Source organism: Pogonomyrmex barbatus, unplaced genomic scaffold, assembly GCF_055798465.1.
Source record: "Pogonomyrmex barbatus isolate J1 unplaced genomic scaffold, ASM5579846v1 scaffold7, whole genome shotgun sequence".
NCBI lineage: Eukaryota > Metazoa > Arthropoda > Insecta > Hymenoptera > Formicidae > Pogonomyrmex > Pogonomyrmex barbatus.
In genome coordinates, this window is record NW_028297171.1 from 5900359 (window position 1) to 5972447 (window position 72089).

At 31.4% G+C, this 72089-nt stretch overlaps 3 protein-coding genes across 6 annotated transcripts; 2 read left to right on the forward strand and 1 right to left on the reverse strand.

The window, feature by feature from the left end:
* Window positions 1–11707: 11707 nt before the first annotated feature.
* egh (beta-1,4-mannosyltransferase egh) lies at window positions 11708–17701 on the reverse strand. Of its 3 annotated transcripts, none has more exons than XM_089082975.1 (3): window positions 17246–17701; window positions 15467–16275; window positions 11708–15234 (listed from the first exon to the last, which is right to left on the reverse strand). In XM_089082975.1, the coding sequence occupies exons 2-3, from the start codon at window positions 16268–16270 to the stop codon at window positions 14662–14664; spliced, it is 1377 nt and encodes a 458-aa protein (XP_088939101.1). In that variant the 5' UTR covers window positions 16271–16275; window positions 17246–17701; the 3' UTR covers window positions 11708–14661. The 3 variants fall into 3 exon arrangements, with proteins under 3 accessions (XP_088939101.1, XP_088939102.1, XP_088939103.1); XM_089082976.1 differs by lacking the exon at window positions 17246–17701 and adding an exon at window positions 16366–17197; XM_089082977.1 differs by lacking the exon at window positions 17246–17701 and adding an exon at window positions 16361–17197.
* A 271-nt stretch (window positions 17702–17972) lies between these two features.
* On the forward strand, window positions 17973–21780 carry RIOK2 (RIO kinase 2). Of its 2 annotated transcripts, XM_011645627.2 has the most exons (6): window positions 17973–18197; window positions 18349–18490; window positions 18570–18948; window positions 19024–19308; window positions 19417–20096; window positions 21103–21780. In XM_011645627.2, exons 1-5 carry the CDS (start codon window positions 18132–18134, stop codon window positions 20075–20077), a joined length of 1533 nt encoding a protein of 510 aa, XP_011643929.2. In that variant the 5' UTR covers window positions 17973–18131; the 3' UTR covers window positions 20078–20096; window positions 21103–21780. The 2 variants fall into 2 exon arrangements, with proteins under 2 accessions (XP_011643929.2, XP_011643928.2); XM_011645626.2 differs by having other exon boundaries at window positions 19417–21780.
* LOC105431443 (sorbitol dehydrogenase) lies at window positions 21640–27815 on the forward strand. Its single transcript, XM_011645625.2, has 8 exons — window positions 21640–21779; window positions 24019–24052; window positions 24710–24870; window positions 25045–25208; window positions 25359–25543; window positions 26383–26561; window positions 26805–26926; window positions 27186–27815. The coding sequence occupies exons 1-8, from the start codon at window positions 21726–21728 to the stop codon at window positions 27337–27339; spliced, it is 1053 nt and encodes a 350-aa protein (XP_011643927.2). The 5' UTR covers window positions 21640–21725; the 3' UTR covers window positions 27340–27815.
* The last annotated feature ends 44274 nt before the right edge of the window (window positions 27816–72089 follow it).

Consider the following 72089-nt stretch of genomic DNA (forward strand, 5'->3'; position numbering starts at 1 on the left):
GTTGAATGGCCCTCGTGATCGACATGATTTGACCGTCGTGCGCGTAAAAATCGAACAAAATCTGTCAACATTGATAAGCCGGTATTAAAAGAGTATATCTCCTTTCTTATCTCTGGCTATATGTGGCCTGAATCTCTGGCTATACGGCCAGAATTTCTGACTAAAATCGACGATGGAGCAACGTGGCCAGGAGCAACGAAAGGTAGGTCTAATCTGGCCTGAAGAATCACAAAAGATTAGTCCGTATACTAAATAAATAAAAATGAGTGATTTATAAAGATTTTATATATACGTGCGATTGCATTGCATAATTGGGAGGGCGGAATGATCAAATGCCATTTATCTGAACTATAGATTTGTAAATATTAAAATATTGCTTTCCTGAATATATTTCCCATCTAAATGATCGCGGTTAGGAATCCCTGTGCTGGATTAGCCAGCAAAAAATAGAAGGATTCGGTTAAGGAAAAAATTGATGGGTAGATAGAGATTTTATTAAATTTCGCGAATAGAAACATTATGAAAATTCGGGTGGGTAAGAATTCTGGTGGGAAAGAATTAAAGCAAAGAGCATAAGATATAATTTATAAGTTATAATTTTAAAATTTTTTTATTTAAAAATTAGTAATTCTGTGATAAATATATTTAATTTTATTTAAATGTAATTATTGAAACGTTAATTAAAAAATAATACAGATAGGTAGGAAAAAATTCGGGTAAATAAAAAAAATATTATAAATTAAAAATTAAATTTTGGTAAATCTATAAAATGTTAATTATTAAGTTTTAATTGAGAAAAGCAACACGGGATAAAATAAGTAGGGATATAAATCTATATAAAAATTAAACTGTAAAAATGTTATATAAATAAATAACAACATTATTATAATTTCAAAATTGATGAGTCTCCAATCGGGTAGGTAGGAGTATTAAAAAATTCGGGTAAATAGAATAATTTAAAAATTAAAAATTTGTAAATCTGCTCAAAATGACAATTGTAAAAAGAACAAAATGTAGTAAATGGCATTATTCGGTTCGCATCTTAAACGCTTAATAATTTTCTTTTCTGAATTTATATAAATTCATAATATATATAAAAATGCTATCTATTACATTCTGTTCTTTAAATATATTCTCGGTTGAATAAATTGATTTGTTTAATAGCAAAAATTTAAATTAATGGAGAAATACATAGGATACTGTAATAATATAGATTGCGGTATTATTATAATCAAAGAATTGTAAAAATTGATGTATCTTTTATGTAAAATGATAATTGTAAATAATATAAATTAAAAATGTAAATAAGTAAATAATATATTAAAAATGTAAATAAGTTATACTAAATATATAAATGATTGTTATCAGTATTGATTGAAAATGTTACATTAAAAAAAATAGAAATTTTTCTATCATTTATTTTCATTATTTGCGATAAACGCGAATTGTGTTTATGTGTATGAAATAATTATTGGATACTGATAACAATTATATACATTATATGAAACATAAAAGATATAAAGATATATAGATATAATATATAAAGATATAAAGATATATAGATAAAATATATGTAATAATGATGTAAATAACACAAAAGTCTGTAAACTAATAGTCCTAAAATTAATAATGTATTTAATAATATTTGATAAATGATTAATGTTTTTATTAATTCTTTGCTTTAAAAATTATTTCAAAAATTTTGCTCAAAATATAGTAACTGATTTTTAATATCAAAAAGTCTCGTTAATAAATTTGAACAATTTTTATTTTAAATTTTCTCATATAAATATAGAATTAGTAATTAATTGTAATGCTCTGTTTAATAAAAAAATGTATTAAATATTGATATGATTTGGTGTTATACAACTATCAAATATTACCGTCTCGTTTACAAAAATTGATGTCCGCTCTTTCAATATTTTAGAAATGTTATAAGTGTTTGCTGACATTTGGCAAATTATTTAATTTCTCTTTGCGGATTGATTTCATAGAATCCGATAAAAAAGCTAGGCCGCTAAGATCACTCTTTATCCAAAAATTATTCTTTCCTGTATTGACTTTACTAACCTAACTGTATTAACCAATGTACTATTCGGTGAAGCGATTTTAATTCATTCAGATTGTCGAATCAGTTATCGCTCATAAAATGTGGCAATCATATGGTTATTTTTATATATAATATAATATAATAATAATATAATATTTTATATATAATAACTATACTTGTTAATTATACTTATTAATAATTATATTTATCATTAATTATATTTATTATTAACAATTCTTTTGACTGCGTTTTACGCTACTTGAAACTCGTAATACAATCTGTAATTACAATTTTATAATTAATGATAAATCGTAAGTAATGGCCGTATGTTAATATGATGGTGACAGCTCTGTAGAAGAATGATTTTTGTGTTATACATATTTTAAAATACTTTATTTGTAATTTGCGTTGCTAAACATTTTATAAATAAATTAAATAATAAAAGTGCTTATTTTGTATTAATTATACATTTTTTATATTTGTTGTATTCTATTACTGAAATGATGATCATGAAATGATTTTCTATATAATATACGATACTATACAAAATATTATATAACATAATAATAAAATAGAATAAAAGTAAAAAATATATAATTATTATATTATTGATACTCGATTATTGTATTCTGTCCTATTTTGCGTTTTGTATTTTTATCTTATTATTGTATCTTATATGATTATATATTCATAATTAATATTGTATTGTATTATTCGATACTAAACAATTAATTGTATATAAGTAAAAAATATTAAAACAATTTAAAATATGTGTAAAAAAAGAGGATCGCCGATCAAAAGTAGCGGGGGTGGTGGAGGGATCTTCATAAATTCAGATTTTATCGGATAAATATTCCGACTGAACAATAACAATTTTTGTTACTGTATCGAGTAATATAAATTTTATTATTATATGCTATTATGATGTTTTTTTCTTTCTTATTAAATTTTTCTATTTTTACTGAATTTTATACTGCCAAAAATTTGCCGTTCGAAACCAGCGTTAAACTGTAGGTTCCATATGCTTGTATATAATCATCGTGCGCACCACAAGTATATGAGAGAGATCACCATGCTCGAATACGAGCAATAGGAACAATGGATCCCCCTATCAATCCGCACTGGCCAGCGTGACAGGGTAATGGCTAAAGTTCTCTAACCTTAGATAGATAGGTTGAGAGAGAGGTTCATGTCTAGCAGTAGACAAAAAAGAGCTCTTTGATGATGATGATGATGATGATGATGATGACAGTTTCGATATCATATTTTTATTTCATTATGTCTGTTAAGGTCCGTATTATCTCACATTCTGCATATGAATAACGTTTACAAAATACATGATTCATATAACATATTATTAGGACATTTATGTGAAAATCCATAAAACTCGAAAGCTTAAGTTTGAATATTTTTGCATTTCTTTTGTATATAAAAGTAAACACTTTCAAGAGGCTAGGGCGCTCACGAATTAATCTCAGTTTTTATTACTGCTCCTCCATATAATACATAATATCTCTTGGACTAAATCTTTTAGAATCACAATAAAGCGCTCTATCTGTAAAAAAATTTACAGATATCGTATCGTTGCGTATTTTTTTTTAATAATTTGTTCAATTCTTGCATTATAGCAAACTAGTGCAAATTTCCTGTTACGTCTCGGAGCGTACAACTCATTTTTATTAAATCTGGTTTTGGATCAATTAACGAAGAGATCACTGTGTTCTTTCTCAAATCACCACGTTCTATCTATTATCTGCAATAGCTTTTTTTCTTCAAATTGTGTCTTCTGTGGATTTTTTATTTCTATGCATACTTTATACTTCATATCAATATTTCCATGGTAGTAGCGACATTTCTATTTCTTTCCTTCAAAATAGACAAAATAAAGTATATAAATATTTCTCAAAATCGGTTCGAAAAACTTTCTAATATACATATTTATAAAATTGATCTGTAGATCAATGAAATTTTTAGATGAAATTTTTAGAAAATTGTTATGCTGAACAATTGATCTATTAAATCAAATTGCCAATTACGACTCGTAAGTTTCGCATTGCATGTATTTCACAGTAATTTTAAAGAATCAATATAATGATAAAATATTAAATTATGTATGTTTGAAGTCTCAAGTACAAAAAGTTGAAATATACCCAATAAGTTATACTATAGGATAAATTATTGGCAATTATTGTATATCAAATATTATAATTTACAATCATTATTGTATTAATATGATTAATGAAATTATGCAAAAGAATTAATAAACAGAAACCTATTATACTGCTACTATAAAAATTTTCTTTTTGTATATTTATATTATTACAATAGTGTTACAAATATTTAAGTATTACAAAACGTGTACAATGCTAATGAAATGTCGAATTTAAGTATATATATATATATATATATATATATATATATATATATTTAATACATTTTTCATAAAATTCTTTGATTGTATATGTAATTACAAGTTTAATTATGCAAGAGCAAATACAATCACAAGTTACGTACTTACAAAAATTTCAGTGTATACAAAAAATAGCATACAAATCTTAAGTGTCAAAAAATATAAAAATATAAATATATTGAAAAAAATTATTAATCAATATATTGATTTTAAGCTTAAGTAACATTTGTAAATTAGCTTTTGAGACAAATAATAAAGTATAAAAATATATTGATCTATATTTTCAGATATTATTATATTTATTATGTAAGAAATGTTGTCTTATACATAACATATATAATTTTAAAATTAATTTATATAAACATCAATAGATAATTATAAACATATCTTAGCAGCATATGAAGTCTAAGAAAGATTTGGAAAAGTATGTTATATTTCTTTAAAAAAATATAAAAATTGCATGAAAATTTTATTGAATATATTCAGCTTTTTTTTTTTTTTAATATTGAGAATTTTGATATATATATCTAAAAAAAAAAACAAATATGTACATATTTCTGAGCTGTATTGAATATAAATGCAGATATTTCTTAGATAATAAAAAATTTGAACATTTTCAATATAATTTTTATATATAACATAATGTATATCTTTGTATAAAAATATTTTTTTTCTACTATGTAAGGATAATACAATTCTTACAAATAATAATAAAATTCAATCAATTAGAATAATCAATATAAAATTTATTCCAAATAATTTAATCCAAATAAATTTCATTCAATCAAAATTATCTTATCTATATACATCATATACATTCTTAATATAAATGAAAAAAAAAAATAAATCACTATTATAATAAAAGACTACTATGTAAGGAATAGCAGATATACAGACTATACAGAATATACAGATTTCTTTTTCTAGTAAGTATCATTAACATATCAAATAATTATATAATTTGATAAAACAAAGATAATATAAAAGTGTTAAAAGACAAATTATTATTTCCTAAATATCGCAAGACAAATACATTATATACTAATAATTTGTATAAGTCGTATATCAAATATATATATATAAGCTTACGTTGAAATACTGGCGCGTGTCATGAGTTCAAATAATAATATAGTTTAATATAATAAAAAAATTGTCAAAAAAGATTCTTCTGTCTAAATAATGCAAAATGAATATATTGTTTATTAATCGTGAATTATTGTTGCGGATATTAAAAATATGACATTAATTGATCATGCCTATAGTAATAATAGAAATTGCATTGGTAATTATGTTATTTGAAGTATATAATGTAAGTCCAGATCGTTCAGTCTTTTTTCTGCTATCATCATTTTAGCTTTTTGACGATATGCTGCAAAACAAGGTGCATATTTATATATATCTCCCTCTTTAATCACAATCTTCCACTTTTCGCAAAGTTCTATTTTCAAACGTTCAGGAAAGAATTCTTCAATATAGAATATAAAAAATGAAGACATTGCCTCTTGTAATGAAATCTCTGCTAAACCTAAATTACTTCTAAATTCAATAACTTCATCGTTTTCAATAAGTGTCGTAATCAATTGCATTGCGAGAGGTCTATCTTTACATTTTGCGGGGAAAAGTTTATAAATTACGGTGAAAAAAAACATTTTAGGAATATTAGGAAATTCATCATGTAGAGACCTGTCAACAGTTGTGACACAGCCCATCATATCAAACATTATACTCGGGTAAGACAAGACTACATTACGCAATGTGAGAGAATTTTCCCGTAGTGTGGACTGCCGAAATATATTCCTATTTATTTCTATTCCAAATTCTATTCCGTATTTATTTTTCATTAGTGATATCAAGAGCTGCATTATTTCGCTTCTATAAGAAGGACTATCTATTTTATAATATAGAAAACATAGAATTGTGATATCATCATTAAACGGCATATTGTTAGAAAATTTGAATTTGCGTACGATTTTATTTTTGTCGAGATACATGAAAATAAGTGTTTCCAAAGGACGTTTTTTAAAGATATTACATGCGGTACGCATATATATTATCATTGTATCCCGAATAATATGTTTTGGATTAATCTCATTATCAAATGTTTCAAGATTGGCGAAGTTTAGTAAATAAGTTATCTCGCGGACAGTTGAATAATAATTCTGAAAAGCACGTAATTGCTTTAATAAACGTATATCATGTTTTTCAGTTATATCTCGGACTACACGAGTTTTCATCTTCACACTTTCAAGTTAAGTTAGTAAACACCTAACTTTCGTGTTGAAAAACTAATTGATTAAAAACCGTATGTTACAAAATTAATTTTTCTCGAATTATTTATCCCATGAATCTTCTGTTTTCCTGAATATATCTTCTCTGAAGCTATGAAAATACCAGTTTCACGCATTTATCTGCTGAAAAACATGTATGTACAATAAAATAAATTTGTTTTTTTTTTCATAAATATCAGTTAAGACACTTTTTTGCATGCGATTATTGTTAAACATCGCGTCGGGTTTATAAAATATAAAAAAAGAATAAGAAACGAGATGTGTTTTTTCGATGAATTTGAATTTATCACATTTTGAAATACTAATAATGCAAATTAAATTTCTGAATAATTAGTAATGAAAACTTTTTGTTGTTATGCTGTACTTACTAGTGAGATTAGACTTCCTTAGACATCGTTAGAAAATGCTTTTGAATTTGAAACACAAATTATTTTATTTAATTGTATAATTGATGGAAATATTAAGAAAAAAGATCAGAGAACAGTATTATACAACTAATAATTGTCTCTCTTCCTCTCTATTATGTTGAACCCAACGTTCTATTTAGAATAAGAGCGTAAACGGATAAATGTATGTGTATGTGTACATACATGTCCTTCGTATTTATACACGTATATGTGTTACATGCCTGTATATATCAAGTCTATATGTAGAAAACTCGGCAGAAAGCATTTTCAATATGTCATTATCTACATATTCTTGTCTATTTCTATGACAGATTACTTTAACATTTAAAAAACAACGTTAAAAATTTTGATTATTATCTAATGATAATATTAATAAAAATGTTGTCTAAATAAATTGCATATAACAAATATTTATAAAAACTGTAAAGGAATTTATGATTTTAAAAATACATATGTTAAAGGACAATGAACTATACATGTACATTAAAACAAATTTATAATAATAATTACATGATAAAAACAGTAATAATTACATTATTTATTGAAAATTATGTCTACAATGAGTATCGTATTAATGTCGTTAATGAAATACCATAAAGCATTAATATTATGCATAAATATACGAAAAATTAAAATTATTAAAAGATTAATAAAAATATTAGAAGCATTTCATTTTTGTTTTCTATTTTTATATTGCAAGAAATATGTAAAATTAATAATGAAAAGTCAAATTCAAATTATACATACATGTATAATTTAAATTTGACTTTTATACATATAATATTATATATATATACATATAATGAGTATCCTGTAACAATATATGTATAATTTGAATATGTATATACATATAATCAGTATGATTAAAATTGTAGATATAATATACATATATGCAATTCTAATCGATAAAATTATGTAAAATATTACTAAGATATACATCTGCGTCATGTATTTTAAGAAATCTAATATACAAAAAAATAACATATATGCATAATATATACATATATGTATGCTATTTTTAAAAATGTAAATGTATCACATAAATTAATTATTTGATTTTTTTTAATGGCAATTACATAATATTATCTCAAGCTAAGAATATGTTTAAAAAATAATAGATGATTTTAAGATTGTTACATCTAATATTATCTAATACTACTAATGTTATATTTAAATAATATTATGTATAATATTATTATTACCATTAATATTCTTATACAAAATATAATATTTTTAACAACATAATTTAACAATATCCAATATTAAAATAATCTATGTTTTTAAAGAAAATGAGGAAATATTCTTACACATAAAAATAATTAAATTTGCATTTAATTTTTTAAGTACTTTATTAATTATTATTTATAGATAAATAATATTATTAAATAATTTAATAATATGTGTAAATATGCATGTAAATAATAAATAAATATATATATATATATATACTATATAAATATATATGCATATATATAATTCTATATATGTATAGAAAAATAATCCTAAATTAAAAATTAAATTGCAAATTTACAGATTGTAATTATTAAATTAAAAAAAAGTCCTGGATACGCCCATGATAATAACGTATATAATGTGCGATAAATTAATATGTTCATATTGAAAGATACTGAACGATTACTGAAGTTATGTGTTCATGAGTAAATTAAATAAAAAAATTTGATACAATAAAGATACATTCATATATCAAACTCTTATTTTTTAAATATTGTAATACAAATACACTTTTTATTAGTCCTGAATTGTCTTTGCAAATATTAAGCAATGTAACGTTAATAAAATCATGCCATTAACACAGAAAAAAATTGCACAGGTAGCTATATCATGGAAAGTATACGTTTTAAGTCTGGATCATTTGATCTTATGTTTGCTATTAAGTCTTTAGCTTTTTGACGATATGCTACAATATTTGGAGAATACTTATGTATACCTTCATCTTTAATTATAATTTTCCATTTTTCGCAATATTCAATTTTCATACGTTCAGGAAATAATGTAGATACGAAATTCTTACGCACATTACAGTACACATCATATAATGAAATATATTCATTATTAGGTTCATGATTCATTCTATAAAGTAAAACAAGCATGCACATCGCAATAGGGGGATATTCTTTTAATAAAGGTAAATATAGAGAAATCGGAAAATAAAAAAATTGTTTAGGAACGTCAAACTCTGAAAATGACTGAAAATAGTATCCCAAAAATTTAAGATGAGTAGTCATATCTAATGATATACTTGGATAAGTGTATGCTATACTATTAAATGTAACTTGTTCTTCCACTTTACATTGTAAGTTATTTGACAATGCATCAGAATGTTTTATTATGTCGTACTTATTTTCTAATACCGCCTTCAGAATTTGCACTGTATCACACATAAAATAGGAAGAATGATAAGTTATTAAATGTATAAAACACAGAATCAAAATATCTTCATTGAAAAACATGTCATTAGAAAATTCGAATTTATATAAATTTCCACGTTTATCATGAAACGTGAAAGTAAGTTTATGTAGGCGTTCAGGTTGTTTATAAATATCATATACAGATCTCAAAAAGTTTATTAGCATATTTCTAATAACATATTTTGGATTAGGCGTGCCAGCGACTGTGTCAAGTTTAGCGAAGTCTGACATATATATGGTCTCAGCAATACTTGTGTAACGCTTTCGAAAAAACTCCAAATATCTTAATACAACTATATCATGTAATTTTCCAGTTACATCTCGATTTGTATCAATACATTTTGCCATGGTATTTTAGTCAAGCTAATGAACGATTAGCTTTCGTGTGATTTAGTTAGGTGTGAAATATTATGAAGTGAAGTCGATTATTAATATTTATCTTTCTCGGATATTAAATATATTAATCCTCTCTCCCTGAATGTCTTTTCTTTGAGATATGTGCAAATACCAGTCTAATGCTACTCACAAATTTTTAATGCTAAAAAATATATAACATATATATAATTTTTCAAAAATGTTGATAGAGACACTGTGTAATAACATTATACGCTATTGAATATTCTTTTAAATTATGCTTTTGAAAATGTAATTTAATGAAAACAGAATATAATCTTTTTAAAATAAATCTGCATCTATCACATTTCAAAATACAAATAATGCAAAAAGTCTCTCTCTCTCTCTCTCTCTCTCTCTCTCTCTCTCTCTATATATATATATATATATATATATATAAAATGCGTTTAATAACATATAAAAACAGTTAATACTCGGCAGGGAAAGATATTAGACACTAATAACATTTTTATTTTTGAATTTATTTATTTATAAATTTAAAATAATTGCTGATATCTCCAAATATGTACCGTTATTTTTAATGCACTTAACATAACGATTCAAAACTAAAACTAAAATTCTTCCGTTTAATAAATCGACGATCAATCACTGGCTGGATAATTCTGGCTAAGATGATATTTTTCGTAAAAAAATTTCTCACGGAAGGGAATAATCGGTATCATTAACTTAATTATTGATTTATTAAAGAAGAACTTTCACTGTGATTTTGAACCAATACGTTACAAGTCCATTAAAATTAACAACACATAATGGCAACATAAGCAACTCTTTCGAATTTATATAAATAATAAATTCAAAAATAAAAAGATTATTAGACGCATAAGACTTTTGCCGGGTCCTATTCTCTATCAAATAATGTAAATATATTTTGTAGATAATTTAAAGATAAAACTATACTATGCTGTACATACCAGTGAAATAGAAGGATTATTAAAGATTGCTATAAAGTACTTATTATTTTAAGAAATATGTTATATTCGGTAATATAACAGAAAATTAAGCAAAGATCTGATTATGATGATATTATTTTACTAACTATTGTTCTCGTTATCTCATCGTTCAAACTAAAATAGATATAAATATTTAAATAAGTAATCTGTATATATTGTTGTTATGTATATACGCATACGCGTTCGTCATATTATTGTACGTGTATAAACCAAATTTATGATAAAAATAAAAATTTAGAACTAAATTTATTCGTTTAGGTGTTGTTGTTTACATTTTAATATGATTTTAATTTTTAAAATGTTAAAAATATTTTATTTGCATAATTAGAAATAATTAATAAGCTCATTGTACAATATATAAAAAAATATAATATACACAATAAATAATATATTACATGTTATATAATATGTTATATATGTTAGCACATCATGAAATATGTTAAAAAATCCTATTATTATTATAATTATTATATATTATTATATTTTATATATATTATTATATATTATAAGATTTTTAATAATATAAAATTTAATAATAACATTTAATAGAGATATTCTGTTGCACAATCTCTTTTTTCAAAAACATTGTCCAGACTACATTAATAAAGTGCAAAAAAATTCATAGAAAATTAAAATTTCTTTCAATAAATTATAAATATTCCGCGGTCAATACACACCGAGATGACTTTGATTCAATGAATAATGAAGAATATTATAAAGGAAATTTTTATTAGACTGGGAGAAAAAAATTAAGACATCTATTGCGAAGTAATTTTTATTTTCAAATATCATTTTATTTTTAATATCCTGTATTAAGATTTTTTTAGATATATTCTTACAATTAAAATCATAACAATTCAGAATTTCACAGGGATCATATTCTTGTTAACCGCAAATTACTTTATAATATCCTACTTTATAATATCTAATTATTAATATAATATCCTACGTGATATGAGAAATTTTGTGTAATATAATTTGTTCACACTGTTCTTTCTTAAAATGCATATTATCTAATATATGTATGTCTGTGTGTATGTGTGACAAAAATAAAATCATACACACATACACACATCTGATAAAAATCAAGATTATAAAGTATTATACTAAGTTGTTTATATTATGCAAATTGTTCTTAGTATTCTTCGCATTATAAAAGAACATGTTGTCTCGTCCAATTTGATCTACATTTAATTAATATTTTTTAAATACTTAAACTTATAATCACTGTATAAAACAATATAAATTTTTCATCGAAAAACAAAATTCAAATAAAATGTTTTTAACCAATTCCAAGAATATTTTGCAAGTATATTGTAAAATCTTAATACAATTTCTTATCATGCATGTTTTGTAGTAGCATATGCAAAAAAAAAAAGGTAATATTGATGGCAAAAAATAGATCTATTTAAATGAGTTTGAAAAATTTTGAGTATATTTGTTTCCCGAGATTTTTACTTTTATGTACATTTATATTTATTATGCTCCGTTTATAAACTGATATTCCTATTGAAATAATGAAATAAATGGCTGAGATACGAGACTAGTATATAAATGTGTTTGTTCATGATTATGTAATATACATATATAATGGTAATTATTACATTATGAAATAATGAATATGTAGCAACAAATATCAGAAAATGTATGTAACAAAGTTATATAATTCATAAGTTATATATTTTATAAGATCCTCAATACTGTAATATTTATTCTGCATCAGTATAAACATCTTTAAGCATTGAACACAGAAATTTAAACTTCACTAATTATAAAATCTATAAAATTATTTTATACGTGTAAAATTTAATTATTAAAAAGTGACAATATTCTCGCTCTTAGCGGAAATATCTGCATAAATAAATTTTTTTTTTCTTTACTTGAACACAAGATATTTAGAAATAATATCTCACCATACTAATAAGTGCTAATAAACGTTTATATTAATTATTTATACGTACATTATGACAGAAATTTGTTGTGTTTTTTAATATTCTTTATATCTTCTTGACTAGATATAATAAGTCTTGCTAAATGTATTGCTTTATTATGTTTCCTAAAATCATTCCGTATCATTATTTTTGTCATAAATTGTAAGATATTTATCAAATTCTAAAAACAAACATGTAATTTATATTAAAGTAAAGCTTAGGAAAGTGTGTTTAGTAAGTTTAAAGTCATTTAAAAAAACCTACTTAAAAAAATTGGTTATGAATGTTGATACAAAAAAATGATGCAAAAATGATGCAAAAATGATGCAAAAAGCTCTTCATTAAAATACAATAATGAAAAAATAATATAATTCATATATTCAAATATTTTATATATCTTTATATAAATTATTTTATTATGCAATTTGATAAGTAAAATATTATGCAGTGCATAACAAAATCACATTATAAAAAAAAACTTAATATTAGAATCATTTTTTTTTTAAATATAACTAGAAATTGTAATAATACACAATCTAATATTTGATATTTAATTTTATAAATTTAATAAAATTAATTTGAATTTTAATAATTATTTTACTTCTATAGAAATTTTAACTTTTCCACATACATATAATTTGTTCATCATTTCTAAAACATTAATTAATTGATATATGATTTGAAAACTGACTTTTTAATTTTCAATTTCAAAAAGAAGTATATAATACATATATATATATATATATATATATATTTTAGCTTTTAAGTTTCATGTCTTGTTACAATAATTAAATTTATTTTATTAAGTACAAATAAATAATAAATGAATATATATTGATGTTAAATTATTACGTTTTATCATTAATTAAAAATATGCAAAAATGCAAGATTATTGCATATGTATATTTCAATCAAAGCAATGAAAATATTCTGTAGTTTACCTTATTTTACACGTATAGTTTCTTAAACTTGTTGTGTATATAATTTAATAAAATTTTATATATATATATATATATATATATATATAAAACAAAATTTATATATATATTTATATTGTAAATATGAATGTATAGAAAAGTAAAATTTATCACAGTTTTCCAAATTAATGGATACAAATGACTTATTGCTATTATAAAAAAGTAAATAAATCTTTAATTAAAAATAGACATATTAGATATCATTAATATGAAATTGTTACCAATGTGCATAACATTTTGTGAAGATGATATTAAGAAAAGAATATGGCAAAAATTACAATACGTCTGAATATGAGATAAGAATCAGTATGAAGGAACTGAAAATGATATGTAATGTGATAACTTAATGAATGTTTTCTTCCTTTTCTCACATTCTCTCATTCTTTCTCTTTCTAAATCTTTATATGAACATTTACATGAGATCAAAGTATGTGTATGTATATATATATATATGACATGTATAATTTGCACTATAAGAGTATGATATTGGCATAAATATACAATATTTTTGTCAAACTAATACTTTCCGCAAATTTGGCAATACTTTAATATCAATGTAGAATATATTTCTAATACTGCGTCTATTGCTAAATATTTCATTTTTCATTTTATGCTTGAAATTAATCAATGGACTTATTTGGAGAATTTTATAATTCCTATGTAATACTAGTTATATAAATATTCCGTTTGTGACAATGTTTTCCTATGTAAATTTACAGGTACTAATTATGCGCATGCACAATGGAAACATTACATTGTTGCTAAGTACATACCAGTTAGATAATAGCTCTAAATTGATGACGCATCATACAGTCACTGGCGGTCTATATTCTTTATTAACAACATAAAACTTGTGCTTCTTACCAAACAAACCCCATATCACGGCTACATTTTCAATGATTATATTAAACGGAATAGTGGATAATGCACCACATATACACAGCATAAATCGGGCAACACCGAAACGATATAAGGAGAATGATTTAACTACTCCGAACACATACATGTAGATATTTACCGCGCCAATAAATGCGCAAAGAAAGTCAATGAATGGTGGACAATTAATCGGACATAATCCGGCCAGAATAATGTTAGAAGTAGAAAGAGGCATTGTCACCCACGAGTAACACGAAATACCCAGTAACAATTTCTTTCTCAATGGAATCGCTTTGGAATGCACAACAAGTAAGATACCTTGTAACCATCTTTTTCTCTGTTGTACAAAATCCCACAGAGAAAACGGTGATTTTTCCCACATTTCGCCGTCCACAAAATTAAACGTATATCCCTGGGAAAATGCCTTCATTGCAAAAAAACAATCTTCTGCGACAGATCCATCCAATCCATTATTAAATGAAACTTGTTTTTCTGCTCCCATCTATAATATGCATAAAAACAATATTATAATTACATAAAATAACAAAAAATAAATTTTGGTATAAATATATTTATATATATATATATATATAAATTATTGCATATAATAAAGATAAAATCAATATAAAATCAATATATGTATATAGAAATATATATTCTTTGAGTATCTCAAATTTAAATAAATTTTCTATAATCAGAAATTAGATTAAATTAAATTAGATATCAATAATTACCTGTGTGACAACGTAAGATCCTTTCATACTAAAAAATGGTTTATGAAACATGGTGAATTGTAACCTTAGTTTCCCCATATCATCTGCTACTCTGAAACTATCAGCCAAGGTCGTAATCCAGTTAACAACATCTTCATTAGCATAAGTTATTAATCCCTGACCAAACTGATGTTTGCCATCCAGTACAAAGTTCAATATGCCACGAACGGAATTCTCAGTCATCAGAGTCTCTTCATCAAGATGGACGATCCAGTCATGGTCAGCCAATTCATTAACTGAGCTCTCAAGGCAGTATTGTAAAGCACGAGCCTTAAATAAGGCACCACTACTTGTGCGATAATTTGGAGGGACAACTACCTCTCGCACTCTGCGATGCGGAGTTAAACCTATTGGCTTGTCGCTTACTACCTCTATTTGGAAGTTCTCCAAACCAGCCTCTATGCATTTATTTAAGTTTCTCTTCACATTTGTTTTTACTAATTGTGGATAATCCCCACGAGTTACTATCCTTATACAAATAAATGGCGCAAGCAAGGGGGAGCCTTTCAAGACTACTTTATCAGGGAATGCATTATATATCGTTAATCCTATAAAATTGAAGAGAACTTGAGGCAAGGAAAGAAACGTCACTGTACGTAATAGGTACAAAGTAATTGCACCAATAACGCCATATCTTGTCCATGGATCGATTTCTTCTTTCTTATCTGTGTTCCATCGAAGCCCACCAGATACAAATTCAAATATTAATATGACCACAAGCAATAAGCAGCAGTGCAAAATATGTTTTGTTATACTGTTCAACATTATTCCTGCAAATTATAATATATATTTAATAAGCAATGTTACAAGTTTAGAATATATTTAATTTATAAATAAAAATAATTAGAAGCACACTTCACTTGTAGACAGTTCACTTGTTTAATATAAATATTATTTGTTACACAAATGCCAAGCAATTTTAGATATTATATATTTTTTTTTAATCTAAAACGCGACTGCAGCATTCGCGATGTGAAATTACGATATGAGTTACGAGAATAACTATTTTCGAATTACACAGTAAAGATCAATCTGGCCTTCAATTCTATCACATAATTCGCGCGTATATGTATCGATATATATATATATATATATATATATAAAATACAGCTAATCAACCTCGCCTACATACGCTACGTATATGTCACAATCGGATCAATTGAACAGAAACTCGTGACTCAAGGAATTATAAAATTAAAATTAGTTTACATGCGATGACTCAGAATTCTCTGGAGAGATAGCGAGCTAATAATTGAAGCGTGACGCGCGTGAAGAAACACTGAGTTTTCATATAATAAATACGGATAAACACGGAAACTTTTCCTCGTAATCATGACTTAAAACTCCGATCGCGAGGTTCAAATGTCACTGCTACTGCATTATTGCAATTGTGCGAGCGTTACAATTTCCGTTTCGAATCTTTATGGAATTTTATCAGCTTCCGCGAACGGATGAACGCGGTCGGGCCGCGAACGCGTCCTTGTCCAACCTATGTCGGCGCGATAACGCGACTTTGTTTGCGTATAATCTTATCGAAATCACTTTTATCGCAAACTCGCAAACAAATGATTTGCGAGCAAACGGCGATACGTTCGACATATCAGGCGATCGTTGGCTTTAAACGGCCGCGTGAATACTCGAATAGGGTTATAAATGGACCTCTTGTCCAATGTCGACTGAACAATCGTATTTGTATCGCGTACGCGAGGAATGCGTGAAGCAACAAATGTATTTATGTACCTGATGAATTTTCAGACGTGCGTAATGATTGTGAACGCGCCGTGAACTCTGCTCATTGCCCGCGACGACGATTAGGTGGATTCAGCGACTTGTCGAATCGGCGCGCGAACGAATTTTCATAATTTTGATGCACACATACCACCAACCATTAAGCTCACTACTACCACTACCTCCTTTACCACCACCGTATGATCGAGAGCTCGAAAGTTCGAGCAGTGATTGACGCCACTGATTTGCACTCTCCTTTTTGTGAACGCCCTCACCTGCCCTTGCCCGAACTCCTCACCCGAACTATCACAAGAAGGGGTGACCGATCGATTCTTTCGAACGTCTGTCAAACAGTTGATTTTTTGCGTGGTTATCCTAGCACTAAAATTGAATGGACGGTGTGTCAAACATAAGATCTCAAATTTAATGAACTTTCAATTTTTTTTCAAATTTCAATCTCTTTAATTTGATATGAGCATTGCAATCGCACGCAAAATGACACAGACTGCGTTCCGATATTTACTGCCTGTAAATATATAATTCAGGTCACGTATATTATAGATTTTCAGTACTGGCAGTGAATATCAGAACACAGTCATAGCTGCATATACAATATAAGATTGTCTGGACCAATGAGCATATTATAAATCAATATGGCGACTTCACGTTGGAAGTTCATTGGTCCAAATGGTCTTACACTATGCATATGTAGCTGTCATATTCTATGCATTTTGTGTGCAACGGTCCTAACTTGATACTTTATTTCCTCTGGTTTAATTCCATGTTTGTGGTGATTACGGCAAATGAATTGAATTGTGAAATTCGATATTTTTGAGTGAAAATCGTCTGATTTTACATTATATAAATTATCCATACATTTATTTGTAATTCAATAAACATGGGAAAGTTGGACGTTAAGATGCTGCGGTATTTAACCCCAGAAGATTTTCGTGTTTTAACAGCGGTATATATTTTTTAACCTATACACATAATTTGTAAAGCTATGCTCTTCTTTTATGAATTTACAGGTTCTTAAATAAATTTATGAAATACATATGTTATATTATTTTTCTTTGTGTAAATTATAATAATTTGTTCGTTTTTTTATATTTTAGATTGAAATGGGTATGAAGAATCATGAACTCGTACCTGCCACACTTGCTGCACAAATAGCAAATCTACGTTACGGTGGAGTTCATAAATTGTTGAAAGAATTGTGCAAGCATAGATTGCTTAGTTATGAACGTGGCAAGCGATGTAAGGCATATAAGATATGGATAAATTCTGTTAAGTATAGGTTTAAAACATATCTAATAACATCTTAATAAATTTTTAGATGATGGTTATCGTTTGACAAACACTGGTTATGATTACTTAGCTTTAAAAGTTTTAACTCAAAGGGCAACGATCTGTTCTTTTGGTAATCAAATTGGTGTTGGGAAAGAATCTAACATTTATATTGTTGCCAATGAGGAAGAGATTCCACTTTGCCTGAAATTACATAGACTAGGTAGAACGTGCTTCCGAAATATTAAAGGAAAAAGGGATTATCATCAACATAGGCATTCCGCATCTTGGTTATACTTGTCAAGAATTTCGGCGACCAGAGAGTTTGCATATATGAAAGCACTTTTGGATAGAGGTTTCCCTGTGCCAAAACCAATTGACTTTAACAGGCATTGTGTTGTTATGGAGCTGGTTGAAGGTGGACCTCTGTATGTGAATTATATTCTTGTTAATTATTAATCGAATTATTTGGATATTGTTTAATTATACATATTGTTTTGCAGATGTAATGTAAATGAAGTAAACAATGTGGAAGCATTGTATGATGAGCTCATGGATTTGATTGTTAAATTGGCAAATCATGGTGTTATACATGGAGATTTTAATGAGTTTAACATAATGATTAAAGAGGATGGCAAGCCTGTTATCATTGATTTTCCACAGATGGTTTCTACAGAGCATGAGAATGCAGAAGCTTATTTTGAAAGAGATGTGAATTGTATTCGTGATTTTTTTAAAAGACGTTTTGGATATGAGAGTGAACTATATCCAACTTTTCAAGATGTATTGTAAGTAACAGAAAAAAAATTCTCTTTTATTATCTGTTCATTATTATATATATCTGTTCATTATTATATTTTTATTGAACTAACAAGTTAATATTTTATCTATATTAGACGTGAAGATTGTATAGATACTGAAGTCAAAGCTAGTGGCTTTGTAAGACAAATAGAAAAAGAATTTAATACTTTTTTAACTGAAATTGATTTTGAAGATGAAGAAGAAAAAGAAGAAGAAAAAGAAAATAAGGATGATGAAGACGAATTATATGAAGATTGTATTGATAATGTTGATGATGAAGATTTGCAATATCAATTGAATGACTTGCGACTTCAAGATGAAATTGCAAAAGAAAAATTTGATGTTGCAACAAGAGAAACAGCATTAAATAATGAACATTTTAATAAAATATGTTCTGAGAAACAAAGTAAAATGGAAAATGATTATAAACAAAGCAAAGAAAATATAACAATGGAAGATGTAATGATCAATAAGGAACATAGGAACAGTGACTTTACGCCGCATGATTTATCATTAAATATAGAAAACAAAACAGTGCATACTTATGATGATACACGAAGTATACGTAGTACTTCAACAGCTGCTACAATCGCACCAGATGTAATAAAAAGACGAACAAAATTAGCACTTGACAAACGTGAAAAGAATCAATCAAAGAGAATTCTTGTGAAAGGAGAAGCGAGTGCAGTGACGAGAATACGAAGAGATAATAGGGCTACAATTAAAGAATCGACAGGAATATGGGGTTGGGAATAAAGTACAAAAGTTATTTGTTGTAAGTCATTTATTGCATATATAACAATTAACGAAGTACTTTTGTTATTAGTTTGTTACATGATACATGTATGCATGAATATAATTATTTCTTTCTAATATTATATTTTCATTATTTATACATCATTTTTATTGTATTGTGTTGTTACATATAAGTCGCGTAACAACACGATGCAAACAATCTTGGATATTACGTTGTTTATTATTCTGATCTTATGAAATTTTAGTAAAGATAAGATAGATTCAAGAGACGCGTTTTTAGAACTGAGATATCTCTTATCTTATTGTAGGAAAGATGGATTAAAAATATACCGTTTATATCTATGCATAATTAGGAAATTGCCAAAAGAGAGCAAGAAAGAAAAAGATTTAGATTTAGTTTTATCTCAAAAATTGAACATTAATTTATTTTTTAATTTTGCTTTAATTGTATAGTTTAATAATATTTATAATTACATAACAACTATTATATAATTTCAGAATAAATACTCAAGATATTCAGATATCAAAATATAAGTAAACTAAAATGAAATAATATTAGTTTGCTTATTATATACTGATTTACTTACATTTTGATATCTGAATATCTGGAGTATTTGTATTACATGTATATGCAAACTTGATCCAAACATATATAATGTCTTTGTATTATTAATGAATAATTCCATTTTGAATATTAATCGTAATATAATTGAATATTAATAATGAATTTTTTGCGTGTTACACTAAATTAATAGATTGTTCTAAACCAACATAATTTCAGATTCTAAATTTTTTCATGCATCTTAAAATTCTCAGATTCCAAACTTTTTATTAAGTTCAGATTTTTTCAAAGTGTGACATCTGTAGACCATATGTCACGCAGATTCAAATTTTCTGACTTTCCTAAATTTCTCTTCTAATTTCTACCAATGAGAAAGCCTAACTTCCCTTCTCTTCTAAAAATCCCTTCTCTTAAACGTTGAGCCAATTAGAAAAATTTTGTGACAAATTTCTTCTAAATATAGGTAACATGTTAGATGTCTCCTCTGAAGAAAATTTAAACATTTATCGATCCCAAGAAACGACAGATCTAAGTGCATAAGTACAAAAGGACAATTTCTCCATAAAAGAACTGGTATATTTGCTTTATCTATTTGTTTTGTCTCAACTTTCACACATTACATTACTTTGCTTCACGATGTGCATGTGACCTACGGACATAAGACCGATTAATAGCAGGAAGGAAAAGTGGGATTGCATATACGATATAAATCGATTTTACTTGGTTCCGACAATGTAGCGTATTTCTGCGACGGTATTACGCAATGGTTGATAGTGCGATTGCGAAGTATGAACAAGTTGGACTGTTCAATAAATTCGAGCCATGAAAGCTGTTCGTTGATGGTATTGGTGGTGGTGAAGATGGTGATGGTGGAGAAAATGGTCTAGCGATAATAAGGCCACGGTGATAGCTCCAAGTACATACGTATAATCGCGGCGCGTGTATATATAGCAGCGAATTCTCTCTTGAACGCCGAGTCCCGTCCCGTCCGTGTTCTGTGTTTATCGAAATATCCGAAAGCGACTTGACGCAGGCTCAAATCACTGCTGAAGACTCTTATCAGTTTTGAATTTCTGTAGGAAAATCATGGCCAAGGACAATCTTACCGCTGTACTGTATGGCATCAATGACTTACGCCTGGTTAGTACACAATGCGGAAACATGATGAATTTTTACGGCTGCGCTTGCTCATGTTTCGAATCGAATGTATCACTCTTATTATTTTGTTTTGTTTAAACGTTTTTGACCTAATTCATGCTTAACAGACCATGAAAAGATCAAGCAAAACTCTCAGAATGTATTAATAAATTATACTTTATTAATTGATATAAAAATAAAAAATGTGTAATTATCTCTGTTTTACATATTTGGTTGGCATTTATGTTATAATTTTTATAATATTACAAGTTATATTATAAAAATATATAGTGATATTTATCTTTACTTAATTATATTGAGTTAAATTTATAACTTTATATTATTTACTTATGCTTGAATAATCTAAAAAGGTATGTTTTAAATTATATATGCTACAAAGATTTTATACATTGTATGTATGTTTTTTTCTTTTTTGTAATTTAATGTATGAACGAAAGTCTTTTCTAACTCTAGTTGGGAAGTAAATAAATTTTTGTTTTGTTCTATTCCATATTTTACATGGTATAAAGTATAAAATATTTGTAGAATATTTTTCTTAAACAACTCTCCTATAATAATATTTTTTTAAATTTACATTTTTCTTTTCATTTTTTTCTGCAGTTTTGTGTACGCGATTATTTTATTTAATACAGGAAAATTGTGTCTAAAAAAAATTAATCTTTTTTTTATCAATCTTTCTATAAGTAATGAAAGTGATTAAGTAATTTTTCAATGCCTCTTTTATTTGTTTTATTTATATTAACTGACCGCAGTAATAATAATTATCGAAATAATTCTAAAGTAATATTAAATTATATATTTACATTTAATCTTTTACATTTGCTCTTTGAATTACTAAGATTGATATTATACTTGTTTATTTGTTTCAAATAATTAGTTTAATTGTGATTTATGTAAGTTGATATTTTTATATACTTAATTAATTCATAAATTATTTAAATGTACTGTACTTCATTATGTTTTTTTTTATTACAATTGTATATAATTTAATGTTTTAAATATTTTTAATATATATATACATATGTTTTTGTAAAAATTTTAAGATGAAAAGAGAAAAAGAAATTAAGAATTTGTTTAATAATTAACAAATTTGTATTCAACTTCAATTTATACTTTTCTTTGATTTTTTATGATGAAATATCGAATTTCGAAAATTAGAAATTGATGGATTAGTTAAATTTTTCTTTTAATATCTTTTTTTTTTAAATTCTATTTTAATTAAGCACAAAGATGACGTTAAGCAAAAGCATGATGACAATTCTTCATATTTTTCTTAAAAACCCTTATATTTTGAAAATAAAAAATTTACAATTTAAAAAAGTAAACTTTTTATTTCTCTTTTAATTTGTCATTTTCTATATATTAATAATGTAGCATAGTAAGTGAAAGAAAATCATATCTAGTCTTTTTTTTTTAAATTCTATAGTCCGCACATCTAAAAAGGTAGAAGTTATAAGCAATTCTTTTTATTCTTTATTTAAAGCAATATAATAAGATTATGAGTGACACTTTTAGATCACATTTTAAGATCTGGATTTAACTGGATCATTTTTTACAATCATGTTGATTCTAACTACGCGTACAAGACTTGCAACCGTCTTGCAAATCGATTGCACGTGGTTCTTCATAACGGATTGACCTTTAAATTTACATCGTTCGATCCGCATTAAGCAAGATTTTCATTTCTCTTTTTACTATTTGATATCTATATTCTACAAAAGTAAATGTAAAGTTTGAAACTAAAAAATTATTTCTAATTTCCATCTTTTTTTAACACACTTTATTTGCCATACATAGTTAACTGTAATTAATTTTTAAATTGATTTTTTTTCCTTTAATAATGTTTCTTTAATCTCTCATAATGGCATATTTTATAAAAATAAAATAAATCAAATATTGAATATATGCAAAATAGAATTTATAGAATTTATTTTAATATATTAATTCTTATATGGTTTGATTTGTTGGATAATTTTACCAAGATAAAAGAAAATATACATTTTAAATCAATATTAAATTATTAAAGAATTCAATATCGATGATTTGAAAATTCTATTATATATTAATAGAATGCCAAATTTTTATATATTTATTTTATTTGTTATATATTATTTATTTTATTTTTATTGTTATTGTTTTATTGTTATTGCATATGATACTTTTTACCATGCTATATAAATATATTTCTCATGACGTAAATTTAGATAATTTTTTGCTTTAGGAAAATACAAGTATCGAGGAACCTGGAGATAATGGTAAGACAGCTTTTATATTTATTAGCTTTTTTCATTAGTATGATAAGAAATACATGCAAAGACATTTCATTAATATATTTTTGAAGAAAAGGAATACATTACTAGGAAACATATAATTGATAATAATGATATTATTTTTATAAAACATATTAGTAAGTTAGTCAAGGTTTGTTAGTAACATTAATTTTATTAAAGAAAAAGATCACACAAAAGCCTAGTCTATATTTGAATTACTAAAGAAGGATACTTATTTTGTTCGATTGCATAACACTTTGGTATGAATCAATTTACATTGAGTGCTATTAATATGTGCGATGACGCTTGTCGAAGCGATATGCAATGCTGTTCCAGATATATAGTGATATATTAAGAAGATTAATTTCAATCTAAAGCTGTTATATCCTCGCGCGTATATTTGAATCTTAATTAGTTTTAAGAGCACTTATCTTGAGTTTTAAATAGCTTTTATCTTTTGACAAAAGAAATTTTACTATTATTACAAAAAATGAGAAAAAAACAATAAAAGTTTATTTTGAAATCAGAAGTTCATTGTGATAAGGAATTTGAATAGAATTCGAATAGAAAAGAAACTATATTTTTGCACACAATATTTTTTCATATTTTCATAAGTCAATTATGTTATTTATATTTTTTTAGAAGTACTCTTGGAAATGGGATGCGTAGGAATTTGTGGATCGGAAATTCATTATTTTGTTAATGGCAGAATCGGCGATTTCATAGTGAAAAAACCCATGATTGTCGGTCATGAGGCTTCTGGTACCGTTATCAAGCTTGGAAATAATGTCAAGAACTTAAAGGTGTTTATACTTTATATAAAATTTTTATATAATTTATATTAATTAATATTATTAATCAATTAATTAAATTTATTTATTTATTTAACTGCTTCCTCTTCTGAATTTAATATAATTAATATATTGAAGAGTTTGTTCTATGAAATATATGATTCGCATTTTTTATTTTTAATATAGATCGGCGATCGTGTTGCCATCGAACCTGGTGTACCCTGCAAGATGTGCGTGTTCTGCAAAGAGGGGCGTTATAATCTGTGCAAGGATATAGTATTTTGTGCAACTCCGCCTGTACACGGCAATTTAAGACGCTTTTATAAACACGCAGCTGATTTCTGCTTCAAGTGAGCTTAGCTAATTAATCTTTTTATCATAAAATAAATAGTCATATAAATGCAATTAGGTAACGTTTTCTAAAAACAATAGGATAATTTGATATAATGTAAACAGATAAAAAGAAAATTAATTTTTGTATTTATAATTTTTTTTAACAGGTTACCCGATCACGTGAGTTTAGAGGAAGGAGCGCTTTTAGAGCCATTGTCAGTAGGAGTACACGCTTGCAAACGGGGCGGGGTCGGTATCAATTCTAAAGTATTAATTCTGGGAGCTGGACCGATCGGTTTGGTGACGTTGCTAGTAGCCAAAGCCATGGGCGCGAACAAAGTAGTCATCACGGGTATATATTTATATACTTAAAGGATAAAATTTAAAGATATTGAAATAAATGTATTCAAATACATATTTTAACAATTTTCTTTGCTTTTTATTACGTTTAAATAACATAATTAAAAAGCATGAGAAAATGTATTGATAAATAATATTTAAGGATGAAATTAAAAAAATATATCATCTCTAGAAACTAACTGCAGTATCGACATTAAATCATATACTTAAATTTTCTATATTTTAATTATTATGTTTTTACTTTATGTTTACGTTTGCAGTATCTTTAGTATTGAATTTTAAATTTCTTATCAAAATAAAGAAAACTTGTGATACAGAGCGATATATTGGTGCTCTATGGAAAATCTTGCAGCGATTATATTCGTCGCGATAACAGAATTTTTAACGCGGATACATTGCTGTTTGTGAAGCGATAAATGGTTTATCAAGTTGTGTAATTTCCAATTTACGTAGTTGTAAAAGAGAAGAAAACATCCATATTGCGAAATATGGAATAATAACGGTGTTGCAATTGATCGCAAGATACGCTGCCGAGACTGCATTTAGCATGACATTTAGATGCTACTTGTGGAACAAGAACATGTATTCTCGAGGTCATGCAGTCACAATATATCGTGTGTCATTTTTCTATTGCAAATTCGAATTGCGTATTAAAAGCACTAGAACTACCTTTTTAAAGTAGTCATTTTTTCCTTAATACATATGTCCGTCTTCTTTGTAGCATAGCACAATGTGTTTTACAAGTAGCACAATTCCTTCTTCGAAGAATTCTAAATGCAAGCCTATAGAACTTGTAAATGAGATGTAAGTAGGCGCGATTTATGTTTATAGATATTATGGAATGTAAACTAAATATAGCGAAGAAACTTGGCGCCGACGACACATATTTGGTGCAAAAGGATAGATCGGAGAAGGATATGGTGGCTGACATTCATGCAATTTTTGGGGATGAACCTAACAAGACGATAGACGCTTCCGGTGCACAAGCTTCGATTCGTTTAGCAATTCTTGTAAGTCAAAATATATTTTTTATTTAAGATAAATCGGCTGTATATCTAAAAAATTATTATCATATCATATGAAGATAATCTTTGAAGATATAAAAATAATTGATTTTATTTTTACGAAAATGAAAATTTCAAATGAAATTTGTTTCGCATTAATCTTCTCATTAATTCAAGAATTTAATAAAAAAAATAAAATAGTACGTATTTTTAAAATATTGTAAACTGCATCTATATATATTACATCAGGCGACAAAATCTGGTGGAGTTGTAGTATTAGTTGGAATGGGTCCTCCAGAGGTGCAAGTTCCGTTAATAAATGCTTTGGTCAGAGAAGTCGACATCCGAGGTGTTTTCCGATATGTAAATGAGTAAGTTTCAATTAATTAATAGTCGCATGTTAAACAGGAAAAATAATAATATTGACGACTCAATGCCAAATTAAACAAATAAAATATTACCATATTAAACTTAAACTATTAAAGTATTAAAGTATTATGAAAAATAGCTATAATTCTGACAAAATTACGCTCTGTGATTCTATATTCTTACATAATTTTCAGATTTGTATGAATTATCTAAACGCTATATTTAATAAAAGTTTATTTTATGTGTTTTTTTTATTCTTAGCTATAGTGATGCATTGGCTCTCATCGCATCTGGCAGAATAAACGTGAAGCCGTTGATCACTCATAATTACAAAATGGAGGAGATTAAACAAGCATTCGAAACCACTAGAACTGGAGCGGGAGGAGCTATTAAAGTTATGATTCATTGTAAATAAATTCTAGATATTTTAGTAACAAATACATCTCGTAATCTTCTGTGACGAGTATTACGTGAAGAATTTTATTTTTTACTTGGCAATCAATTATAAAAATCATTCCTAAATGTTATAAATAGAATTTGTATAAATATGTATAAGTATGTTATTGTTGATGCATAAAGTGGCTCAAAATAATAGAGATATTTTTGAAGTGACTGGTGAATTTTAACATATTCATATTTGTTGATATCTTACCAGAACAATAATGATATATTTTATATAAGCAATAAAGTTTTATTCTGATCTGAATTATTGCATAAAAAAGCACATCTATCGATCCTCGAGACTTATTTTCCACGGAAATTATATAATACCCATTATTTAATATTTGTGAAGTCTGTCATAAGTATTTAAAAACAGTCTGGTGTTCAACGTTATAGAAAGCATCGCTATGATTGTATATCTTTATAATGAAAAGTATGTAGGTTATAAAATACTTGTATATTTCTTTTTTTTTCCTTTCTTTCTCTTTCAATTCACAGATATGTATTTTCATTAATATTATTATTTATAATTGATTGTGACTTATTTTGTTATAGGTAGTTAAGCATATAAAGGAATTTGAGATCACATTTTACTATAAGTCCTCTTTATCTTTGAACTTATATTAAAGGTATGTTAAAAATGAAGTTTTAATTTTATAATTACAAAAAGTAAGAGATTCATAGTATGAATGTTCATTGCTAACATTAAAAATATCTTTAAAAAGAATATTAAAGAAATAAAATTTAATCTTAAATAAGAAAATGTACTTTTATATATAAAATATATATGATTTTTTTATAATTTTATGAAAAATACGATGGAGGAAATATCTCTGTAGAATTATTGAAATAATAAAGACTCTTCGCATGTTTCCTACTTTTGTGCATGCTATTTATCATTATGTAATTTCATAGAATGCTCTAACATATTAACTAATATGTGAGAATAGCTCTTATATATAATAATACTTAATGTAATATATATATTGACAAAGTAACTTTAAAATGTATATTGTAAATCAAGAAATATTTATTTTTACGTAATATAAAATTATTATTTCTGCGTAATATAAAATGAATATAAAAAACAGTAAGAACTGTTAACCTACATATTTAAATAGTAAAAAGTTACATGTATTATTTATTAAAAAAATTTATTAAAAAAAATATTTTGGGCATATTAAAGTAATTATAATTTTTTTTAAGATAAAAATTATCGCATACATTTTATGAAATACTTAGCTGTCTTCTGCATTATTTGAATTCTATGTTTTACCGATAATGGATACGTGGAATATTTTATCACTTCAGATATTTATAATGCACTTTCTGATATATTGGATCCGGTCTTCAATATATAATTAAGTACTATCGATGTTCTTTGCAAGAAAACACATTCGCTATCAATCGGCAATTCACGCTGATATCAGTCAGCGTACAAAAGAGTGTTAAGTGGCTTCGTGCACCAGCACTGAACGGCGAGTATAGTGCGATAGAAATCATTTTAGCCATCTGCAGCATTATCCATTAACAATAGCACTGCGTGACTTCTTCTATTAGCCTTCTATATTACCAAGTGCGTACTTCAAATCTATATTCATCCCATTCATTCTAGAAGTTCTTTAGTTTTATGCCCGAGTAAACTATTGAGTATATACGTCGTTAGACTTTGCGAATTCAAAGTCACTTTGGTTGATAATAAATTGATTTAAAAAATTAATCATATATGTTAGACGTATATATAATATCCAATGAATAATTGATTATAATATATAGATGCCCTTGAAAACGAGAGTCAAGTAAATAAAAATGAGAGTCAAAGTTCCGAAAATTTTCCATTTTATATGGAAAGTGTATTATTTAAAGTTAGAAACAAAGGAAAAATAGTGAAATTGTTATTTAATAATTGCTCCCTTTAATAAATGACTGCTTTGATCTGTTGACATAATAAGAATGACTTTGCGAGGGCTTGCATCCATTTATACTTGAGCGATTGACTATGAACTCTTAACTTTGATAATGGAACAGCGTGACTTCTTTTATTAACTTCCCGTGTTACTCAGGAGTATTTGTTCATTCGGTGATTGAGCGTCAACATATAAACTTTCATACGTTTCATTTGCACGTTCCATTTATCGTTGGAAAATAAGAACGACAAGAAGTTGTCAAATAAACTTTATTTCTTTCGATTTTGTCTTTTCAGCAGCAATAAATTTAAAACTTCAGCTGCCAAGTTTTCCTAACAAATCTGTTAATTGATTGAAAAATATATTTTATCATATTTAGTGTATATGGAATTTTTACTTTTAAATATTTAAATATCTTTATTAATTAATCAAATATTCTGTTTGAAGAAATATTAAATTTACAGATATTTGAAGAAAAAAAATCTAGTATACTATAATTTTATTTATCGATGAACAATTTGTATACTATTGATTAATTAACCCCCCCCCACACACACACACACACACATACACACATACACACACACACACACATTCTTGTATTTTCACTTTTAGATATTGATGTATTTAGATTTGAGATTACTTTTTAAAACAATATTTTTCATCATTTGCAAATGTAAGGTTGCGAAAAATTTTCTTTGGAACAAGGCTCATTACGAATTACGAAGTTACACAGTCTGTAAAATGTTTTCCACTCTTGATAGTCGCGACAGTCATAATCTCGGATAGTCGTAGTGTGGGAGCGCACCTCACGCTGCGTATTACATTATCGGAGACGGCGGATAATTAATTAGAGTGCCGGTGCAAACAGCAGGTTCGGCAGGAGGACGACGGACCCACCATCCCCATTCGTCCCAAAACTCCGGCGTACCTTGCGCGTCCATGGTGCAAATATAATCGACGGCATTTCCCACGAGAGCACGGTGTGCAATACGAACGTTCACCACGCGGGCCACGTCGACATAGTTGATGTTTCCTTGTTGGAAGCACGGCTTCCGAGTTTGCCCGCACATATTTGCACGGCCGGGATAGAGAGACAGACACGACGGTATATACATTTAATCGCTTCGATAACCGATCGCCCGTGTTTGCCTGTCGCTGTTCGCTTTTGAGTCTGTCCAATTGGATTGTCTTGCGAATGGTTCCGTTGTTCGTTATCTGTTAGTAAGAAATTTTCAATCGCAGTCATATAATAACATTCATAACTTGTACGTTTTATTGAAATATCTAGTTTTTTGTAAGCTGAACAATTTTGTAGTATCATACAAGTACAGATTTGTATTTGTTAAATATTTTATAATTCTATTGCATCTATTGCACGATTTTTTATTCGGTTATTTATAATTTGACTTCTCCTGAATCCATCTGTGCCAGTTGTGTATTTGAAATTATTTATTAACGTTTAATTTTGCTATCTTTCCAGAATTGTCTTTTGACGAATTTGAAATTAATTTTATATATGTCAGCTTTTCACCAGCTTTTTTTGACTTTCTAAATTAAATATTCTATTGATTAGAATATGATAAGGTTTAGTTGCCTATATAAAATAATTAATATTTTAATATTGCAAAAGTTGTCATTTTTCTAACGTTCTTCTTTATAACTTGAACAATACGCATTTTCAGAATGTTCTATATAATACCGATCGACATTTCCTTTATAAAGAAATTAATACATGTAGTTTCATCTTGCGGTTTTCTTTCACGTGCACGTGTGCTTACGATATTTTATGAAGGGTTGCGTTTTGGCAATAACGGAAACGGTGGTATTCTCGTATCAGTTTTGCGGTCTAACAGTTATGAGTCGCCCGAGCATCGAGAAAGCCAGAAACCTTAAAACTGAAAGGAATACTCATATAATCGTCATCTAATATATTATCCGTAAATCTATCCTTGTAGAATGCATGTAATATACTCTTATAATATGCATGTAATATCTTGTGAGATATAATTGCTGCGATAAAATCAGGTTATTTTTATTTACTTCTTTTTGATTGTTCTCGTTTAAATTTTATAATTTGTTTATAATATTTTAATTTGCAAAGTCAAATTTATCAAAAATTAAATAAATGTAAAAATAAAACAATATAAAGAAAAGGATTTCGAAGAAGAGAGAAGAGAAAAAACAAAGGAACTAAGAAAATTAAATTAACTTTTCTTGAAAAAATGAAAAATAATATTTTTGATCTTGGAATTTGAAATAAAATATATGTATTCTGTTTCTTATTTTAATCACTAATAATTTCCAAAATGAATTGTTTTCAATCTTATTATTTTTCTTTGTGCAGTGCAATGAACAATGTGTATATAATTAATGTGTTTTAAATATGATAAACAGGTAAAGTTATTTATATCAATAGTTCTTGTAATTGTGCAGATCTCCAAAAACTGGATTCGGATTTTCAGACATGTACTTTTTTGTTTAATAATAGAATTAATATAGATGTTTAATTTATTTTATTTCTGCAGGAAGAGAGACAGAACAATATATGTATTTGTAATATTGATATAAATAAATGTCTTTTTGAAAAGAAAATTATATATTTTATACACATATTATTCTTTATTTATTATATCTCATGTTATATGCTAATGCTTTTTTGGATTTTCCAGATATAATAAAAGTAAAACTCAATTTCACAAAATTCTTTTATTTTGTAATATGTAGAAATAATATGTAGAAATAATATTGTATTATGGTTTTAATTCACATGGAATTAAATTATACACAGCATACAAAGATAAATTCAAGATAGACATAGAGATTGCATTAATGCAATTTAATATAAATTTAGAATAATTTATTTCCGGTTAATATTATTTATTTTTACAATGTATGAAAATATGGGAAAAAATTTTATAGAAAAGTTTTATAAGTTGTATTTTTTATTAAAAAAGTTTTATATATTTTAATTCGCTTTTCATTAGTAATTATTATTTATACGTGGAATTTAATAATTGCGGTTGATAGTAGTATCGATTTTCGGTTTGACGCCTAGCCCAAAATATTCGTTAATCCAATCTCTGTGTCGAGAGAATGGTCCGTTTTCAGAGACAAGAAGCAGACCAATGTGCGGTACTCCTAATTGCGTTAGAGTAATTACGTTATACGCGTTTCAGGCAATAACACCCTACCGAATAATAATACTGTACAGATACGGCGTTATTACGCGCCGGAACAATTACTAAATCGTAATGAGCGACGTATTTACGAAGGGCCATTGTAATTAGCCTCCACGCTTCAGATTTAATTACACGGTTCGAATAACGCAAGCCGCGAAGGATATTGATTGTTGTATATGCCAATGAAAAATTTGACATTACGTGATCCCTCGTGGTAATTATTGAATATTAATTACACAATGCGCGGTAAAAGGCATAATTTTAAAGAATCTTGTAGGTTATATATCATAACGTTACATGCATTTTTTTATACCTGATTCTTATTTATTCTTCCTTAATTATTTATTATATTAATGTCAACTTTTATATATAAAATTACAATTTTTTGTATAAAATATTTTATTATATATAATATTTATTATATAAAATATTTTAAGATGCTTATTAATATTAGGGATATTAAAATCGATTATTAATCAATAATTATAAATTAGGATCTCAGTTTTAGTTTATAACTATGTTTCAGTCCGACAAATAATGTGTAATTCGTTGAATTAAGAAAGATATATCATAAAATAAAATATTACATTACATATTATTTACAATATTGACTTTTATTTGGTCTTTTTCTTTTATTGATATATTTTGTGTAACATCTTGAATTATCGCTTCTTGATAATTTGATTAATTTAGATCCAATATTTTATAATAAAATTAAACTTTTGGTAAATTTTAATTTGAAATTTTAATTTTAAATTAAAATTCGATTTTTAATGAGATCTGTACTTTTTTCAATTGTGATTATTTATGATAATGAAAGTGAAATGCGATTATCTCTTTATGCTTCGTTACAGTTGTACCTTTTTTCGTCTCTCATGTCATGGATCATGGACACAATAAAAAAAATAGTACAGTCGCTCTAATCTGCTGTATTTATATCGCACTAAATTTGGATTACCGCATCTGTGCGACACGACATTTTCACCCTCGTGTTCGTCGAGGGTTGACCGTTTGTCTAATAATACTGCGGTATGATAAAAAAGCCCTCGGTGGAAGTTAATTGCCGCGGTTTGCTGGTTGTCCTCTGTCTGATGAATGGCATTATGACTTTACGCTCATTTTAGTCCATCCTTCTTTTCTACCTTCCTGTCTCGAATGTGTGCAACTATATCGCGAGACAGGGATATATCACTCGATTCTCGAGTAGATTATTAAAGAGATAAATTAGAAACAAGAAAAACATATAGTAGATATTTGTCCCTTGTTATCTTTTAATTTTACTGATTCTCCAAGTAGTATAAATTTTAATTAAAAGTTGAGACGTAAGAGTTTGATAATTGTAAATGGTAATTGAGAGTTAGAAAGTTGGAGAATTAATTTATGTAATTTATGTAAGATATATAAACTATTTGAAACTATATTTTAAAACTATTATTAAATATTATTTTTTTAATACAGAAATGCTCTTTTTTTCGAAGAAAATTTGATTTCCTAGGAGAAGCACTTAATGTAATAACATTGCATTGCATAATTAACATGTGGTTAATCTTTTTACTATTCAGATATACCAAGCTGAATTCTTGTTTCACATGTTTGGCTGAATTTTTGCACAATTGGCTTGATGTCCTGGAATGCGCGAGCCAGGGCAACCCCCAATGCCAAGTCTAGAGAAGGGTGGCGGTTACTATCTCGCGAGTTCGCGTGGGAGGTCACGTTGGATTGGGATAGGTGAGGCGACCCACGACCTTCGACCAATCACGATTCTTGCTTGGCATTGGCCTGCCAATAGGAATCTATTTGGTGTAACCCCGCGGCGTGACCTTATGCGCGATTCTCTTGCACTTTGCGCCGCGAAAACTACCTCTGTCACTCTTGTCGGCGAAATCACTTGCATCAGTCAAAGCCACCCCTATTACGTGCATTGATTCATTTTGATCAAACAATCAAATACAGAGTAGTCTCGAGTAAATCGCAATAGGATATTATTGTACATATTTGTAATACCATGTTTAATTAGTAGTTGCCGCTTAGTAAAGACTAATTATATGTTAACTGATAATACTATTTATGATAATATTGGATGCACTTGTATAAAATAATAAGCAATTATATATTTTATATTTTTAAAGGTTTTATTAAAATATTAAAAATAGATATATTAGCATATATAAACGATAGAGTAATTTATATTAACTAAATACAAAATAATGTGAATCTTGATCTTTTGGATTTTTATTCTGAATCAACATTTCTTATTTTTGAAGTTATTTTCAGAGTGAAGTTCTGTTTAATCAATGTTCATTAATGAAGAACTTATTCTAAATGAGCGTTGGCAGGCTATAATAATGTTAACGTGGAGATGAAAGGATCGATTATACGAGACTCGCGATTATTTACGTATTAACGAGCGCGTATTTATTTACACACATCAAAGGATGTATTCGCCACCATTCCATTATCTCATCTCTGTCAAGGTAGAAGCATCGTTAATTTTGTCCGTTAAAGACTGTAAGAAAGTTAGATTGCACCAACAGAGGTAACTTTACGTCATGTTGAATGAAAGATTGTGGCTTAATTTAATATAATAAGTAAATAATTTCCAACTAATTGATTAAATTTTTCCTACGCGGCATAGTTTTAAAACTTCGATCGATTACTTTCGTTATTGCATTCTAGGCCATCAATTTTGTTTTTCTTTATTGCTTTTTAATTATTTTATTGCTCTATTCTCTGATAATTATTCTCTGATATTTTACAATTTATTATCGTTCATTCCATATTTAACCGTGTTTAAAAAAATCTTCGATTTTGGTATTATCTATATACATATATATCGTCGAGGGCGCGTGCTCGTGAACACCCGGGCGATCCGGCCGCGTCACCCGGCCGTCAGAACGGAGCATCCGATAGCGTCGGTTATCGAGCGCGGGTGGCAAGGTAATTACTTCCTTGGGGTTGGAGACGTGCGCGCGCCCCACGAGGGTGGGGTCAGAGGTCACGCAGTCGGCTCCAACCGCCTCCGGACAGCCAATCAACGCTCTACGCTTCCTGTCTTCGGGGCGATACGTGCATGTGAGTATCAACGCGTGCGCGGCCGTGCCCGGACACGCGTGTGGATGCGACACGCCGCCAATTGCGCGACTGGCAAACTAACTCCAGGTGCAGTAATCGCGACGACACATTAGCTAATACGTCGACCTGGACCTGAACTTCCCATGGTAGTTACTGACGCGAGCGCTTACTCCCAACGCAGCTGCCATTAATATCACCCTTGCGCAGATAGATACGTATTGCTTATCAAGATGAGATGCTTATCGTGATACATTGCTTATCCAGATCCGCTACACTGTTTATCTAACAGAGTTTCGAATCTGAAGACGATTTGAAAATTTGCAAAATTATTATTTTTTTAAATCTAGAACAGCTCGGAGACTAAGTTTTAATTTTTAAATTTAATTGTGATAATCGAGATTTAAAGAACAGATAAAGATAAATGAGACTTACTGCGTTTCTCAGATTTTTTTTTATATTTTCTCTGGAAACGATATGTGTTTTTAATTTTTTATTTTCTTTAACTCAGTTTGAATAAATGTTTATTTCAAATTCTTTTGCATATAGATACATATATCATGCTTTAATTTGTTCATACTTTATCTTTAGCCATTCTCTTTGATTCAAGAGATCAATCGCTGATATGCCTAATTAAAAATTTGAAACATTAAGGCACAAAATACTCATGTTAATTGGAACCAAGAGAATAATCTCTCTCTCTCTCTCTCTCTCTCTCTCTCTCTCTCTCTCTCTTATTACTTCTCTTCTTTCATTTCGCATTATTCTGACATCGTCTTCTCTCTTTTCCGTTCATCGTGTTTGGTCCGCTCTATTCTTCTCGTACCAACCATGGTTTCATTAGCTGTCTAATCTTTCTTACAACCTCGAGAAGAGGATGAGAACTTAGGCTTCTCTCGCTTAGGTCCGAGCAAGATCTTCTTTCCCTCGACCATCGGGGGATCTGGCCGAGTGACTGATGAACTGGCCACTAATTACCTTCTCTGTGCCGTACAATACCAGCGTATTAATAACTCGCATTTATATGCCCGTGAAAAATGGACGTTCGCTTCCTTTCGCTCTCGTTCGTTTCTTCGTTCTCTCTTTATTCGATGATCAAGGCATGCAAGCACTCATGCGATTGTGTGGACAGATAGATGTATACGCGTAGATACGAAAGCGCGAATGAAAGAGATAGTGTTCAACTGGATTGCACCAACCAACCTGTTATTTTGCATTGCTATACTGTCATTTCGCGACCGTATATAAATTCAAAATGAAGAATGGATAATGTTGCTATTAAACGAAACGAGATAGATTACCAACGTCATGGACTTTGCTACGTTATGAAACATGAAGTAACTTATCATTAAAATCCGCTTAAATATTTAAGATTAATAATTGAAATTTAGTTTGAACGAAAAAGCCATTATTATAAAATCTTATAAAATGTAATATACAACCAAAGCGGTACATTATTAGAAAAATATAAAATAAATTATTGCTAAAATATGCTGATAAATTATTGTTAAAAATATACCTTCCATTCATTTCATGATCACTTGGATTACTTAATAAGAAATTTGAAATATAATTAAAGTGTTCATAATTTTTTGTATAAGGCGTTTTTTTTTGCATATTTTAATATCATGTTTACTATATTTAATTTTTCTTTAAACACACGTGGAAAAGATGTCCTGAAATTATTCATATTATTATCTTTTATTCTCGGATATGACGCATCTCGTCTCTTGGACATTTCGCTTAAGGCTCGGTTCGCTACGCTTATTTATCATCACCGGATATTAAATGCTGTTCTGTCAACTTGAAGCTAAGAGAACGCGTACATCGATCGATGACTGGGCGCGTTGAAGACTACATACGTGGGCTGAAACGACCTGCGCGAGTTATACGAGCGATCGAAGAGAGGAAAAGGTCTTGACATTTCCTCCGCGTCTCGACAGAACTAAACCGAACCCTTCCTGACATTAGATAGACTCTTTTAGCCTGCTTCGACATTTATGGAGTAACAGACGGCGAATAGCGAACTAGCGCGCCGATCTTTGTCTTTATTTTTAATAAGTCGCAAATGGCATTTTTGAAGTAGCGTAGATGTACAAATATAATAACAAAAAGACGTATAATAAGCATTGAGGTTTTTGACAAAAGAGTGTCACCACTCATGTTTGACGCTATCTATTTAAGAAATGAAGGACAATATTTTTTTTTTTTAAAGGATGTATAATGTTCGGGCTTAGATCAAAGAATTCTGAATGTTGTAAAAAATACAAAATTTAATCGGGCAAAAGTACAAAATTTGTAATAATATTTGTCCTAATATTATAAATTTTAATATATTCGATTTTAATATTAAATACAGATATTAAATACATAGATATTTATTGTTATTTCAATATTTACAACGGAAAAGCTATTTGTTTTATTAATTATTGTTTAATGCAATTATTCATAAGCGATCGACAAAATCATCATTCGTAACTGGACAACTGCATGTATGATGCCTCGAGATTCGTTTCTAGGGTAATTCATAATTCAGTCGGTTTTTGCCCAAGCACTTTGGCAATATTAAACGCAGACGCGGAACCCACAAGGGGCACCCACAAAGCCGCGGTAAGCTCAAAGCATCCCTAACCATCGTTCTACCCTTTGCCCACCCATCCCTCCTATTTCCTCTCTTGTGTATGATACTATGTACTCAGCAGCGGTTTCATTTCACTGGATTTGCAACGACGACGATGTCGGTAAAAAAAGATTGAAAAATCGCAGTTCACAATTACACTTGTATTATTAATATTAACGGTTCTCTTCCAAACGGTGAAAACGGAATAATACAGATCTTACCACCTTACTCTATTAATTAATAATTAAAATGATTATATTCTTAAAAATCTGTCTGTGTACCTTATATGCGAGCTTTTCCATATTTTATCTGCATCTCATAGTAAAATGTGCAAAACTTAAAGAGATTTGCGAGGGATTATTTTCTCTCTTCGTCGTAACAAACGCAATATGGAATTTCAACTTCACGGGGAGCATTCTATTCATTACCGGAATGATCCGGCAGGCAGAAGTGGTTGTTAACGTTAACCTTTCGTGTAAATGTAAAATATAATTAGGCTTCGCAATGACACGAGTCGCGACTACGATCTGGGAATATGCCTGGAAGATTTCGCTCGCTCGCACGGCGCTGGCGATTTATTCACGCAATAACGTCACGTACTTTACGGACGTAACGTAACGTTTACTGCATCTTCTATTCAGCGGATAAGTTACAGCTACCGTTACCATCGCGCGCGAGCGTCCGCAGTCGCCGCACGAATATTCATCGCGGGCATTCACCGTGCACCTATCTACCGGCGTACACAACCGCCACTATTTTTTCCACGGGCAATATTTATCGACGCCCGACGGATTACGAGCGCAGCCCGACGCCGGCTACTAGATTCTGCGAGCAAGTTAATTCTTAGCTCGTAACATAAATATCTGACCGCATCTCGTCGTTTCATGGCTGGTAGGAATCTCGGAAATACTTGGCAAGCAATCGTCCGACAGTTTTTATAGTACCTTTATGATAATTATTAATTATTGCATGACTTTCGTAAAAAGTCAGATATGAAATTCATACTATAGTTTGATTTGAGTATTTTATCGATCATCATTTTGAGATTATAACGATGTGCAACTACTAATAGTAGAAGTATATGAGGGTTAGGTATTTTTTATGTATGTAAAAAGAGAGGAGGAAAATTATAATCATTACAGTAAGAATTTACAGGTGATTAGATTGAAATCTCTTTTCTTAGGCGTGTATTAAGAAATTATATTTATTTTTATTATAAAACGTAGTCATCTTTTTTTCTTCTTCCATTTATTATATTTTCCATTGTATCTTTTAATATATTCCATTATATTTCTATATGATATATTATTTTAGATAATAAGCTATTATCTATAATACAATAATATAATAATATAATAAATAAAACTATTAATATTATCTAAGTATTAATATTACCCCTAGTTTGAAAATTATTTCTATAATTTTTATAAATTAAATCATTAAACTTGTAAAAAACTTTAAATGGTATTTTTATAAGTTGTAGCTATTTTTTTATTAATGTATACGAACATTTTATTGGATGAATTCGTTGATACTTGTGCTATTGATTGAAAAATCTTAAATAAATAATTGCAAACATCGATCAGTTGTCTGGTTTGTATGGTTAAAAGAGTGCATGGCTCGCGCGAACTATGTTTCTATGCACGTGATATCGAGCATGCTCTCGAAGTCTACGAAAGTGACTTCGGTTAGAATCCCGGCCTCCACCTTCAAGAGGGTTGTAATCGATATCCGGCGTGCCCTTCGACCAATACTCCACGTTGGTATCGATCGTGTCTAATGGTCTACTTATTTTTACTCACTTCTGATATTTAAACATTTCAAGAACTGCAATTAATGTCAATAAAATTTACGAAAATATTTTTAAAATGACATGTATGATAATTTTAAAATTAGGTTTATTTGAATGCAAAGCACAAAATTTAATTGAAATTATTTAAGCTGCTTGTTTCTTGCTGCGTATCCTTTACAATCACGACATACGATAGGGTTGATTGTAATCTTGACGAAGTTCGCCAAAGTTGCACAACATAAACGTACACGTGTATGTACACAAGTATTGGAGAATACATGTACACGTCACACATATCTACAATCGTGTCAGTGTATCTGCACCTGGCGATGCGCAGAATTGAAACGATAGTCCAAAAACCGGAAACAATAGTTCGCGACGATTTTCATAGTGACCACCTGGATCTAGGTCTCGCAATGCTCCGGATATTAAGCGCAGTGAATAAAACGAACGGAAGTAATTACCGCTTTTAAAACTCACCCCGGAAGCGTCAAACGACAGAACAAGGGGGAAGCACGAGGCGCTTCCTGATTTCGTACTGTGATTCGGTTAAATCATTGCGCGTGAAAAGTCGCGTACGTATCGTAGTAGACCGTGACATTTGATCGATGTTTAATTTTTGCGTTTTTTTTTTTTTAAAGATAGAAGTTTTTAATTATTTTAACAAAATCACGATTTTCAAATATTATTTTATAGTACTTTATTGTTATTATTTCATTGTATTTTATAAGTATATATCAGTTAAATATAAACATATTAAAAATATAAGAAAATTTTTTACATGTCGTATTTAATAGAAACTGGAAATTTAAAATCACGCTTTCCATCTTACATATATATATTTTGAAATTGATTTATTAATTATTAACACATACGCAGATCATCTTCTAAAATTATTTATAGATTAAAAAGAAGAAACTTTTATTTCAGAAATTTGTGAAACTTTATTTTTCAGATTGATTGTATTATTAAGCCAAAGTTAAACTTTTTTTATCAAGCCAAATTTGAGATAAAGTATGAGATAAAGTTGTACTATTGAAAAACGATTTATATTACTGTTCCAATTAACTTATTTATGAATTGGTATTGTGCTCATGAATTTTTATCTTGTACAAAAAAATCTAATTTCAGAAGATATAATGTACACGGCAACGAATGCCAGTGAGAATGTGCGGCCGCAAGGAAAACAGGCTTAACGGTTTCTGTGAAGAACTCTTCAATTAAGGAGATCCCCGGCATTATCGCGACCATGGCAGCTACGTGCGCCTCGAGGAACTCTCGGTTGTGGTTTAACGGCCGTGGTCGTGCTGGTGCTTCTTGTACGTCATCGCGTCGGTGTGGCAACGTACACAAGGAGAGTCGCAGAAATCTCCACGCCAATAACTTTTTATCACGAGCGACTCCTGTGCAAGAAATATGAATTGTTAATAGAAGGTAAAAGCAATTTTATGTACTCTACATAAAGGCGTGTCGATATATTCTAAGGAATGGTTCTCTCCGCTATACGTCGCCGGCGCTATGTAAATCACGTCGGAGAGAACCACCCCTGCCACTACCACCCGCATACATTAGTTTTTATCTGTTTTACTTTTTTATTTGAAGATAATTTTCATAAAATGCTTCTTACTCGCTCGAGCTCCTCCTTTGCCGCCCTCTCGAATTTGCTTTCCTTTAGCAGGGCTCTCTCCGTGAAATCTAATTCTACCTGATAATTCCGTCACTTTTGCCGAGCTTCCGATTTTTCCCTTCTTCTCTTACTTCTTCTCATATTTAAATTTTTCTAAGTGGTCATCTCAAAACCAAACAGAGACTTTGTTCTCATTTCTGAAAAGACGAAGTATATTGTTATTTTAAAATCATTAAATTATAAACTTACTTTTTCTAGATAATAATAAATTTTTTATGTACAAACATGAATCAATTAAGACCTTCAAATATAAAATATTAATCTATAATTTTTATAAATATTATGTAAATATTAAATGCAGTTAAAATTCATAATCAAGAATTTGTTACAAGACGAGTTATTAATAACTAAATTATATTTTAATTAGACGTGGATTAGACGTTAGGTTAGATAATCTAAAACTATAACTATAACACATCAGATGTAACGTTTCAATTTCTAATAGTTGCAAAACCACATACCCAAAAGTTAGTAGGTTTGCGTAGTAACTCTGTGAAACTACTCTGTATAATATATTCGTACGTAACACGGGTCGTACGAGATTGAACGCTAGTACAAAGTTCGAAAATTAACTTCTACTAATTGAGTTTAAACTGCAATAATCGATCTACTGAATCAATGAAAGCCACTTTACTTTTTATTTAATAAAATCAAGAAAAAATATTAGTATTCTTATCGAGATTATATAAACGAACAACTATTTCTTCTGATTCTTTATCTTACATTTCTCATCAACGTTGTTACAACTCTAACGAATAAAAAAATCAGATTAAATTTTTGTTATAGAATTTTTGACGCCGGATTTATTTGAAGAACTTTATTCATTTCTGTCATCGATATCAGATCTTTTCACAGAATATCTCGTGCATATTTTCTTACTTGTTCTCTCATTCGGATCTATTTACGTCGCATCCGATCGTTCAGGGTGACGCATAGGGGGGACAATCGTGGCCACGGAAGCCCACCTCCTCGAGGTCGTGCGGTATATTGCGAGGCCAATGAAAAATTTAATAGAACCTGCCGGATGATCGATGTAAGATAGTCGGTGGAGAATAGCGAAGATTATAAGGGGGGTTGGGCCGCTGCCGCGGCGAACAACCGCTATTTCGAGATGAGTGATCGACCCCCGGAGACATGGAGTCTGATCTCGTCGTCGCACCACCCCATATACCGGAGACTCGTCACTCGCCTTATCTCTCGACGGGCCTGTCGCCCGATATAACGGAACGTCGAGTCCTTACGTTAAGCCGTTATAGGATGACGTGCTTGAAGAGTGACCGCGTCGGCATCGTAGTCCGTGCCGTGTGATTACATGACTTTGGCGTGGTGTCGATTGCATGATTACATTGCTATATGTTACATAGGCTATATCGCAGAAACCACGTCTTTAACTTAATTTAATTACAAATTATTTAATCAAATTGGAATCCATTTTTAGATCATGTTTTAGAATAAGATCAAGTCGCGCGATACGCGCGCAGTTTAATCGGTTCCTCGATTTATTAAAATCATAATTTTACGATTACGATCGATCTCACTTTTCTTTTATGGAATAGAAAGTTCAAAGTAATAATAATAAATCAATTAATAGATTCTGAAAATGAAGATAAATTTTATTTTTTAAACAATCAGTCTTTTAATCATTTTTTATGGAATAATCAATTTAAATTGTAAGTAAATTGTTTTGTTATTTGCAGAAATAATTGTTTATGATGCAGAAAACAAATATTTTTCTAAATATTAATTATTCTAGGTATTATTGATACATATTTCAATTTTAGTCCAATATGATTTTAATATCGCAACTCGTATTGGTGAATGATATTTTTTTTTATTTTATTAAAGTGAGACAGATCTGTGTAAAGGTGATAACAGATATAATATGAATGTATAAATATTGAGTTTAAGAACATAAGAAAGAATATATATCATTTTATAGAAATTTTTCTCTAAATCGTAAATTTTTGCTTTAATTTATGAGAGAGAAAGAGAGAGAGAGAGAGAGAGAGAGAGAGAGAGATTTTAATTATTAAAATATCTAATGTCAAATATTTAAAAAATTGGAAAGTAAATATATTTTCAAGATTTTTCTAAAAAGATGTAAAAGTAGTTTTCAAAATCAAAAAGTGGAAATTCTAAAATATTTTAAAAATACCTTTTTCCTCTTTCTTTCTTGCTTTTTTTCTTGAAGAAAAAGTCAATTTTATTTTTGTTAAGAAAAAAAATTGCTCATCGTGAAGTTAAGTATCTTGTATATGTAGAATACACGTTAATACCGACACGTTATCTTCTTGCTCGGAGGGAGTTTGACAAGTCGAAGGTTTTCAACTCGTTCATCTGCGCGATGATTACGTACGCATGGTAGCGCGCGCGTGTGTACGTGCACAGGCGAATTCGTTCGAGGGGTTCCACCGTTGAAGAATCGCGCGCTGTCGTTGGTGAATTCACCTCTCGCACCAAAGGGAATAGCGTCGAGAACTACGAGAAACGCCGGTATTTCAGTGAAAATGCTGCGCGACGCGGTGTGTCTTTCGCGCGCGAGGACACCCTTCGCGTTCGCTCTCTGTGTACGATCCTCAAAAGAATCACTGGCGTGTGCGGCTCTCCGGCTCGGTCCCGAAGTTAACTTTATTAAACCGCGCGACCGCGCGTAAGCCAGAATTATGAAATAATCACCGGCGTTGTCATTATCGTCGCGGTGTTTCGCCGTTTAAGAGGACCCGTGAAATTATTTATGCATCGTCGCATTTTACGTGCGCATTTTCCTACATAGGAAAATGCATTTGAACGATTGCACGAGTGCGAGCTCGCGAAAACTCGCTCGGAGAGTTCACGATGTTCACGCGATATTTCTGCAAAGGTTGTAAATCGTTTTTGATTAGAAAAATGTATTTCAGTTTCTCCTTGAAGATCTTTCATAAGAAAAAAGTGTTTTATAAAAGAATCAGTAAAATATTGATAGTTGTTACTAAATTATTCTCATGAACATTTTTTATTTTTAAAATAATAAATGGATAATTATAATTAATGTTTCTAATTGTTTCATGAAAAAGTATTAATAAATCTTTATATTATTACATAATGTATACAATATATATGATTATTAAATAGTTTCTTTGATAAAAGAAAAACGATGATCAATAAAAGTTTACCGGGATAATTTATATTATGTATTTACAAGAATCTGTTATTATAATTTTTCATTAATAGTAGATGAGTTTTTCACTTGAAAGCTTTTCTCGCGGTAAATACATTAGCGGTAAACCTTTGAGTTGATTCCACGAGTTAAATACATCGTCTCATTTAATCAATTTCTTTACATTCACGAGCATCTCGTGTATTCGAGAAGGAAAAGGAGAAAATGGAAGTCAAAAGGATTCAAACGTACGTTACGCGTAACTGATAGTTCCGTTCTAAACGGTGCTTGTGGAACCACGGTCGTTAATCTCGTTTCCCGAAGAGTAGCAAAAGAGAAAGAGAAAGAGAGAGAGAGAGAGATAGGTAAAAAGAGGGAGTTTCAGATTCGAGTTAGGGGTAGACCACACAAGAATCGCGGTAGCTTAGGTATCAGAATGTTCGCGGTTGGTCACCCTCGAGACTGGAATCAGAGACCGGGAGAGCGATCTGGAGCAAGCGGGGGTGGCAAAAGTGTCTGCAAGTGTGTGCGTATGTATATATGACGCAATCGTATGTGAGAGGACAAGCAAGACGCCGTTACGCCGATGAGAGAAAGCGAGAGAAAGAATAACGTCGAGGGAAGGAGTAAAGCCTAGTAGGGGTGGAAAAGAGAGAAAGAGAGAGAGAATATGGGAAAGACGAGAGCGAAAGAGGATGAGAGGGCCGAGGGAGCGAATGTGGCGCGAGATTTACCCTAAAGCCCCGGACAACCGCAACCCCCGAGCGATTTCGATTATCGATAGCACTCGTTTTAAAACACCCAGTGTCGATTTGCCGCTCATCCCGCTGGTACGTTGGGTGGTTGGTGGTCGCCCACCCCCGCGCGCGCGTTCCGGACCCTCCTGTGTGCTGGTGCGGTTCTTTTTATTCCCTGCTCGTTGACGGACGCGACGATTGTCACGTTGGGAATTTGTGGTCCCTGCAGATGCCATTCGAGATTCGTTCGATTGGATGGGCAACTGTAGACACCTGCCATGCTTCTTTCGCGACGTTCACCTCGGCGTGCAGCCGCTTGATTATTCGGTCGATAATATTCTACATCCCTGAAATAAATCGCTCTAGCGAAATTACGCGATTTCTAAAAATTTCACTTCGCAAATTATGGATAGGAAAAAACTTTTTTATTAGATCAATAGATTGTAGAAATATACTTATTTTACTTACCATTTACGTATTAAAAAGTTATACTTTTTAGATTTCAAAAAAATATTTTATCTATACATATTCTTAATTATATTAAATGAAGGCAATGAACATGAGAATTATTCGATGAGTACATAAATATTAACGAGAATTCTATTTATTAATATTACTTTTTATTTATTTATTAATTATTTTATTAATGTATTAATTTTCCATTTGTTTGATAGTATAGATATTAATCTTTTACCATCGGACTTAAATGTTTAAATTGAATTTAATAAAACTGCGTTTGACATAGCGGTAGAAATTTGATGGAGATGAATTCGGAAACAGCAGCTCATTAGCAGAAATTTGGAACCACCGTTTCTCATCGTATCGTTTCTCATGCGTGAATTCTTTGCATGAGTCTTACATATGTTAGTCGAATTTCGACCCCTTCATGTTGGATGAATGCTAGTCCACCCTCTGACAATCTGGTAAAGTCAGGTAATCGGCATAATCACGCATCGTGATTTTTGGCCATCTGTTGAACGAGTTACATTGTGATCTTACACCTGCTCGTCGCCCATTTCAAAAATGTTGGCTCGATCTATTGTCGATGTTTCCGGAAATATCGGGCAAAGAGTTATCCTTGATCGCTCTTTTGTTTCCCAATCCATTCACTCCGATGTCGATCGCGTGGGAACGCTAATGAAGAAGTTAACGAAATGCGTCACGTTCAAAATTAGGGAGACCATTTTTCCCGCGTTGTGGTTTCGCAATACACATATGGTTGCCTTACATAGATTAATGTGTTTGAACTCCTAGTGTAGTAGATATTATATATCGGTACGTAAAATAAAAGATTGAAAAGTTATCATTTCATCTCATATGCCATGAATTGAAGCATTCTGGATAAACATAATGAGCAAAGTAGAAACTGATTTACGGAAATGAATTCAAAATTCACATAAGGTAAATTAAAAATTAAATCCTTGTTTGCAAATTATATAATTTTATGTATTTATTTCTGTGAAAATTATTATTAAAAATATTAATTTCTTTATTTACATTTTATCGACATAAGAAACAAAATGCTTTTAGCGACATTAATTCTAACGTACGAAAATAAATTAATATCTATTATAATCTTGTGTACTATATTACAAAAATTAAAGAATTATTATCCTCTTATTATATATAATAAGTATTCGTGAAAATATTATTGTGCAATTTTAAATTATTATGCATCATATATTTGTCAAAAAGGCTGTATAATGTTTGATCGGGATGAAAGTAACAAGTTCTAATCCCTCTTGCACGCCAACTTTGAACGTTATTTGTCGAGATATTTTTTTATTTCCTCCCCATGGTGAAACTTCTTTCTATGATCGTGATGACAAACGACAACGGGGACGTACGAAAGTCCGCAGGAGATTGGGAAACGCGGGGGCAACTTTCGTCCATCGTAAGTTGAAATTTCAGCGACCGGAAATTCCGCGGCATTATTCGTTTCTGAGATCTCGGTGTTACTCCGGCATTGTGTGTCGCGGGAGGAAATGATGCAGGTTAAATGTACCGAGCGGCAGATAATAAACAACAATAATACACACTCGAGATAAATAACGCGCGACAGATATCGCGCGCAGAAAACATAAAATATTTGTCCCCGGGAGTCGCGCCAGGTCATCCGTCATTTCTAGCTCTGGTGAAATCGATAAAGCCGCTAAAGAATATTTATCGCACTGAGAACGCTGTAAAGCTTTCTCCCCTTAGCTTCTAGTTTGATACAAAAATATTTGGATTCGCGATCTGTCCATTGTGTAGAGTTTGGATCATCGATTGTATCACAGTAATCTTTTTCTAATTATTTGTTAAATTATATCTTTTTACATATGTACAATTTTAATATTTTTACAATAGCCATCGTGATTAATATATGATTATAATATAAATGTCGATGCGAAAATAAGTCTTACTATAATGTTAATAATGACATACATAAGAATGAGGTGCATTATTTTATCATTATGCTCGTTGACATCTTATATGAACACGAGACGCATAAAACATTAACAGAAACAAGACTAAGATTGATTTCGCTCTTTAAAGACAATATCAAGATGTTTCTTCATTTGCAATTTCATTTGCAATTATTGCGTTTTGCAGTAGCATGTCATTTTTTTGCGTAATTTGTTTTTCTTGCTTAACTAATGCATAATACTCCGATATATTCTTATCAGGTTAATGCTATGCGACATACAAGAATAATCCGTGAAAGCAACGAACGATCAAATAAACTGTCACTTTGCTATTTACTGTCGGTTGTAAAAGTCGCTAAAAGTCTTTTAAAACTTTTTTCTGGTGATATATAGCGTATGCGCTTTCGCGACTTCTTTATGTAATAGGTAAAGTAAGATGAACAGTTAGTTAGCCAAGGAAAAGTATAGATAACTCTTGGAAGAAATCAAACGTCGTGAAAAATAGCATATAACAGTATAATTACATGAATATTAATGTTCTCTCGATTGAAAATGCTGGAATATGATCTCTCGATTCTATCATACGAGTATGTCGTGACCGAATAAACTCTCTCGATGCCGCAACACGCAGTTTCATCAATAGGTACTTATCAAATAGTCATTGATAACGATGCATCTTATCGTGATTGATGTGCATAATTGACTGCGTGTATTTAACGTAACTTTAAAATTTGCCTTCAAAGAGAAAATTACGATAATATTAATAAACATGTATACTATTAGGCTATTTTTTTCAATATAACTATTAGGCTATTTTTAATCAATATAGCTTCTTTTTACAAAGAAAAATGAGTGAAAAATTATTACGACAAGGATGATTGATTTAGATATGCTAGAAACATGTGAATTATTTTCGCTTTTTTTTTTATAACAAAGTTTTATAAAAAAAAACTCCCAGTTTTTAATTTTTATTAGCTGTATTAATTTCTTCAATTTTTTTACAATGAACAGCCATGTTTGCGTTTAAAACGACAGATTCAATAGGCGCGAGCGAAAAAACAGGATGACAGGGAAGACGTTCATCCGACGCCGAACGACGTGTGCGTGTGCGCGCGATTGTGGATGTGCGTGAATGTAGGGGTTCAATTTGTCGCGGTGTAAGCAAATAACGTTCTCCGGAGTTTGCTCGGAGTAGAGCCAGCGACGCGACGTCCTTTAATTTAAAGTCCTTCTTCGATATCGGGCGACGTGAGCTACCTACCTACCCCGACTTCAGTTACCGCCGCTGTCGGTATCACCGTCGGAGCGTGCTTCATTTTCAACCACCTCGTCGTACTTGCGCGCAGCCTGCGCAAACAGAAGGGGTGGCCTCGTGCAAACAGTTATTGTTTGGCACAGGCGCTTATGCACACCAGTATCGACGCAGAGATCTCAATTAGTACGGCACTCACTTAACGCGATCAACCATCGACGGCGCGACTCCGACGTCCGGCATTCAATTAATTGAGCACTCGCTTCTTCCGCGCCTTGGAAAGACTTCGCTCTCTCATTTCTTGGCCTCTTTCTCCGACTTCCTTTAGGGCAGGATTGACAAATGGTTCTTAACTTTAGAATGTACAAATGGATGCCGTGTACACTTGAGTCTTTATATAAAAAAATTGAAATGCGAATAATTTTATATTGAGCAAGTTTTTTTTGAAAAAGAAATATTATATTATATATATCTGTGATAAATACTATCAATCTTTGTCACGAATGTACTCTCTTGAATTAATCTATGTTAGAAATATTTTTACATATACTTATGAATACTTATGAATATTACATTTTATTGATCAGTGTTCTTTTTAATATATAATTTAATCATATCATATAATGAGAGTACAGTTTGAAATTATTGATATTTATTATGATTTAGAAATTTATTTAATTATTTATCATCTATTTTTTTTATATTCTATATAGTTGCGTAAACAAGAGTAGAATTAAATGAAGATAAAGAATATATTTACTAGAAGGATTTTAACAAAAACTTTTGTGCGTTTTTATTAGATTATATTCATTTTATATTTTTTCTTCCTAATAAGAAAGTTTATTTCTACTGAATTATGTAATAAATACTGAATTATAGTAAGATAAAGCTTCGTTGAGATTATTTTATTGTAAAAATGTAATAGACACATTTACTTATAATGATCGAAAATTTTCTTCTATTCGACGTCCGTTGCTGTCTCGTAGATTAAGATCGTTTCGAGTTGGCAGCTGTTTAAAAAACCACCGAAGTGATATCTCCCGATATCAATAGCGGGAAAAGCTCGGCCATAAACAAGAAGGCTTAAGTACGGAATCCTTGAAATGACCAAAGGCTGTTCTCACAAAAGGAAGTAGTGACTGCTCGAGAGACTCGCGCAGGGTTGGCTGGTGAAATCCTGGTTGCCCTCGGATGGGATAAGATTACGCGTGTATGCGAAAACGAGGGAGAAAGAGAGAAAGAGAAAAGGGAATCTTACATTTAAAATAGCTAGGATAAGGCTGAGCTTTTGGATTTGGCGAGCGGTCGCGAAAGTCTACGTCGGGGAGAGAGAGGATCGGGAGGGTGGGGTACAGGTTGTAACATGCAAATTTGAACCTTAAAGGTTTTATGTCGGCGATATCTCGGAATCATCTTTCCTTCTCCCTTGATCACGTCGGCGGTGTGAGGGAAGATTTCGCCCCGATCTTATCTAGGACAAAATTGTCTCACACGTTAAAAAGAAATAGACATTCTTTCATTGTCCTTCTTTAAAATACGAGATACTAGGAACGATTTCCGACGATCGCGTCGGCTTTTCACCACGTGATTTTCGAGTCGATAGTAATTTACGGTCAGCAATTTTCTAATGATTTGATAAATGATTTGAAAATCTATTATGAAATCTATTCTTTTTTAATGTAATATTTTAAATTTTTTATATGTAATGATTAATGTAAAATACTTATAAGAAGCTATTAATAATATTATAGAAATTTTTTCTTTGTCAAAAATTAAATATATAATTACAAAAGATATATTAGAATACAAACTTTACTAAAGCTTTCCTTTCGCACTCTTTTACAAAAATCTATAAATATTTAGAAAGATTTATCGAGAAAAACGAGAAAGTTTTTAAATTGTACGAACATCAACATAGAGCAATAAGTAAAATATATATCGCTTCATTATTGTTGATATATTTATTATACATATATTAAGTTTTTACATTGAGTGTTATTTATTTATTAGTTATACTCTTTGCATTTTTCTTAACTGAATGTGAAATTCTTATCGCTTGTAACCATTGCAATCAAATTATTATAGCATATTAGCATTATTCGAAATTTTGTATCTGTATGCAATTTTCATTCTTTTCTTTTGGCCAATTGTTGTTTTACCAATGACTGTTTTTGGATCGAATGATAATTTTGCCGCAAAAAATTTATTATGCGTGTGGGACGAAATGCGAATGGCTTATACAGCGTGTCGCGCGCCACAATCAGATACAAAATTGCAAACGATTTTAATACGGCGCCTCCATAATTCACGGGTACAGTCGAGCCGCGTATTTTTATTGCGCGTGCGGCGATCGAGATTGTTATCTAAATTGAATCGGATACCGGAGTTCTGGCGTGCCGCTTCTATAAACACGGGCGTAAACCAGACAAGCTGCGATTTTTTTAAGCTGCTTTCTATGAAAATCACTGAAAACTGGCGATATAATGATCAAAACCTCTAGCGTAAATAATTGATAACCGATTGCAAGTATTGGGATAAAAAACTTTTAAAAATATCTCGCCTATTTGTACCTAAAATAATTATATATATATGTTTAAAATTATTGAAACGTAACTTTCTAAAATATTATTAAATGGAAATAATAGTTAATTAAATTTTTTGTTAATTGTTATACTTTCGTTATTCGTCAAATTTCTTTTTTTTTTGTATTTTTCTTTTTGAATCTTCTACGCACATCTGTTGTTTATTTGATTATAATTATTATGTTAAATATTTTAAGTAATTGGGGCGTTTGCCATATATGAAATTAGGATGTTTCACATGCCGTACGCAGCAAGCAAGTCTGTCGCATCGTGATCACGCTTAGACGCATTTGGCACTTTTGAAGTTGTACGAGTTGCAGATCAATCATATAGATATTAATATCGCGGGCACATTGGCCGCGCATTCGGTAGTCATGGTGCATTCCGGCCATTCATCATAGCGTATAGTAGGTTACGGCACACCGAGGGCGTGTGATTAGAATCAGTTACCCTTTACTTGCGCGCGCGTTGCCACTGTCCCCGTGGTGGCAGCGGGTAACCCTTGATATCCTGGGCAAGGATATCCCCTCGGGTACCATCTGCCAAGAGCCGCTCCTTCTATCTCCATAGTGTCGCCTGCTCCGATGGGAGAGGCTGTACGCTGCGCGGTGGTCCTCTCTCGAAAAATTAATAAACCACGATCTCTCTGGCTGCATCATTAAGGCACATTTGACTTTTCGTTCAAGTAATGCTTAATTGTCGCACGATCGCAGCGAATTCCGAGTGAATTAATCAAAAGTGAAAAATTTTATTTTATATATATTTTTAATTTTTAATTTCTTATTTTATTTGAACTTGTAAGGATCGTTATCCTATAAGCCTTGTTGGGAGATAAGACCGATTGTAAATCAATTTTTTAATTATTTTTGATTATTTTAATTTTTATTTATAACGTAACTTTTATTTTTTTTATTACTTGTACTTGTTTTAAAGCAGGGATTTAAAAGATTTAAAGGATTTAAAAGATTTAAAGGATAATGTAAATATGATGTAAATTCAGTTTTGTGCAAATAGATCATTAAGCAAGTAAATTTGTTTGTTTCGACAGATATTTAAACTGTTGAATAAAAAAAAAAGCTAGAATTACTAAATTTTAAAGAGGTGGTAGACCGTGCCTTTGTTACGCCAGGAAACAGATAAAAAGTTCATTGCCTTAAAAGTATCTTAATTCACTTTAATAACGGAAGTGATAATGGTACATAACATAGTATTCAGGTACTTGTAAACCATGATCGGCGCTGATAACGTCACTTACGTTACTCCTACAATTATGTGCTCCCGTGTAATGACTTACATACGATAGGCTCTTGTGGGAGAATGTGAAGCACGGTCCGAAATTACGTGAACTTCGGCGACGCGTACTCGCGCACAATTTACAGCAACCCTCCAAGTTATATTACGTGGCCATTTTGGTCACGACGTCGTAAAATCTATTATTTAAGCGGCTACCGAGCTGGGGCCAAGAAGATTGCATCTAAAAGCGGTAGACGAAGTATGCCCGCGTTTGTATATGCACACATTTACATTCACATTTACTTTGTGTGCCGATGTTTAAGATAAAAAAATGTAAAAAAAGAAAGGAAATGAACAAATCGCTGGAAATTTGCAACGTTTTTTCATTTTTGCGGAATAATAATTAGCAATAGCTGGCGACATTCCATAATTTTAAAATTAGGAAAATCGCACTTATCTTTTTTATTATATGAAATATATATATTATGTACACACGCATTGTATGTGTATATGTATATATAAGAACAATTTTCTTTTTATTTGTAAAATTTGAGATGAACATAACAAAATAATCAAGATTTATGTTTAAAATAATAATGTTTATCGTAAATGATAATGCAAAGACATATGTATGATATTCGCCATAATTATTGATATGAACGATCTTGTCAGCTTGATGGCGCAATTTGATTTGTGGGTGAAAGGGCACGAAGGAAAAGGAATGTACTGTCTCCCTTTTGAACGCATCCGATGCGTCACTTTGCAGAAAATAGTCTTTTGTTTCTTATTTATTGCAACATGAATAAAACACGGAGGAGGAGCGACGGCCAGCGGTATTAAATGCGGTATAATTTTCAAATTTTGGGAAATAAATAACGGGTAAACGATACGTAGACACGCGTGGGGCGTTTCGCCCTCTTTGCTCTGCTTTCCACTCTCTCTCTCTCCTTCTCCTCGTTCCCCCGAAGCGTACATAAATCGTCGAATACACGTGGGTTTAGATTCCGCGAGGAGCGATGAGAGGGATGCAAACTCCTTTAAAAAAGTATTGGATTATAATCGCGTTTATTTAATATGTTATTCAGACGACGTAGAAATCACTGTTGTTATAGATTTGGAATCGCAATAATTGAAAGTAATTAAACGAGCAAAAGACAAGAACTAACACTTAGTAGGATCACTAGGTATAAACAAAAAAATTTTTAAATATGACGATCGAGTTAAATTAATTGATAATTTATACTTCGAGATACTATCAAAAATTAAAGATCCAAGAATTTTTCAACAATTTTAAAATGTTACTTATAATAATTAATAAAATTCTTGATGAATCCACAAGAATGGCTAATAGTTTTTTGGATATAATTTTTTAGCGATAACTCACAGACTTGAATTCAACATACATTGTATGTGGACGGATATTTTTCATATATTTATATATAGTATATTTATCATTATACGTGTAGGTATTGAATATTACTATAATGAACATTTGAAGAAATGTACAAGCGAAAGATAATTTAAAAAAGAAAGATAAGAATAGGAACTTGTGTTCAACAAAAATCTTTAAAACTATCCTCTATTCTTCTAAAGTAAGACTTAGAAAAAACAAAAAAAAAAGATAATGAGAAGGTCTTGAAACAGCGATTTGACGATTATGCGCGAGCGAAACGAAGCTCATATCGTCATACGGCTCCTCGCCGCGTTTCTTTAATTGCTGGCATTAATCACGCATAATTACCGAGCATCTTGTAACGGTGCTAGTGTTTGGTCGGCGAGCATTTCCTCGTGCGATTTTGGTCTAACCCTTTGACGCCAAGGGCGCGAAAGCGATGGAAAACGGGTCCGCGGACGACTAGTCGCTTCGCGCGATTTTCGCGGCTACGCCACTGGGAATTAACCCCGAGGAGCTGTAACCGCCATCCGCGGCCGCAATTAGTACGATACTGCATGGAGTGGTTACGGAGGGTCCCGCCAAACCCCGTTTTGATCGTCGCGGCTAACGAACGGTTAACCATCCTTAAGTGGCGCCCGAGCGAACGACGCGTATCTACGTCACTATCGAAATTGCACTAATCTATGCTAATATCGATCGGCGACTATTGATAATGATGCAGTTACAATGCGGTCTCTTTGCGAGGAGTCCACGGCAATTTGCTTATGTAACATCAATTCCGGACGTAATAGTGTAATCTCGTAATTTCGGTCCACCGTGTCGACGGATGTCGTAAAAGATGCATTTACCGCGATCGACACAGCTTGAAAAATTTCAACCGAGAAATGACATTACGTGAAAAAAAGAAGAAAATTGGCACTTTACATATTAAAGAAAACGCATCAGTTTTTTGTAATAGGACAATGTTTTATTGAATTTTCTTATTTTGTTAATATTTTATTTGTAGATTTTTTGACCGTGTAAAATTTTTTAAGTGCACAGAATAAATGGCTTTCAAAATATTTTAATTAAAGCAACGCATGATTATTAAATTTTATACCACGCTACAATAATGTTAATACATAATAGTAATAACGTTTTTCAATTAAAAATTTAAAAATTAATCAATTATTAGATTAGTCCAGAAAATTATTTAAATTTCAAAAGACAAATTTCAATTAAGAGAATATTTAAAATAACTGAATTATTAAAACGGATCTCTAATTTATTTAGAATATATTTAATTATGTTTTTATGTTATTTACATAATTACGAAGAAAGAATAGCCAGAAACATTTTTCTATCATTTGTCATATTATTAATTGCTAAATTTAGTTTTATTTCAAGTTCTGAAAAATGTTTTGAACCAGTTTCTCTTATCATTTGAAGATCTTCCTTGATTTATTTTGAGGGGAAGCGTAAAAATTCTGATTTTCGCGCAGTGCTCGTGAAATTTACCTTGTCGTTAATGCCAGGTGTTAATCCGGCCGATTAACGAGCGACGCGATGTTATTACTTTAACATCGGGCTTCGTGGTCGGTCGGCCTCGTTGTCGGGAGAGAGCGTGCATTAGTTCGTCTCGTGCAACATTAAATACGGCGCGAGCGTTTTACAGCGGGCGCGCACACGGCCATCTTGGTTATTGATTGCACCCTAGTTACGGGCACACGGACGACGATGAGGCCGGCTGTCTCGTTTGCTTTGGTTGCCCGTTACTTTCTATGCGACTACGCATTAGCTCTCACCAAGTCGACACGCAATCGCCGAGAGAAAAAGAACACTCGTTGTGGAATTACCTCCTCTCGGAAGGCTGGGGAAAGCTTTCAAATGGAACAAAATGCACAAGTAATCGACTTTTGATTTAAAAACTATCTGTAAGCAAAGGACATTTGCAAACGAGAGATAAAAGGAATATAATTCTTCTACAAACTATAATGGTAATAGTGTCACAAAAAGGCTAAAGATAAAATTAATTTTTTTACGGATTTACTATCTTATTTTAAGTGAATTTTTTTGTATATAAAAAATTTACAAATATTTGAGTAACATTCGATTCTGTTCTTTCTCAAAAGTATTTTCCTTTTTGGGCCAAAAGTAATTTTTTTACAATTATCAAAACAAGAATATTATTAATAAAGATAATATTAATAATTTTAATGTATGTTAATTTTCTTTTACACAGTGTTGATTATTTTATAAAGTTACTTATTGTATATATTTTATTCTATTATATTTTAATTTATAATATAAGCAAAGTGTTGTAGCAATAAATTATATAATGTGAACAGTAGCATATACGTTAAGGTGAATGTCGAAATTTTTTCTACATTGGTCAGAACGTATGAAATTTTCTCTGCATCGAACGCGTTCGTTCGAGTCCCCGCGGGCTGCTGGATTAAATATTTAAGCACTTTCCATTAGCGTACCGGTTTATACTTATCAGGGATAAAGTCAAAGGGGTCTTCCGCAAAGTCACGCCTCGAACAGGGAATAAAGGGTAGCTGCTGTATTCCAAGTCTTTTGTTCGATCTTCCTAAATGAATGCCAAATTGAGCAATAAGACATGAATAAATAGTTTACTTGAAAATAATATAATTGATTTAATTATATATATTTATTTATATTTTGGGAATGGAATTACTTTACTTTTATGTGTATATGCACCTTGTTTTTAATATATTATTATACAAATTAGCAAAAATTTTGTGACGTTTAAAATATAAATATATTCACAAAATCTAGATTTTCATATATATTTATTATGTATATAACAAAAGGGATATATTATTATTTTTTAAAAATAGAATTGTTTAAAGAATATTTTTTCAATTATGTACAAATTAACTGAGTCTTTAATTTTAACGATTTTGTATTTTAAAAGAGATCAATAATATTACATTTTGCAGTGCTGCAAAAAGAGCGATTGCATTTTATAATTTTTTTGTAAGCGAATAATACGCAATCAATTTCCTATAAATATGTATTTTTCTTTACTTATTGTTCTACAAGTTCTATGTATTATTAATAATTATATCTGATCGAATGTATCAGCTTTTTCTATGAAATCACAAAATCTTTGCAGCAACCGGTACTCGTGTTTGGATTCGCCATGTATTCGCAAAAAAGCCATAATTTTATAGCGATCAAGTGGAAAGACTTGCAACTACCTGGCCGTTAAGCAAACGCTTGCCTCGCGGTGCTTGATTTAGCTTGAAAAAGAATTCGACGTGAGATGTCAATAATATGGTACGTCAAAAATTGACCTATCCATAACCCAGTGAGGAGGAGGAGGAGGAGGAGGAGGAGGAAGAGGAATTCTGCATGATTTAAACCGTTTTCCCCGTTAGACAATTTATCGCAGATTATTCTCTCGTTATTCAATGAATACCTCGCGAGGTTCACGGTTGCCACGCAGTCCGTCGGGAGTTGCGTGTAATAGTTTAATTCATATGTAAATGCTATGGCGAATCGTGGTAGGCAAGGTGGCGGGACCTACACGCGAAAAGGGCACACGGAGAGAGAATGAGAGAGAGAGAGGGGGGGCGAGGGAAGGGGGAGGGAGGGAACTGCTCGTGCACTTGTACGAGCGGCCTCATAAATCTGCAATGGGATACTCCACATAATTAGAATTAGCCTTTCTGCTTCACCGAGCCACCGCCACCGCCACCGTCGCGATAGATCATCCACGTGCATTTTCCACTTTGCGGAGCTCTAAACGGAAGCGTGTCCATTCGCGTTTTTGCAGAGTATATCGCGTATTAATCCGCTAATTAATTACAGCTGTTGGCGAGAAGAATGGCAAAGCTACATTTTCTAAAATGTTGCGATTGAAATATTGTCTTTTATCGCTGTACGGGAGATACTGTGAGCTCAATGAAGTTTTTTCAGAAGTATTTTAATATATAATTTTTTTTTTATAAAAAATATATTTACATCAATGTACTGATTATATTTGCAACTTACACATTCTTTTCGATACTTATATTTTTTTTATATATATCATAAACTTTTGATTAAACATGAGTATTAATGAGTTTATACAATTTCTAATATATTTTATTATCCTTGATCAGTGCACGATTAGGACTTCTACTATTTCTACTCGATATAAAGCGTATATAAACATAAAAATTACAGACGTATTCGCGAACTGAATTACCAGGCGAGAACTGGCGATTCGACGAACATCGATGCCACCCGTACGCTTTTAATTGAAACAAATAGAGTGATCAGCGAGTGCTAGCACGACAGAACGAGAGCGGAGGGGTTGTAGGCCATCGCGAACGGAGTGAGAGTGTAGAGAGTAGAGCGAGAGCGCGAGGGGTTGTCGGGTACACCCTTTCGTGGGATTATTCGGCCGGGTAATGTATGGCAAACATAAATCACAGAGCGCGGGACTGTCGCTTGAACCTACACGAAACTCTCTGTCGGAGATGATCCACTCGCTGCGCGCCACGGTTAGACTAATTGGTGGGCAGAATCACCCCATACTGCGGCTCCTAAGGGGGTAGAAGATGGTCGACCTTGTCGTCCGAAGTCGCGAGAAACGCGCGCGAAATGACAGTCGACGGCCAGTTAACACGCGAGAAAAAACTTTAGAATATGATTGATTCAAACTGATAAAAACAAATTGCATGATAGCTTAAGTTAAAAAATATTGTATAGAAGTAAAAATAATCTTAAGGAGATAGTGGATATTTTAAAATATGGTCAATCTCAGTCAGGTAAAATGAATTATGCGGTATGAGGAGATATAGATACTCGACTATCAAGATGTCAGAATTATTTATATATCTTATTTCAGCGTAAGCCTATCGGCTCGCCATGACATAATTATTCAAAGGCTTTTGACGTTGGTTTATCACTCTCGCATTCTCGCAAACGTTTCGTTTGTAATCCACGACAGTGATCTGGTAGTCGTAGTAGACTCTGTCGCGGAGAATCTACGCGTTGTTACGTTAAGTTCTAATGACGGTGGCGATCGGCAGAGCAGGCACGAGCGAGCGTGGAGAATATTGTTAACAAGAGTATCGGTGAATCGGCAGTCCGCCGAGTTCGATGTCATAGGAACCACCAGTTTGTTTTGTATTATCGATGCAGAATCTGAAACCGGAAGTTACGGGTATCGAGTCACGCTGCGCCGCTGGTTAGGGTTGGGCGAGCGACCGCGCTGGCGGCTGCGAGGGTTAGCAGAGGGTGAGAGAGGAAGCCCCCAGGCACGTACCACCGTAGAGTCGATGTAACGGGTAGACAGTTGTGCCCGCTGGATACACTCTAGCGAACTCGTACGCGCGAACTCCTCTGTAAGCCTTGTAAGCGATACCGTTGTAGCAGATACGCGCGGGTCTGTTGGTACCGGCCGATTGATGCAGCATGCTCACGCTGTGTGTGTGTGATAAATTACGTTGGTCTGTGATAAATCACGTTTTGTCAATGATTTTCAAATTCGTTAGTACGTAAAAAATGGTACAAAAGAATCATCGCGCAGTTACTCAGTAATAAATGTCATTATTATTATTTTTTTTTGTTATTTTTGACAATTTAAATGATTTTTTTTCATTGATGTAAGAATTTAATATTTCTCTTTACGTATTGTAATTGAATTATGTAACTAATATAGAAAAGCAGTTGAGTTTTATTTCTTAATAAATACTTTTTACGATCCCTTAACATTTTTTAATGTTTTATTATTTTGCTTATATATTTTTAATATATGAGTCAAAGTACACGTTTTTTAACATTTATACTTGTATTGTACTTACATAATTTAGCAATAGAAGGATTCTGTCTATTTTTTCTAAAAATGCTTTTCAGGATTCCGATTTATATTCTCACGTATCGTATAAGATAGTTACTTAGACATTCCAAGTCAGGAAGGCGTCGTCATCGCCAAAATCCGTCTATCGCGAATAGCTGAATAATGAGATGTTTCTAATCAAGGAAAAGCTTAACGTCTACCATCGTTATAACAAATTCTATGGTAGATAAATCCCCGTCATCGTCCACTCTGAGCCGAGACGAATTACTAGGCACGAGCATCGCGGATCAGCCAGTGCGGCGCACTCGTGGAAGCGCCACTATGGGAATTGCGACGCGTCATGATGTTTAATCGAACGACGATCGTAATAATCGTTAGCGAAGGGAAAGACCGATGCGATATGAACGTAGCCTCGACGATGACCCCTCTTCGCGAGAGAAGAAACGACTGCCGGAGAATACGGCTCTTCGACTTCGCCGTCTGGCTGCTTCCTGCTTCTCGTTTTATTATCCTCCACGTTAGACACTTGTCCCATAGTATCGCGGCAAAGCGTAACGCCGTTAGAGTTTCTAAATGGCTTTGTGCTCGACGGAAACAGTCATTTGCGATAAGGGCTTGTCCGCGTCTTCGGGAGCACTGTACTCGAGAGGAAGAAATTTCAGAGAGAAAGAAACGCGCGCGAGGGTGAATCTTGCGGATGATCGAGAAAAGCGACTGTGATCGTTAAAGTGAGACGAAAAGAAATAAAGAAAGTGAGAGGAAAAGGAGGAGATTGGAAAGGTCTGGGAAAGATGGTGTGAGAGTAAGAGAAAAATGAAAGAAGAAGTAGAAAAGTATTGCGATCCGAAAGAGGAGACAAGCGATATTACAAACGGAATCACATGTTTTAAAGCCGCTCAAATGTTTGAAGAAATTCTTATATCGTTTTATGAATAATAGAATTTTTTTAGTTGCTTTTGATAAATAAATTTGTATAGAGATTAAGATCTTAGAATTGTCGAATCATTCATATTTCTTTTAAAATGAAAAGGATTAAAAAGTAATCATATGTTAATATCTGCTGATCATTAGTAAGATGTATGGATACTTTTTTACATATTCAAATAAATTATATGATAATAGGCAAAGTATTATCGGCGAAAGTTTAAAATGTTTGAGATCGATGGTTTTTACGGATAAGACATTCAAGTGGATCGGCGACCCCGACGGGATTATTATCCAGTTAGTGTTTGGGGCTGGCGGCGCACATGGGTTCTAAAATCGCATAAATAACTCAACGGGGATAAACCTCCCGCGTCGAAGGAGAGACTAAGGATAAGGGGAACGAGGTGGCATCGACAGAGAACGATCCAGAAAGAGCGGAAGAGACGTATTAGGGGGTGTACACCGTTACTCAGGGTTAAAAGATACGATTTTAGGTAGTGATTTGTCGAGTCTCGGATGTACGGGAAAATTGTGCATATCGCAAATTTTATGAGATACATTAATGATGAAACAGCTGATAAATTAATTTTATTTCAAGAGTCGAATATAAATCAATGGAGGGTTTTAATCGTCAGAATAAAAAATATTCTGGCGTGAAATAAGATTTTCTTATAAGCAAATAAAAATATTTTAATATGTTTTTAATGTCGCGTTTGAAATTTTATATTAAGTCTCATTATTTTTTCTATTTTGTTTTCTCATTAATGTAAGTAATGTAAGTATATTCAAAGTTACAAATTAATTTTATATACACCGCAGATCTGACCAATATAATATATCAAATTAATTAATTTAATTACATTTCTCGTGTATATTTTTTAAATTTTATACGTTTTACTATTAATACTATTTTGATTTATTAAAATCTTGGATGTTAAGAAGAAAATGATGACTTGACAAAAGATCGCCTTTCTTCTTTAGATTTTCCCGAATTACAATGCAATACTTTTTTTAAATAATTTTTCCCAAGATTTTCATAAAATATTTAGAATCCGTTCCAGAAGAGAATGTCGTTAGCTTAATGGCGCGTAAAATCGATACACGAGAATGCGATTTTACGCATTCGGCGCTAAAACGACGTGGACGTCCGGCATTCGCCCTCGACGCAAGGGGCGAGAGCCCAGCGCCGAGTTAAGGCGCTAGGGAGCAATTCCCTTAAATGCCCTGTCGCCCGCAAAAAGCCACTTCGTCTAAAAAACACCTCGATTCGTGTGCGTGCGTATATATGTGCTCGTCGACACCCGCCACTCAGTCTATTGCGTTTCGCGTTCTCTTTCTCTTCGACCCCGGAATTATATTAGTGTTTATGGCGTCGATAAAAGTGCACCGTCGACCTCTCTCGTTTCCTCACTGGCTTCTGTGTTTTACACCGGCCGTTTCCTATCTTCGTCATGTCTGTCGTAATGCTTGGATTTAACGTTCGGCACCCTCAACCGTTTCCAGATTCTCCTTTTCCATTTCTTTTCAATTATTTATATTTATTTAATTTATTTATTTTTAATTATTTAATTTCTAAGTATACAAAAAAGATCAAATTGAGCGCGAAATGTATGAAATTACAGTTGTTTATAATATAATATTATATACGACAATTATAAGTTAATACGTGAAAGAAATTCACGTGCAAATCAAGTTTTAAAGAAAATAAAAAATAAAATTAAATTGTGACGTGTCTGTGAAGTTGATATGACGTTTTAATTTAATAATTTTAATTTAATAATTTTGTTAAATATTTAATAATAACGATAATTCAATATATATCTAATAAAACATCATACCATCTTTACAAACACAATTATGATATATTTTATCAAGCACATGCAAAAGTATTAATGATTCGGTTCTTGGTGACAAACAATAATACAATTGTGCCAGAGATAACTATGCATTTGATTACTATTTGGCAACGAGAAAAATTTTCCGGCTCATCGTCGCTCTGAAAAGGGATAGTAGGGAATAACATTTTTTTTTTTTGGTAGAGATCCCGAGGATAAGCGCCCATCTTCGTCGTCGTAGTCGTCGTCGTTGTCGTCATTGTCGTCATCATTCTTGTTGTCGCGGCGGACGTTAGCGTGTATATTTGCAGGCGCTTTTTCCGCGCTTATAAAACCCGATCGGATCGTGCGGTAAATTGAACGCTGCCGCGCGATATTTCCAATATTTGAAGCCACGACGGAAATCGCAGTCGCTCCAGGAAATGAAACGTGTGTCTAATTTCCAACGCCCGTTGGTGCCGTTTCTCGCGTCGCGTCCCCTCGCGTTCTTCGTCCTGCCAGAAGTGACATGGGCCTTGCCGAAAGGACGATTTTTATTTTTAGGTCACACGTCCCGAAGGAAAACGCGGATTTGAAAGGTCGGTTCTCCCATTTAAGGTCGGTTTCTACTTTTTAGCTGAATGATCGAATTCGTCATTGCTTGAGACAATTAACTCCATATGAAAACAGCATAAAATTTTTTATTAATTTTAGTTTTACTTTAGTTTTTTCATACTTCTGTCTTAATAATTTTCTTTTATTTGTAACAGACATATATTTCTAACAGAATAGTATAACGTTTTAAAAAGTAATGAAGAAATAAAATAATTGATTGCAATATCTGAAATGTAGCTTTTGTTTATATTATTTTTTCAAATGTTTTGTTTTGTTACAGATATTCTATTTTTGTAATAAGAAGTAAAATTTATTTTATATTTTTCTATATTTTACATTACTTGATTTTACATTACTCGTGCATCAATTAGTTTCTAAATCATCGAATTCTAAAATTTTTACTAATACATTGAAGAAACTTATTTGTTTGTAGCGAAATTCTATATTAATCTAATTCTTTAATTAAAAAGTACTATTTGTGATAATGAAACTAGTTGATATTATTTTTCATAAAAATAGAATCATTTCGCTGATTTTGTTTTTTAAAAAAAATACCACGAATACCACGGCGCGGAAAATACCATTGTATCTTTTTCAATCTGCGTCCACATTAAGATGCGATCTCAGTTTGCGATCAGTCGTAAGTGGTCGTGCGCGGATAATCACGCGCGCGTTCAATTTTTCGATCGTGTCCCAATGCGGAATGGAGAAATTGAAAAAGCTCGTTTTGTGAAATACGTGTACTCGTACGTATAATATATATATATATATATGCGGTGACTGCTTTCGAGAAATGAAACGCATGAATGGCGAGTTGCTCTCTCTCTCTTTTTCTCTCTCTCCCTCTTGCCATGACATCATCCCCTGCTTGCATTTACCAGCTCAATCCGCCGTCACCGCGCGTTTCTCCTCTTCCTCTTCTCGATCGCCCCTGCACCCTGCACCCTTGTGGCATTCGCCACCTTTCCTCATCCCTTGGCTGGAAGAGGCGGAGGCGGAGGCGGAGGGTTATGCTCCTCGCGTTAGGCATGCGAAATGAAAGTACGGCCGCGATCCGCGATATCGCGCATTGCCGGGCGCGCGCGTGCGTGTATCGAAAAAATATGAATAAGCTTTCCAATTTCCGACATTCCGTGACATTTTTCTATTAGGGCGGCTCTGAATGGGGTGCGTCGTGGAGCGTACAGCGAAATGCCATCTGATATATTCCGATGTATTTGTATGTGCGTGTGAGCCATGCGATATATGTATAATACAGATAATTTATATATATATATATAAAGTGCGCAAAAGGCGACGAGATTCTACATTGAATGGGATTAGTGGAAGATTTAGAAATGTTAATTGTATTATAAACTCTGTTTTTCCTGGCGATTTAATTAATGGAAACACTAAGTTGTTATCTACATTTTGAAGTTTATGAAATTCATATCCTATTGTTGACTTGTGCGGCTATCATCGAGCCTTGATGATCAGATTTATACCGATATCGTAGTCGATTCTTGTGAATATTCTTGTTAGTTCTGATTCTCTTTACATTGCGGTACAGAATTTTTAAATCCGATGTAAATCTCCGTGATCTACGTCAACATGGCAAATCCGAAAAGTAATCTGCGCGGGATGTCATTACGGTGGCTCTTTGCTCGAGCAAACGAAAAGTACGGCGACAACGAAATGTCGACCGAAACGAATCCACGATACGTTCGTGTAAATACGTCACATCTTCGAAGATTAAACGTCTGCGATGACGCGAGAAAGACCGATGTACGATCGCGAATGAGAATGTGCTACATCAAAGTCGGAGATTCTCCCGTTTCGCATCCGAGGTTTGCCAACGTCGCAAACGGAGTTTCTCGGCATTGAACCGCGGTCTTTTAGCTTTCGTTGGATCTTGTCCGACTTCGTTTAATCGTTGAAAAATGATAATATGAATGTTTTTAAAGAATTTGATTAATGTTTATTAGAGAAAAATATATAAATATATACATTAGAGAACAATATATAAAAATATATTGTTACAGAATAGAGTAATATATATTTATTCTTTTTATATTTTGTTAATATAATTTTTGCGTTTATATTGTAAAACTCTCTGATTACAAATCTTTGATGGAACATCTTTCGATACAACTGATAGTTAAGAAAAAAATTAATTAGATGTTAAATTTATTAGGATATTAGAAAATGTTAAATAGTAAAATCTTGAATACAGAAATAAAGATTTGGAATTGATTCGTTATTAAATGACTTTTTGATATAAAATATGTAGGTATGTTAACAAAAATATATATTGACTTCTCTAATATCAAATTAGAAAGAGATGATGATAGTTAATGCTTTTATTATAATCTTTATAATTTTTAAATATCAGATATATATTAAATGTTCAAAATATATTTTTATATAAAAACCGTAAAAATTATTATATGTACATATGTTACATGTTCAAGATTATAAAGTGCTTTGTAGAGAAATGTTCTTTCTACTCTCTAGGGCTAAATTTGATGCAGTTGTAGCAGTATCTGTATCAGGATATTATAATAGTTTGAGGGTTAATGTTGAATATATCACTTCGAAAAAAATGATCGATGCCGCTTGGACTCGCGATGGATATGGATCCATTTGGCGCGTAATCCGTTGCCGGAGATGAGAAATCGAAGTCGAATACTGCGTACGACGGGACCGAGGGAACCGCGATCCATCAAGGGGACGTAAGGGGTCTGGGGTGATGTATCCGAGGCCAGGTTGACCTCTGCGCCGGACACTATAAAACCGCCCTTAAACATTGCCGACCTAAAACGACGTCGGTCGGATCGGTCCCCGAATTACTCGAGTCCGAACCTGAAAGAGCGTATTCGATCGAAACGTTTACTTCAACGTCAGTCGTGGCCCTTTGCGATAGAGTGGGCCAGTGACTTCGCATTTTTTCCTCGCGCGATGACGTTCGCATACGAGAAAAATTTTTGTTGAACTGTAAAACATTTAGCTTCTGATATTTTTAAGAATTGAGAATGTTAGCTATGTGATGTGTTACTTTACACTTTGTATCTCATTCGAAATTCGAGTATTTTGAACTTTATTAAGATTCTAGAATATTGCCGGAAGTTGTAAATATTTAATTTTGAATTCATTTGTAGGACTTACATTTTTAAAATCTATTACAAAGCTAGATTATTTATTTATGTCAAATTAAGGTATCAAAATAATTAACTTCAAAATAATTAACTTATTATTTCTTAATTTTTATTTCAATTAATTTTTGTAAAACATGTAATAGCATAATTATAAATGTCGTGTCTCGATATAAACAATAACGTTAACGATGCGAACTAAGTCGGATAAAAGGCTGTCCATAGAGAAGCGGTTGAAAGCAGAAGAGAAGAAAATGTCTGGAGACGCGAGTTTCCTCTCAGGTTCCGAGTCCGTAACTTCTTACTTTGGAATTCCGTCGATACATCACGCCTCTGGAACCTCACTTGCCCCGCCCTCACCACCTTCACGCTCCGCCTCGAAACGCCGTTAAGACTTTACTTCTCTCTTCCCTCTACATCAGGCTTCGTCTTCTCTCCTGTCCTCCTGGGGGGTCCTTTCTTCTATCATGTCCTCCTGTGCCAGGAACCACGTACTTTCTCGCAGAATCTCACAATGCCGTGATATATCTCGGTACATTCAGTACAGTTGGAGAAAAAGAAACTTTTGAGTTTGCATTGCAGGTTACTAAAGTTGAATTAGTCTTAAAATAAAAAGTAAGAGTTAATTGGATTGATCTCTTATATATTGAACGATCTTGATATCTCTAAAGTGAAAGTCATCGCTATACCCCCAAGGTAATAAATATTAAGTATTGATATATCTATTAGCTCATGATATTATGATATTAGAGTGGAGAAGATATTAACACATTAATGTAATACATTACAGAAGCACTATAGTTATATTTGTTATTAATTCATCTTAATCATGCCAGAATATTTTATTTTCATCGTAACTTTTTTGCGCTTTACGATTGCGAATACATGTAATGTTCAATGTAATGTTTTTCTCGATTTTATAACTTTTCAATTATTCTTAAAGTTCGCGACATAAAGTTCATTTTTCATCCTTTGTTAATATTTTGTTATCTTTGGTTACAAAACGGACATATTTTCCCTCTCCGATTTGTTATTTTCCCTCTCCGATTTGTTTTTTACTATCTTTAAACTGATGAGGAACGAACTCTGTGAGTAATATATTGCAAGCCGCTATCGATACCGTTAGTAAATATTTTTGCGAGTGAACTCACATATATACATACATACTCACATACATATACTGCAAGTCGTGAAGGAGGTATGAGCGGAAGTCAATGATGCAGTAGAGAGAGAATGCAGTTCGAGCTGCACCATGGCGCAGCAGGCCATAAAGGCGTCATGGCGTCGCGAAAAATAACGTAAAACATCTAAGCACGGTGCGGCAGAAGCAACACGTTTGTTATTCTAGTTGGGAAACAATATTCCCCTAGCACCCTCGTTCGCTTGTCAATTCACAAAAGAGAAAAGGACCAAGTTTTTCCTGAAGAAGTTTCTAACGTGGGCCTTTTTCCTTATCTCTTTCGTCTCGCTATCTCGAAAATATCTTGAAGTTATGTTTCTTCCTCTTGCACTTGTTTCTTCCTATTCTTTATTTTTCTTTAATTCCATTTCTCAGTTTGAGTACCGAGTTTTTCTTCGGATTTATCAATATCAGATAAAATGAATGATAATTTTGAACATGTAGAATGATTCTTTAATAGAATAGCAATTATGAAACAATGTTGTCTTAATGACACAATCAGAATTAAAAGCGATTTGGAAGTATGAGAAATACATAATATTTGATATTTATTTTTAAAGCGATGGATATGAAAATGTCATCTTAAAATAATAATTTTACGAGTAGCAATATAAACAATTAGACACATACATGAGAAGAAAGTTAAATTACATTTTCAATTTTTGCATTTCTCTTTGTTTCAAAGATATCCAATATTCTTGGGTTTTTACAATTTCCTATTATAAATTGAAACTCAAAAATAATTATTTGATTATTATAATGTACTACAATGAACTTGTCTACAAAGCAAACGTTGCCAGATTGTCAAACATTGTCAGGAAGACATCATCAATCTGTTGTAACAGTATTTAATTTTACAATCTAAAAGTTATTAAAATTCGCAACAGCTTCGAAATAGATCCTTCTTAAAAATCTTAGGAAAGTATCGAACAGCGTATATAAGATATTTTATATAGATTAATAACTCGCCTAAGATAATTTACTGTTGATGTTGAAAAATCACAATTTTCCTTAACATATATTGTATCTTTAAGTTTTACCGACATCACGTTACAACTGTGTAACCTCGCATCGGGTTTTCATACGGGAGCATCTACGCGATTCCAACTTTCGGAGAAAGCGCGACTCCTCTCCTCTCCTCTCTCCGCCATTAGTATCGTGTTCCGAGATACGTCGCCCTTGTGTTTCCCGAGTGTGCTTCTCTAAACCTCGCGACCAAACAGCCGAGTTCCGCGTCTCGGCGCGGAAAACTTTAGCCGGCGAGAAAGAGCGAGCTTGCGCGAGCTTTCTTGCCGCGCGTCGGCTCTGTTCTTAGACAATGCGACCAACTTCTGTAATTAAAGTTATGCTCTCGCGTCGAGTCTAAGTTACGCCAAGTTAGACGACAACGACGGTGAGAGCGACGACAACGACGGCGACGGTAGACACGCCGCGTGGTCGTCCTTCTTTGAGGGGTTTCATAGGCGTTCCTCAACTGTGAACTGTCCTGATAGTCGGGCAGGATGATTTTCCTTCTGGTGAGAAAAAATCTCTCGCTGAGATATCGCCCTCGTAGATGAAAGTTTTTATTTTACCTGTTGTCTCACCATTTAAAATTAATCTGTACTCTCGATTACATAACATATAGATTTTTTTTTTTTTATAAAATTGTACAAAGATCGCTACGAAATATAAAACGAGTTTGCGTCTTAACTTCCATCTGTAGCTAAATTAAATATAGTCTCGCGGTAAACGCCGGTTATTTTTATACTCGCTCCGTATAAGCAGCTAATTGCGTATCGTAGCTTGCACTGCCGTAGGAATGAGCGGAACGGAATGCAACGGAACATAAAGAAACCGAGCGTGTCTCACTCGCTGGTTGATATCAGCACGCGACCAGCAAAAAACAGGCCGAGAATGTTCTCAGTAGGCTTAATTATCTTGTTAGTGGACCCGCTGTGCCGCTGTGTCAAACGTGCCCGACTACATCGTCGTTCTCTGCACCTCGGGTGCCTTTTTGCGCTCGTTCCCGCCTTCATTCGAGGGAATCGTCGCGTATTTTTCGACCTCGCTCATCACGTCACGTCGTAAGCTGCCACGGAAATGTTACGAAGTGACAAAGCCATTAGGTGGAGCTTGTTACGACATCCAGAAATTTGCGGAAGGCGTCATTAATTGTGTAATTCTTAATGAAGAAATTCCAAACATGTCTTATGAGTAACGAAGCCATATCTTAGTCAGGAAGTTATGTTCGCTTTTATTGGAATTCAATTGTGAATTAAATTGATTGTAGTAGTATTTAAGACGAGTATTCGAAGTATTTTTACAAAAATAATTATAAAATCAATTATCAGTTCTATTTTAATAGAGAATTTGTCTGATTATAATATAAATTTATTTTATGATTATTGTAACATGTAATGTTAAACAAGTGATGAAGAAATTTTCAATATTAATTATCTTTTAGTAATATTAATTTTACATTTTTTACATTTTGCTATATTTGTTCTGCTTCTATCTTTATCGTAATATAAGATATTCTATATTCTATTAAATAAAATTAATTCTTCTATTGCGAGATTTAACTCCATATCTTACAACATCGTATTATTAAAAAATTGAACACGATTATATAACACGATTTTATTTAAAAAAGAGGGGTGTGTGTGTGTGTGTGTGTGTGTGTGTAATATATTGTCTAGCGTTGTATAAAACAGATAAGAGCAGTTGATAAGACTCTTCCGCTTTGATAAGCCGACGAATCTTAAACTTCATTTCGCGTATCGCTCATTATCATATGAGAGTAATGGATTGCTAACGGACATTGTGCGATTAAACGGTTACTCAATTTAGGATTAAATTGGCAGACAAAGGCCTTAAGTCGGCTGCTTACTAACATGCAAACGGACCTAACCAATTATAGACCACCCAAACTGTTATTCCTCGAGAAAGTTTTGCGTTGATAAATCTATATTCTACCTGACTATTATTTCTACATCCTCTGTTCTTTAAGTTTATATTTAAAATGATTATCAATAATTATAATTATTAGTTATAATTATAATTTTATAATTAGTTATAATTATAATTAGTTATAATAATAATTAGTTATAATTATAATTATAATTATAATTATAATTATAATTATTAGTTATATTTAAAATTAAGTTAAGTAAAATCTTATTAAAAAAATATTAAAAAATATTATAATTTTTTTGCTACAAGAGTGATTTTGATATATCAAAAAAAAATGACTTGAATATGAAGGCAATAATTATATATTAAGTTTTTTAACTATTTTATTGATGATTACATATAAAACAAGCCGAGTATATTGAACAAATTTTTATTTAATTAAAATGTAAGGTTTATGATGAGGAAAATGATTTCTCTTTATTTTGAAAAATGAGAAATTGAATTTTTCAAGAAATATCTTATCTTATTGAAAATTTAAAAATGTTCAATATACAACCTATCGTATTTTATATGCAACTATTTGACAGAAGATAAAAATCTATTAATTATGCAGCATTTGCATATTATATTAGGTATATAGAAAGTCTGCGTGGACATAGATTATCGCTACTTAGGCATAGGCGCTAACATCAGCCGTAACTGGCTGGATCATAAAGCAGCATATCTTCCCGTCCATCGCGTTTATCGCGCTTGCTCTGAAGATGACGAGCATTCAATTGGAACGAAGGCGCTCCGGCGCTACGGCACCCTTTGACCCGTAAAAATCCGGCACTTTCGACGACAATCCCGCATGCGCGCGATGCTCGTGAATTGGTCCTGAGGCGTCATCGTGACAAAGGTTTGTCGACCTCGTGAGAATAGTTTCGTTCCAGTTAAATGAAAGCTAGGCACCCGTATGACTGCCGCCGCACCGCCGCCCGTCGCCGTGTGTCATCAGAAATTGTTTCCACCACACTTTCCTACCAGCATACCTTCGCGCGCCACGCATCGCCGTATCGCGTTTCTCAATTTGGTGTCGGGTGTCTCCTCTTATTGGCGACTTCTTGAGTCGCGCTTCGACATAAAAAGCGCAGTCGTTCATATCATCTACATCATAACTGTTAACGACTCTGTCAATAATCATAACGCTTCTAACTACGGTATAAATACACATACGAATATATATCTTGAAAATGATAGCTAAATTAAGTTTTATATATCGATTGTCGTTAATCGCGAATTTTGAGATTTTCGAGATTTTTAAAAAACAGCGTATAATTTTCTTTAGTTGTTATCATTTATTATTCTAATGTGAAATCCGCTAGAAA

Coding starts and splice junctions, on each gene's coding strand:
- LOC105431443 (XM_011645625.2), top strand. CDS start 21,726: ATGGCCAAGGACAATCTTACCGCTGTACTGTATGGCATCAATGACTTA. Junction 25,544..26,382: donor GAACAAAGTAGTCATCACGG/GTATATATTTAT, acceptor TTATGTTTATAG/ATATTATGGAATGTAAACTA. Junction 26,562..26,804: donor CGATTCGTTTAGCAATTCTT/GTAAGTCAAAAT, acceptor ATATTACATCAG/GCGACAAAATCTGGTGGAGT.
- RIOK2 (XM_011645626.2), top strand. CDS start 18,132: ATGGGAAAGTTGGACGTTAAGATGCTGCGGTATTTAACCCCAGAAGAT. Junction 18,198..18,348: donor ATTTTCGTGTTTTAACAGCG/GTATATATTTTT, acceptor TTTATATTTTAG/ATTGAAATGGGTATGAAGAA. Junction 19,309..19,416: donor CCAACTTTTCAAGATGTATT/GTAAGTAACAGA, acceptor TATCTATATTAG/ACGTGAAGATTGTATAGATA.
- egh (XM_089082975.1), bottom strand. CDS start 16,270: ATGTTGAACAGTATAACAAAACATATTTTGCACTGCTGCTTATTGCTT. Junction 15,235..15,466: donor GATCTTACGTTGTCACACAG/GTAATTATTGAT, acceptor TGCATATTATAG/ATGGGAGCAGAAAAACAAGT.